The sequence below is a fragment of the Dysidea avara genome, chromosome 15 (assembly GCF_963678975.1).
Source record: "Dysidea avara chromosome 15, odDysAvar1.4, whole genome shotgun sequence".
Lineage (NCBI taxonomy): Eukaryota > Metazoa > Porifera > Demospongiae > Dictyoceratida > Dysideidae > Dysidea > Dysidea avara.
In genome coordinates this window covers 990915-1063003 of record NC_089286.1, presented here as the reverse complement: position 1 = coordinate 1063003, position 72089 = coordinate 990915, and the positions used below count along the sequence as shown (strand labels likewise).

The window sequence follows — 72089 nt, the reverse complement described above, 5'->3', positions numbered from 1 at the left end:
TTCAATTAATTCATTAAAATAGGCTGCACTGGGTGAAGGTTGATGGTGACGAATAACTGATGCGATTGTTGAAGTTATTGATGACATGCCGATGATTGGAGTGATCCAAAAGATTTTTGTGGTTGATGAATGAAATGTACATATGATGCACATTACCGTGCTTACATTCTAGGTGATGAGACCACTTGTCGGATGGTGTCACACTCCAGTCTATTTTATTCAGGAACAGTCCACATCCATACATCACATATACATGAACTGTACAATTCTTTTGTACTTTTACTTTTTGCTTTATGTACACCGTAATCAACTTTACTAAATTAAAATAAATAATGTAAGTCAAATACCGAAGTCCTACTGCGCTGTATGAGGTAAAGTAACAGTTTACAACTGGCCTGATTGCATGTACTGTATGCCTTTAAAAATGCACCCAAGGGTGTTTTAAATACTCTCTTGCCTAAAATTTACAAAACTTGGTGTAATAGAACACCCCATGGGTGTCAATGTACTCTCTAAAGGGTGTGGGTGCTACAGTACACCTTTGGAAAGGTGTGTTTAAACACCCTTGTTTTAACAGTGTGCTGTCATGGAATGATCTTGTGCATGTTCAATGTAAAACTCTTGCAGGATTTTGGGTAGAGAGTCAATTCATACTTTTCCAGTACTCTGAGGCTAGTCTTATCAAGTTGCTCATAATTTTCTCTAGCAATAACATAGCTACTGAGTAGTGTTGTTTTAGTTAACTATAACTAAAACAAGTCCTTACTAAGGAATACACTACTGAGGAATTTAAACAAACAGACATTTTATGTATATCAAAGCATGCATTACATACCTATGTAGTCATTACACATACCTATGTAGTCATTACATATACTAGGCCACAACTACGTCCTCATACATATAAAATGTATGCATGGGGTCTAGATACGTTACTTATCAAATGTTACGTATACCATTAATGGCTCATCTCATCATCATAATGTCACATGTGGGTATATATACCACATGAGCATGGAATTATATATCTAACAACAAAATGTCATAATACATCACACACACACACACATTCAAGTTCTATTTATTGATATTAAGGCTGTACAGCACAAGTGCTGAAGGTCTGTAGGACACCTGGTCCTACAGCCTGTTTGAAGTTGTTAAGGACAGTATAGCTATATGTGCAACGTTACTTATTTAATTCTCATGTTCGCAAGCAGGGTGAGTCTGTTGCTATCTATATAGCTGAGGTTAAATGTCAGTCTGAACATTGTGAGTGTGCAGGTATACTGGAAGATATGCTATGCGATCGCCTGGTATGTGGCATCAGTGACCTCGGTATATGTAGTAACTGTTACTTGCATTTGTTTCAAACACTTATCTGCCTAGGGATCCCCTCACAGCACACACCAAAAATGGCACACTTTTTGAAAATAAAACATCAACATGCTCATCCTCCACACGTGGTATATAGTAGAGCATACACAGTATATAGTAATACAGCTGACTTATAATCACGCAGCAGATAAATGCCACATTGTTTTAGTTCCTAAGATTGACGCGGCGACTATTCAAACTCTACCATAGGCATTGTTTTTCACTGTTTGATGTCTCTTCAGCCCAACTACTATGTTTTGACATACCTCAGTACGTACAATTCCCGTATCGTGTAATTACCTGTGTCCTCTTTTGTGGCCCATTTATCTTTGCTAAAAACACAAGGTGCCAATTTCCAATAACACCACGTGATGGCTTCCCTTGTTTGTTATGGATATTATCCGTATTTACATGGTGACTGGATTGATTGCAGAGGAGCTTATCATACTGTTCTGCATTTTGAAATACTGTGTGTATTGGGGTAAGCATAGGTGCAATGGTCACTTGGCAACTGATTGCTGGGGAAATTCAGGTGATGCTAAGTTGGCACTATTTTTTCTTTAGATAAGGTTTGAATGTGTTCACTAGTCGTGTTTCCTGTGTATCCATACTAGTAATGTCAGTACTGTCATCTGTAGGGCTCAAACGAATAGCCGATTATTCGTATTAATATTCGTTGGCATAGTATTCGAATAATAAAATTAACCCCCGAATATTCGCATGTGATCGTTATACAATGGCACATGATTAGCTGTAAGCAATTAAGGAAGCGGAGATTATGCTATTGAATGGAAAGAATGGTGGTGAAGAAGCGAACAGTAGAAATAGCATTAGGCAGCCACTAATTGGTGAAGATGTACTAATGCTGTGGCAGATCGCCGTAAGCACAAGACTTCATATGGATTCATGGCTTACTCCAGATACTTCTACTTTGTTATAAACACTTTCCATTGCAATATCGCTGCAGTAATCCTTTCAGAAAGGGCACTATGCTACCCTTTTCTTCTCAGTAAGTTATTCATACGAAGCCACAAACTTGTTTGTGGTTCTTTATAGGCTTCTTGGTAGTGGCCACCTTAATTACTGGATTGCATTCATAGCAATGAAACCTTACACCGAATATTCGAGTATTCGGACAATAGTTGAGTAAATATTTGAATACAGAAAACTACTATTCGTTTGAGCCTTAGTCATCTGTGTCCTCTGTCCTAGTATCAGTTTCTGTGCTAATACGTGGGCATTTCTCTCCGCTAGAGGCTTCCTTTCTTCCCCCATACCAATGCTCCAAGTCACGTTTCCTTTGTAATATTTAAACTGAAATAAAATTTATCATCCACCATTTTGCATACTATACGGTCTTATCTGTCTTTCAAAATATCTCATTACATTAAGTATATATTCATGTTCCAGTATATCTCTCTTGCAGCATTCCATTTGTTGCTGCTGTGGAAGAAAATTCTTTTGGCATCATCATTTTTCTTCTCTGTACCTAATCATAAAATGTGTTTGAGTTTAAATGTGTTGTCATAAGCCATTGCACATACTGTACCTTGGCAGCTAAATCTATATTAATTTCCATGCCTCGTTATGATCACGGTGGCATGTAATGCCATAATGTGAATATAAGGTGTAATTTTATCAGGTTGGTAACCGTCACTTATCCTTCAAAGAATTAAATAACGTCACCCAATCCTTTGCCCGTTGCTGTACTTTTATAGCACATGTGGATGTATCGACTTCAATTCAGTATACACTGTGTGAAAATCCTACATAATGGAAAAACATTATGTGACCCAATTTTACAGTGGAGACTCAATTATTAGATTTTCTCTAAGTGAATACCAAAAGGACTGTTCAATTAGAGCATCATTGGTGTGTGCTCTATTAGTGTACATCAACAAAGCCTAATTATTTGTTGCTTATTTTTAGGCGATATGAAGACCCCTCCCAATATTAGTGCTAGATATAATCTACTTCCCACTGTAATATAAAATGTGCATACCTCCCACAGTTTTACAACAGTAGCACTGAAGTGTGTGGGCTGACAATTCTTCAATTTGATGGCAACTTTTTAACAGCTTAATTTTGTCACCGCCAACCAAAGAAGTAAAGCTAAATGCTTTCTTGCTGAGTTTTGTATGGAAAACGAGACCCCACAGCTGTTTATTTCCTCAAGAAGTTTTTTGACCATTATTATACCAAGGATATCTTGGCTACGTCTGCCATGTTTGCAATCATCATATGCAGCAGCAGAGATTAAGTTGCGAGTCAAAACATCAGTAATTCGTAACTTAAGGTGTAGTTCGTCTGGGATCCAGTTGTCTAAGTTGATGTGAATCAGTGGGTCATTCAGTCTTCCCATTCTAATGTTTTTGTATTTTTGAGTTTTTAGTAGATCTTTGTCTGTCTCGGTTAGTCCTGCAAATGCTCATTTTTCATAGTCTGTAATCGTCTTGGTCATACCACATCTATATATGTGGATATAGAACTTTATTCATGTACATATATAGTGTTACAAGACTTATGTTACCTTGTAACATTACACCACACGCAGGCATACGTGGAATGTGCTGCATTCAATCCCAGAATTTGTAAGAACATCTACATAGATTTTGACGTGGATTTCCATGTTCTCTTAGAAATAATCAGGATCTTTGAAAACCTGAATGTATAAGAGTGGTTCATGTGTAGCCACATTTATATACCAACTGACACCACTAAATACACACTGTAATTTATAAATTATTATTGTGCATGCATGTGTGCAGCATATACCTCTATTTCTGCCTTTTCTTGTAATAAATCTGTGAAACAGAATTGTGCACCATAAATTTCACCTAATGGAAGGCACAACTATGCTGACTCTTATTTCTTTCAGCTATAAAAATAAAAAAAATTATTAATGGTGTGTAAAATCTAATTTACATCAAGCTGTATACCTTACGCATTCTGGGTAGTGTTGGAAAATTTGCTGCCAAATCGCTGTAGCATTTTGTTGAGATGTGTTGTTTCATCACTGGGTATGTCCTTTCTTGAGTTTTTTCTTCTGGTGACTGCAGTTCTGGCACTGACGGACACAATCCCAGATCAACAACTGTACCACCAACCGGGGATTTTAGAATAAAGTTAAGAAAACCTTACCCATGATGTAACCCATAATTACATCATCACACCACTACTACCTACCTTCAACTTACAAACGGATCATTCACTTTCTCACCAATAGAATGTACGCCATCATCCAAAATTCACAACACTTACGTTGCACGTACAACGTACCCACACTCTAATAGAACATCTAAGAATTTCAAACAATCTCACCCTTCAACACATTCTTTACTCTCCACACCACTATAATTTATAAACCTACACACTGCTTCACCAAATCCTCTTACAACTCAGTGATTACCCCTATATCACTCTCACCCTAAAGCAGACATGGCAGACAATCCAGGCTCCTCAAACCAATACCATGATGATGATAGATTCCATCTCACTCAACACCTTACTATGCCAGAAGAGCCCCTCCCCCTGAGGTTCAGGAATCTGATGAGAACAACATTGATCTCCCCAAAGGACAAGATATTATCACGGCTACAAAAGAGAAACTAAAGAAACGCCTCCTTGAGGATCTCACAATGTTCCACAGGGCCACCAACCACAGGGCCAAGCTGTTGGCAATGCCAGGAAACCCAAAATCCTTGACCTTTAAAGCTACGGCCCAAGGGGTCCGCATGGAGACTGCACAATTCAAAGTAAAATGGCAGGAAGCATTGGACCATTGCAACAAAAAAATCAAAACCACCCTCACCACCCACTTCTATGAAACGGCTATGTACTATAAGGACAAGATGGAGAAGTACTATGGAACAGCTAAAACAACTTTAAAACAGAAATGACAGATGACAATGCTGAAAATCTCATCAAGGAGATCACCAGACAAGCTAATGAGACCAGGATACAACTAGAGAAGGAATCGTACAGGAGAAAGCAGGAAAGGCAACAACAACGTAGAAAACGAGATGAAGATACTGACCCCAACCAGAACAAGGCAAAGAAATTCAAGAAATCCACTTAACCAGACTTAGACACTCTTGCACTGACACCTTCAACTATATTGCACCATACATGCACTTTAAATATCTTGTACCCATAACCATTATGTATTTTATACTGTATTAACATTGTACCAATACTCTTAAGTATGAAATTAATATCAACAGTTGTAACTTCACCGACACGATGAACAAGTTGAATAAAAAAAAATTTATAAAAAAATATAAAACTCAATTACTGTATATACCAATCCAATTAAAAACTGCTCACATGATACTTTACTGTGTACACAATCATCACTCCTCAGTAAATACCTTTAAATAAAGAAAGTGAGACAGCAATATAGGTAAAACAATAAATACCCTACAACATGACACAACAAACCATGCACTGTCTACAAACATTACAATACTAATATACATCTAACTCCAACCCTGCACCTCACCTATGCACAAGCAACTGGTTTCTTGCTTAATGACACTAAACTCCTCCCACTCTCAAAAATCACTCCACTATAATGATAATAATATAACAAACAAATCCAACCATGATGCTAAACACTTTTCAATATAGCACAACATGCCACACACTTTACTGAAACATCATGACATCACATAACTTCAACACTGTATCAATTACACACATTTGAGAGATTTCCCTCACAACAACACTGAGCTCCTATCCTCCATGATCACATCCACGATGACAACAACACAACAAACAATACTAATCAAAACAACTAGTGAATTTAAAAATTGTTAATTTAGAAATGGAAGTAGGGATCAAGCGATAAAAACTACTGAAACAAGTGATTTGAATGATGGCAACTATTACAACATAGCTTTGTGGGGAAATCCTTACATTGGCATCTCACCACGTCACCATATATGTTCAATGCCAAAGTAGGGATTTCCCCACAAAGCTATGTTGTAATAGTTGCCATCATTCAAATCACTTGTTTCAGTAGTTTTTATTGCTTGATCCCTACTTCCATTTCTAAATTAACAATTTTTAAATTCACTAGTTTGTTAACTTTTTTTGGTATAGGTATATAGCTATTATTGATCTTTGGCACTGACTGCTCTATTAGAGTATCTCGATCTTGCTGCTTGCTTTATGCAAGCTGCTCAATTACTAAATTGAAAGGCATGCTGGGTTTCTATCTCCTGTTTTCTACAATTAGTTACAGCTGGACCATTAATAATGGGCGTGGTCCACTGATCGTTAAGTACGAGCGCGCGCTCTGATTGATAAGGGCGTGGCAGTGTGTTCTTACTTCACTAGGCTGTTTGATCGCTTTGCAAGTGTTGCTACACAGGCATCTACTTGCCCTTACAGTACGGAATCCGTTATTAGTTTTGTGGCGTCCGAATACGGCTGCTCTAAGGAAAGTGTCGATACGAATTATTAATGCCTCTGTGACTGGAAAAGAAGAAGACGATCCGTAATTGAAGATAAAAGGAAAGACAAAGCGCAGAAGGCAGACACTCGTCAGAACCCGAAAAGGCACATCCCAGCAGTGAGTTAAATATTGTGGCAAAGAATGGTGATCCTTCGCTGCTTCGTTTGGCCTGTAGCCTTGCGAATGTGGTCAGGCTGGCAGGCAGACGAAATTTCTGTTTTAGCGATTTTTTAGAAATAAAATTACAGTACTTTTCTAGTCGTTTTCTGATACATAACGCTAGAAATAAAGTTAGAAACTTGAAGACTCTTTAGTAAAAGGTTTATTTGCTGTGTGAGATATTTCTAGGATGATTTTTGAGGGATCGAAATTTGAGGCGCACCAAATCCACCCCGATCCCTACTTAAACAGTACTATCGTACTGTTTGATAAACACCTTGCAATATGACACAATACACTATAACTTTACTAGTATATTAAACATTATAAATTTAAAAATGTAATCAAAACAATAAATACCTTGCAATATGACACAATACACTATAACTTTACTAGTATATTAAACATTATAAATTTAAAAATGAAGTAGGGCTCCAAGCGATAAGAAGTAGTGAAACAAGAGATGAAGCAATGGTAGCTGTTACAGCATAGCTCAGTGGGAAATCCCTACTTTGGCATTGAACACAAAATAATTGTTATATCATGCCAAAGTAGGGATTTAACACTGAGCTATGCTGTAATAGCCACCATTGCTTCATCTCTTGTTCCACTACTTTTTATCGCTTGGAACCCTACTTCATTTTTAAAGGTGACCTATCGTGGAGTACCGGTACCTCCGTACAGTAGCGTAGTCTAAGCGCCTTAAATAATTCTGTGGCGTCTATTATGCTGCTTAAGGAAAGTGTTGGTATAGAAAATTAATGCCTCGATATGGTTTCATTGGATGAAGAGGAAGACAAGCAGCCTGACTGAAGATAAAAGAAAAGACAAGGCGCACACTCATCGGAATCCCAACAGACACATCCCACCGGTGAGTTTGTTGTTGTGGCGTAAATGGTGACCATGCGCTGCTTCGTTTGGCTCTAGGCTTGCGACTGTGGTCAGTGAGTGAGTGAGACGAAATTTCGAGTTTTGGCAATTTAAAAAAAATTCTATATCCGGCCGCCAGTAAGCGTTTTTCTTGTTTTTAATGCTACAATTGATGTTAGATGGACTAATATTATTCTATAAAGGTGATTTTCGTCGCGTAAGAAGTTTCTAAGCTGGTTGTTAAAGGTGGTATTTTTGGCGGCACACGTCACTGTTGATGGAAACCCTACTTAAACAGTACTACTGTACTGCTTCATACACAAATATTATGACATCACATAACTTTAACACTCTGCATCACTTACGAACATGCAGTAGGTTCCTTCCACGACAACACTGAACTCCCCCTATCCTCAAAAAACACTCCCACTATGACAATAACATAGCAAACTATGACAATAACATAGCAAACAATGAGCATCCTCCCTCCCTGTTGGTGGGGAGGATGCTCCACATCCTCCCCACCAACATCTCCAAGACCACCATCACAACCACAAAGGGCAACTTCCGGTCAATTATTGTGTACATTCCTTGTACCCAATTATTGAGCTACAACATGTACCCATGACCACAGGTGGTCTGATGGGGCACACCTGGCAAATACAGCTTTAGTTCTTGCTGCGTGATGTTTGGTAAGATATTCTTTATCAGTGAATGGATACCCGTCCCGTCACTTTGGCTCTAAGGTCTTCTAGGTTCTTTTTCAATCCTTTGTGTTCCCATCTGGACCTCTTGGCTGTTGGTGGGACCATCTCATCTTCACTGCTATCATCTCCAACATCCATAAAATCTGAACTCAGGATGGCATACACTTTCCTTCTAGGTGCCTTTCAAAATGATAAGCCTGTAATGATGTTACTCAGAGGATAACTAACGAGATTAGTAGCTTCGTTACTTATAGTAATAATATTACATAGCATTAGACTCGTTACAGTAACTATATTACTTAGGTAACTTGTTACATTTGTAAGTAAAGTAACTTGAGATATATTACCTGTTTTTATAGCGTATTTTGTTACATTACTTAGTTACCACAAAAGTAATGTTATTATGTAACGTGTTACTTTTGTAACACGTTACTCCCAACACTGAGTACTTCACCAAAAAAGTGATGAAATAATAATTTTGTGCTGTGGTAGTAACCTTGATAAAATTGTTGATGTAATCACCAGAAGACTACGATTGAACTGAGGCCACTTCTTGACAATACAGGCGGGGTTAGCATGGTAGTAATCATTGCCATATCTCAATTCTGGTAGACCTGTCAGAGACAAAAAACACCGCCACTCTTCATGCTGAATGCACAAATCGTTGAGTGGTGAAGCATTTTTGTCAAATCTATTTTTGCAACCATTGCATACTTATGTTTCCGGTTCTAAAACACAATCTGAATTCAGAACTATCACTGGTGACAGTTTTGAGCATTAACCTGTGGAGTGTGACAATTTATTTGGGGAGAAAGCCAGTTTTGCATCGCTGAAATATATCCATTTCCTGTATTAAAACTCATCGATGGCATGTGAACACCAGGTATATTGTATACTGAATAGCCATTTTCCATGCAAGCTAAAGTATTCACGGTATGAATACTAATTTATGGTGGGTTGCACAACATCCGGTGTCCTTTGAGAGGCCTTAGAATGTATTGAAGTCTATGGGACCTAGACCTTTGCGAGAGCCTAAACCATACCATTTATTCTTATTATAAGAACGTAGTTTGATTGCTACCACTACCCTACAGTGATGACGTGAAAAGTGGAAAGATACGCTGTGTTATGATTAAAGAATTGCTGATTTTTTGTCGACTGGTAGTGATGTCTTATGTTTTAAAGCCTGTATCTCTCCTGAAGCAAGGTATTGTTTTCTGCTATAAGCATAGAGGATCACTAGGCAACAAAACATGGCCTCTAAACTTACTATAGCTTGTGAAATAATCGCCTAGTATTGATGGAACTACGGTGATGAAAGATTGCCTATTTTCAAGATGAAATTTAGTGTAGTGCTGTTCCCATCCTTGTAGAAACATCACGTCATTGTTTTCCACACTAGGGAGATCTTCTTCATGCTGAAACAAAGTTTCTTAGCCCTTGTGTGGAAATGGGCTATTAGATACAGGAACTGTATTACTAAACCTGTATTACTAAATCATGCTACCGTCGCTTTGTGCCAGATTATGCCAAGATAGCATTTCCATTACATGCTCTCACTAGGAAGAAAGCACAGTTTTTGTGGTCTGCTGATTGTGAAACTGCATCTGAAGTGTTGAAACAGAAGTTGGTGACATCACCATACTTGCATACCCTGATTTTGTAAGGATTTTACTCTAGAAACAGATGCCAGCAGGTTAGGCCTAGGAGCCATTTTGTCACAATATCAGGATGACAAGAAGTAGCTTATGCGAGTCGATCTGTGTCTGCATCTGAAGTAAACTATTCCATCACTGATTTGGAAACACTAGATGTTGTATGGGCAGTCACCCATTTCCGGTATTACCTATATGGACACAATGTCAATATTTTCACTGATCATGCAGCTGTTAAAGTCATCTTAGGTGCTCCAAATTTAACTGCGAAACATGCACGTTAATGGAGTAAACTTTATGGTAATGGAATAAAGAACATTAACATCATACATCGATCTGGGATGCCGATTGTCTTTCACAGCAGCCAGTAATGCCTGCTCCACCAACCGATGGACTTAATGAGGAAGTACAAGTTGCACTGATTTCATGTCAACCAGAAACCATAGACAATCTTCTGCATAATGAATCAGAAACTGGGGTTGGCAGCTGCGACAATACATTCTGCAATGAGCAGTTCAGGACCAGCAACTGCAACCAGTTATCTTGTACTTGAGAGATGGAGTGCTACCTGAAGATGCAAAGTCTGCTAAGAAACTTGTTGCTGAAGCTTCATTGTTTACCATTGTAAATGATGTTCTTTATTATGTAGGTCCTACTCAGACTGAGACGTCACGGGTGGTGGTACCACATCATTTACAGGTTAAGGTCATGCAAGAACACCATGATGGGCGGTTAGCAGGACATTTTTCAGGTCCAAATCTGTACAAAACTCTAGTGAGGAGGTGGTAGTGGCCCCGTATCTACACTGATGTCCTGGATTATGCTAATAATTGCCCTCAATGTACCATAGTACAAGGCACCGGAAGACGACAGAAGCCACCAGTACACCCCATTGTAACAAAATGTCCATTCCAGATAGTAGTAGACATTATGGAACTACCTACCACAACCGATATGTAATAGTGTTCCAAGACTTATTCATGAAATGGCCGATGGTTTTCCCGACACCTGACCAAAAGGCAGTGCATATAGCTCAGTTACTAGTTATGATGAAAGACATTTGTAGAATGCTAGGTATTGAGAAGTTAAACACTACGGCAAGCCATCCCCAATGTAATGGAGCTATTGAAATATTTAATCGAACAATAAAGATGATCATTCGGAAACATGCAGCAAAGTTTGGTTTACAGAGGGACCAATACCTTAGCAGAGTCTTATGGGCATATCATAATACACCCCACAGCTCAACTGGGGAGAAACCTTCCTTTTTGCTATATGGATTTGATTGTCGTACATCCACTGAAGCTGCCTTACTACCTACTAAACCACTCAAAGCTACCAAAGTTAGTGACTATGTGAACAAATGATGTTAACATTGTCATCAGCTAGAAGTTTAGCTAAGGAAGTGAACAGAGGCTCACAGAGGAGATACAAGGCCCAACATGACAGGTCAGCTAGGGATTTCGGTGTTCGAATACAGCAGATGAAATTTAATTCACGTCAACAAGTGTGGGTCATTCTCTCTTGGATTTGTCCCTGCCTCAATTATCTGTGCCAAAAACTCAAGTGGAAATTACAAGTGTGTTTTGAGCTAATATGGTAATGAAGTAGCTACAGTAAGGCATTCACTGCATGCCTAGATCTGTGACAGCGTTCAAACTCGTATGTCACAGATCACCCATGCTTGAGTGGTCTGCTTTTCCCAAGCCCTGTAGCTACCCGTATGAGTAATCTGGGGCTGTGTGTAGCTGTACATTAATTGATTTCAATAATAAATAACAATAACATGATCACTACCTTTTGATTTAAAATGTCTTAAACTAATGTCTTGACTCGGTCAACAATTGTAGCCAATTGCCCGTTGCAGAAAATTGTAATGTACATCTGTGAGTATTTCTTGTACATCAGGGGGGCATTCTACCTGAGTTGCAGTGAAATTGGGATGCTTTCGACGAATGCATTCCAGATTTATGTGGTAATACGCATTTCCCATTTTGAAACATTCTGTACCACTATGAGGATTGATGTATGACAGAGATTCCTTGTGTCCTAAACATATATCATGTGGAGGCGACAAAAGTCCCTTGTCACTATTTTTGTGGTGCTGACCTTTACACCCTGCACACACTTTAATCCTTCTATTCAGCATTTTAATAAGAAAAGGCTCTGAAATGGCATCAGATGCACTAGTTGACAATGAATTTAATTCAGTGTTATTAGTGGATGACTCCCTGAAATCGGCATATGGGTAGGGAGGGCAATAATAGTTGGTAAAATCTGTAAAAGGTGACATTCCTGCTGGTGGAGGTATATACTGTGTTGGATATGGTGATATGTATGGAGGCTGGTTCATTGGTAGAGACCAATCCCAATTAGATGCTGCAGTTTGTGGACTAAATGAACAACTTGCCTGGGGTGAAGGTGCTGAATACTGTGGGACTTGTGATGTGACCAAACTTGGCTGCTTTTGTCGTTGTTCATACGGAATAGTTTTTCTTCGGACAATAGACTTCTTAGCTGGTGCTTTGCCTCCCTTTCTTCCTGCTGTTTGTTGTGCCAAATTTGTCATTGATGATCTGGTAAAATTAGGTGTGATAGTTTTTCGCCCTTTAGGAGTCTTAGCGTATGTACCATAACTCTTAACAAAAGCTTCCAATGAATTATTATCGTCAGCAGCTGCTACACAATGTGAACAGATAAATCGTTGCATGAAGTTTGGGCAGTCTTCATCACATTCGAAACAGCCATCTTTAGTCGCAGTGACAAAGTGAGGCTTTTTCCTAGAGGTACTAGCAACCATACGATCTGAGGCTGCACAGCCAGGAGCTGGCACAACCTTGTTATTTTTTATAAGATCAACTGCTTTTACCCAAATTTGCCTCAAAACCAATGTAGGGATACCCGACTGCAAAGAAGCTGCGTCAACATCTATTGAAAGCTGACGATTTTCATTTACAGTAATGTCACCAGTTGATTCAATATTCTCTTCTCCTTCTGTCTCCTCAGTAATTTTATCATTGGCAGCAGTCTGTAAGCTTACAACACAAGCTCCTTGAAACTTTCTCTTAGCATTTTCCCGCTGCTCATCATTCAGTGCAGTAAACCAATCACTTGCAGCAATCGACAGATTCAGATATTCTCTTTTTAAGATGTACTGTCCAGATCCAACTATAGCTTTGCAAACTTCTTCCTGCTGCTCCACAGCAAAGATTTTCATCTTGTCATTAAAAACTGGCCAATCTGATTTCTTGAAATGAACAAATTGTTTAATGGAAGAGTTCATAGCTTCGCTGTCATTTGTACAATACTCTGATGGAGGATCACCTAAGCCAGCAGCAATTCGAATTGGACGTAGCATAGTAGACTTTATCTCTTCAACATGATATTTCTTGAACCATGAAAAAAAATCTATGCCCTCATCTGATATTTTGCATCTCATACTTTCAAATCCCTCCCACCTCTCTTTAAGCATACTTAGCTTGGAATCAAAATCACCTTCCAAACTACAATCGACAAGTCCTTCAAAAAAATGTAGGACCTTCCTTATTACCAAATATATCAGCTAACAATTCTCTTACTACATCAGATGGAAACCCCATATCGCTTGTTAGCTTTCGTTTAATGTCCTGTTTCATATGACGAAAGCACCTCAAATGGACTGCAAACTGTAGTTGCTGTTTAAAAGCCTTGACAAGTGCTTCTTCACCATCAGTGCCAAATGCTAACACCCCTACTAATTTTGGAGCAATGCCAAGCAAAGAGGAAGAAAAAAAATGATATGTGGTGTATGACTTTGACTGGTGAACAAACAACGGTCCAAGCATGACTGGAGATTGACCAGTACAAGGATTAGTCACCAAAAGATGACGGTAAGTTATGCAGGTAACACTAAAATCACCAAGTGAAAAGGTTGGATCAATAGATAACACACTAAATAGGCTGGGATCAGTCCCAAACCGTGATAAATCAGCTAGTTGATGATCACTTGCCAAAATACACATTGGTTCTGGACAAGCAGTGACTACTCTAACACATTTGTCTCCAGATTGACACAGCTTAATCTGTTCCATGACCATAAACAATGGATCTCGTAAACCCTTGTTACTGCAAATTGAAGAATTGGCACTGAACTTGCTACGAATATTAGAAATTTGCTGACGATTTCTGGGCAATTCATCAATACTAGTAGCTTCCATCATGCCCCCTTGTTTTTTGTAAACAGTACTCACAGCTTCTTTAGGAGAAGAGTTTTCTGCTCCCTTTTTCATCATTTCCATAGCACTTGGATGGGTTTGATAAATGTGACCAGATTTTACAGAACCGAACCAAATCGCACATCAGGCAAAATCAAACTAACACCACCAGTGGATAGCTACACTATCGTACTACAAGTTTTGACCCTCAGCACTACTCAAACTACACGAGGCTGGTTTTAATAGACGTCTTTTCTGGGTGGTGTGGAGTGCCCAAATGGCGGTTTCAGGCCTTGTGAAGGACATGGCTTGGCAAGAATCAGTGGTTTACTGGTGGACAGCCTTATAATGTTGGCCAGACGTGTTCTCTGTAGATTTTGCTACATATCAGCCACTAAGGAGCCAGCACAGCCCTGTAATCTCGTGTCTGGACTCCAATCGTGGTCTGCCTCCATTTTGAGGCCTACCTTTTGCCCTCCCTGCCACTCCCCAGCCTCCACCCCTTTGTGAGCACCCGTGATAGTACTTTGCTTGTCCAACTGCTCAGATTTTCTATCTTATTTGGCGGGAAACTGTACAAGCAGCTACAAGTACTGGAAATGGCTTGAAAGGTAACAGATTGATGCATCTTTTGTGTAAATTTCATACGCGTGCTTGCTATCCTTGGGGAGTTATGCTGGCTTCAATTCTTTAAAACTGTTTATCTCGAAACTTCTAATGTGCAATTTGGATCGTTTTTCCAAAATCCAGTCACAAATGGCTTCTTTCTCAGCTTGCTGTTACCATGGGATTTTACTGCAACCTTATGTTCTTTGCCTTTATCAAACCAGTATTGTACAATGCACCTGGACTTATCAATTCTTCCAAGATATAACAGAAAACATTAAATATATTATGTACATATACCTAACCTTTTTGCACACTTTCAATAAATGCTATCATTCTATGGAACCCTTTATCAGTGGCATGGACATAATATTGTCATCGAACATTTATAACAATTGCTTCCTTGCAACTTGTGTCAACTAGACGACAACGCTTTTCATTACATTTAACAGTGAATTTCAAAATACTTAACCCAGTACATGTCCATGTTCCGAGATCATCAGTACGTATATCATTATGATTCTTTAGTTTCGACAAGTTTACAACAAAACTGACATTATTCTGAACTGACACAGGGTGTGTACTGCAAATAAGAATTTCATCTAATATCGGATTACATAAAATCATAGGAATTTCTTCTGCACTGTATCCCTTTGCAGGACGTTCATAAACAGGTAAAGACTTGTTACCACGATAATACTCCACAGCTTTCCTAAAAACATTATATAACACTGTTAACAGTAACAATGAACTGATAAGCTTATCATTTAGCATACTGTTGAATCAATCTTACAAAATTCAAGGAGTACATTTTTTGCTTATCAGGGGTACCAAGAGTTTATAATAATTATGAAGTGAGGAAATACATTCACTGAAAGTGCTGAGTCAAGTAACACCTGAGTTTGTTCAAAGAATAAAGACTTGAATATTATGAGTAGAAATCAACACTACACAATAATTCTCTACAACCACTAGAGGTACTGATTTCATCAAAGAGGAGCCTGGCTACAGTATGTGGACAACAGGACACTCACTTCTTAATCTTATCAACTATCTGGTAGCAAAAGTTTTAATCTCGGATAGGCACTAGCTTAAATGAGGTCATTCCAATTGGTATTTATGTTTCTCATCTACTGCCTGCATCCTTTTTATGAGGATCTGAAATTCCAGAAACACAAATTGGGCTGCAATGTGTATGACCTTTAAACTGTCACAATTTGCATTTTACTAGCACTTATGAGTGAAACCTGCAAGAAATGGGCACGGTGCACAGAATGATACACTCTAATAGAACAGGCAGTAATGTATAAACATACTGTATTTGAGCAATCACTTCATTTGTTATTGCTTTGTTACTGAATTTCATCTAAAACCTCGTCTAAAACTAACTTTCAAATGACCAGAAACATAAAAACCAATTGGAGTGGCCTTAACAAACAGCTTGTTAGCTGTCGAGTTATTCAAAAACATAGCTACTTGGTTATAGGGGGAAAAATTATAATGGCCTACTAACCCGGGGAGATGAACATGTATCAATGCATTGCATCCAACAAGTATAAAACGCTAACTGCGCACCTTTCATCTATGTCTGAATCCAATTCGCTAGCCGATGAATTTTCCAATTCGCTAGCCAATGAATTCTCTGACGAATCGCTAAAATTATTGTTACCAAGAAGGGAATTGCTGGAAACGGCGGAAAGTTGTAAATATTCATTATCCTTTCCTTCATCTTCACTGTTTGAGCTGTCAACGGTTAAATCCACGACCTCATCCATTGTCACCATTCGTTACAACGGTTCTAAGAGACCTTGCACGACAACAAGACGTCACGTGCGGTAATTATTGTTTTAACTTTAAAAATGAATTGATTTGATTGGACGAAATCTTGTGCTCGTGATTTTCGCTTGTTTTGTTGTCACGCAAGGCCTAGAACTGCTGTACCCAAGCCGCCTCGATTAAAGTGTGACTGTTCACGTGCTCCTCGTCTGCTGTATTATTATTTATTTTTGCAAACTACTTGATATGGCCCACGCTTGCTCTCCGTGATAGATGGTCAGTCCTGTTGTGCCAGCTATGGTGATTGTATACTTATAAAGTTCAGCAGTTGTTCTAATTAATTAGTGCATGAGTTATTTTTACCGTGTTTCATCAACAAGAGAATTGAGATTATTCATAGTCGTACGCGTAGCTCAAAGATAGGCGTCTCTAGATGTCCAGCATTGCACTGAAGAGCTGGTTTACTTCTAGAGGGTCTCCAACTTAATCTGCAAGTCGAGTCCAATCCAGTTCATGAGCTAGTGTCATCTGACTTGTAAGGAAGAGCAGTCCATGCGCTAGTGTCATGACTTGTAAGGAAGAGCCAGCAGCAGCACAGATGTAGCTCGATAGTGGTGTCTCCAGTGTTGCAAGAGATGGATAATTCCTGAATTATTGTTTAAAAACTGTTTCCAGGTCAGTCCGCCAGTCCGTCGAATAAAGCAGGCCACCCAAAACAGCCTAAATAGAGTCTAACTATATATATATAATTTGTACATTTACTGATAAAATCACAATTAGTTAAAGTATTTAAAAACTTCTTCATGTTTCTCTTCTTTCTGTGGTATAGAAAAAAGATAGGTTTAAAAAAGAAGGCTGCCAAGAAATGGCTGTGATGGTAGGTTAATGGTAAAAATTTTAATAATGACAATTCTGGTGAATTTTGTGCCAAGACCAAGCGGCACCAAATCACCTGAATAGTTGTTATTAAAATTTTTGCCATTAGCCTACCATCACAGCCATTTCCTCGCAGCAATCTTGGATTTCACATCTTTTTTCACCATAGCCTTTCTGAGGGCTGCACTCTTTTTTACAGCTTGGCTGTTTTGGATTAGATTCCATTAACATTTGTACGCTGTACATCCATTGTACGCTGTACATCCATTGTACGCTGTACATCCATTGTACGCTGTACATCCATTGTACGCTGTACATCCATTGTACGCATCCCGTTCGCTTCTGCACGTGATCCAATGACATGCACGTGGGCAGCATGTACTAAATTATAATTTACAGCAGGTGCCACGTACAGTGAATGGATGCCAAGGAAAGAGAAGCATCGTTGTGTTCCGCTAAGAAGCCAAAGCGACAAGTGTCAATTAGCACTTTTAAAAAATGGCAAGTAGGGAGCACCAAACACTTCCGTGGCTCCGTTGACCGAAGTGGGTTGTTGGTTGATATGCTGTGGTGTGATGTTTGCAGGAAAAATGAGAGTAGCTTACACAGGATGAAGAATTTCTCCATGGATTGGATAAATGGTAGCACAAATCAACGTACAAGTAATGTTACAGACCATGCTACTAGTGAACAACATCTCACTGCCATGACATGCACCAAGATACAAACTGCAAAAGCCAGTCACCAATGCCAAGCTTCATATTCACCTTTACCAAGATGTTTTTTGAAGATGGATGCAGCAACTAAGAGTAGGATGAAGAAAAAATTTGATATAAGCTACATGATGGCTAAGGAGAACATTGCCTTCCGTATATACCCAGCAATTTTTGAACTAGAACAGTGCCATGGAGTCGACCTTGGTTCTGCTTACAAGACCAAAGGCTCTGCAAAGCAGTTTACACATTATATTGCTGAAAGTCTATGCCACAATTTTGCTAAAGAGCTGTTGACACTTCACTTCGATAGTTTTCTTATGGATGGGTCTACTGATGCTGGAAACATCGAGAATGAACTTGTGGTGGTCATGTACTGAGATGATGCCAATCAATTAATGAGATCAGAGGTTCGATACCTTTCACTACAACAAACTACAAAAGCTGCTGCAGATGGAATGATTAATTGCCCCAATGATGCTCTTAGGGTGTTAGGTGTTGAGAACGTGTTGGACGAAGATAGTGTTCTTGGTGTGGCTCACAGCAACAAGCCAATCGTTATAGGTGGAGGAACTGATGGTGCATCAGTAAATATTGGTGAGCATAATGGAATGAAAATCAAACTACATAGGCAGCTTCCTTGGTTAATATGTCTTTGCACATCGGCTAGAGTTGGCCTGTAAGAATGCTCTGTTCAGTCAGTTTTTTGCAGAGATTACAGAGATGTAATAGGTCACCTAAGAAGACACGTGAATTATCAGAAATTATTGGAGACCTCAAGGAAGTTTTTGAATTGCCAAAGGGGGGTGACTTGCCAGTGCAATGTCAAGGAACTAGGCGGATTAGTCATAAAGGGAAAGCCTTGCAATGACTGGTAGATAGGAATGGTAGCTACCTTAGCCACTTGTCTATGATGGTTGATGATGAAACCTTTCCTGCCATAGACAGAGCTCGATTCCATGGATATTTGACAAAACTGAAGGAAGCTAAAATGATTCGTGTCCATAAGTATATACAATGGGTGTTAACTCGTAACAATAAAATTCCACTCTGTTTATGCTCCATTATAATACCACAATTACAGATACACTCAACGCCAGATAGTAATAGTCTACTTGATGTCCTTTGTCATCTCAGCATGATCTTAATTAATATTAATACTTCTTTTTATTGTCTTACATAATTGTATCATAATGGCTCAGAATTTGAGGATCTCATTTAAAGATACTGTTTACTGTGTGGGCTATAGGCAGTGTTGTTCTAGTGCAGTCTTTTGATATACGTCAGCTAACACCCTTAACAACTTTAGAAGAGCTGATGATAGGGTAGAATATCGTTATGCCTGGGCACCTGGATCTGGCTATGCCTCTGTTCTCAATAAGCAACCAAAGAATTTATTAAAATTTATTGGAAAGATTCGTTTTACTAGTACATGTACATCAACTTATATATTAGACCAGCCACCTTAAAAAGTTGTATTATTGCCCTGTTTTTTTTTTTGCTATTAATTATTTTCTAGAAATGGAGCGTAGCGTACAAGAATCATTTGCGAAATCATTTACACAATGATGAATTAATGAAAACTTTTTTTGGAAGTGTTGCCAGATTCATAAATGAAAAGGATGTTACAACTCAATCGCAAACCCATTTGTGCCAACACACACTGATCAAATCTCTTGGAAACATGCCAGCTGGAACTATTAATTCTTCACAAAGGTTCCTTAAATTGTAGTCTGTCAGATGGACTGTTTGGGGGCATTCATGCCAACAATTTTTCTAGTGATAACATTAAAAATGGAGGTAAGACTTTGTGTTACAGCTACAGCATATTCATCTTCTAAACCTGCTTGCTCAAATTAATAGCTCTACTGCTACAATACTGATATGGCTGAAACTTCAAGCAATTAATGTTGATAGTAAAACAAGATTTGTCTAGAAATTCTGCAAACTAGATATGTCACAAAAATTGCTGTACTATATCTCTATTAGGGTATATTGCGTGCTATAACTATATATTCAACCAATTTTTTTTGCAGCTACTTTTATTGTAAAATCTGTTATGACACTTGGATCAACATGTAACCTCTTTTGTTATATTCCTAATTGCAAAATAAAGAACGTAAAGGATCAGGTCAAGATGACCAACATGACAGCTTCGGTAAACTTGCCTATTTAACCCTTAAACTTGCAGTGTCTGTACAAACGCAAATTTTGATGTAAGCATTACCAGTAAATTATTCTTTACACATGCTTAGCTTCTTAACTTATTTCATTTCTAAGATAGTGGTCAAAGATTTGGTGAGATATTTCAGATATATAGCTTAATAAAAAGTTTTGAAACTTTATTTACTAGACTTTGCAAGGTTTAGGGTTAAAATATAAGTTTTGAAACTTTATTTACTAGATTTTGCAAGGCTTCGGATTAAAATGTAAGTTAATGAATGTGCCTATATGCTATATGCTATTGTTTGTCTCCTTGTAGAGACATTTAAAAGAAATGTTTGTAACGAAGTGGTCTTTTTTTAACCAATTTGGGGGGCTGACACAGGTTTTACAAGAAAATCCAACACATCATCATGTAAGCTTTGATTGATGATTAGCTAATATTTATCAAGCATTTTGCTGTTGGAGAACATCGACACAATGGCTTTCTGTGAAGCTCTTGGAACGTTTACTACTCCAAATTATATGATGATTATGGAGGCTCCACTAAATGTCACAGATAAGAAATTACCATATGGTAATATTGATATTGTCATTGTGACACCTGGCACAGACACCATCACTACATCCAACATTGGCGTGATGATTTTAGATGGGGAGTCAAGACAAGTGAAGTTGGCCACATCAATGAAGAGTGAACACACCAAGTATTATCAATATCAAGTTTCAGTAAAAATCTAATTGGCTAAAAGCCACCTCAGAAAACTGCTACCTAAAAGTTAACAGCAAAAAGGCTTTGATTTACAAGCTTCAGGGTCTCCATAGGCTTCAATGTATTTTGGCATCACTTTTGATTATCTGTTGTATCCAAAAACAGCTATTGGTGACATAACAATTAGTGAACATCATTTTTATGCATAATTTAGAAAGCCGGGAAGACAAAGGATAGACTGGTAAGTGACCCTACCATAAACAATAATACAAGAATACAGTGTAATTAACCTTTAAGACTTGATCGTTACATTAAAGGAAACACCATAATCAATGCGGAAACAATACGATGTTCGTTATTGCTGCAAGTTCGTTATTGCTGCAAGACCATATTATGTTAATATTTTACCACCAATTGCAATATGTGCAGAGTTGGGGTTGTTACATACTTTTAAAATGTAACCCATTACATATTACTCATTATTTCTACTCAATGTGTGTAGCTATAACTAGCTACATTTACATATTACTCCCAGAAAAAAGTAATGAGGTTACATATTACTCATTACTCTGAGGACAGTAACTAGTAATGAACCACGGTAGTGGGTTCATAATATAACTCATTACATATTCTCTCCTGAGGTTTCTTCCTAGGATTACTTCAGGCTGTAGCGAGTGCAGTCATTGCGCAGCTTCTATTGCTAAACATGTTCAATTAACTGTGATCATGAGATACAGATGTGTCGATATTGTGCTTCTCATTATGAGGTCTCCTTTCATGCAATCGACACGTCTGACCAGGAAGCCAAATCACTCTATGTGCTCTTTTCATGCAGGCCTATTGAGCATTAGATACTCTCCCTCCCTACTACTATTATTAACTCTTGGTTGTAGTATAAGTGTTTTATACAAATTAAGCTATTGTAAGATCATAGTCGCGTACCACCCTTGTATTAGGGCATAGTCTGGTAGATGAAATTTGTAACCTGGAAAAAAATGGTATAAAAGAAAGTTTGGCATCATTTTAAAGCTCTTTTGTCATAGAGCAACATATCCAAAGTCCCAAAAAATCTCCCTTGGGGAATTTGTTTTATATCAGTTTAAATTTTCCAGGTGTTTTTAATCAGTATCTGCAAAGAACAAGTAGCTGCTAACAATTGTGACTGGATCTGCAAGAGCCCCACATGTTAGTACTAGTTCATTTTTTTGAATTTCCATTTTCTATAGATTCCTCCAGACCCTTCCTACAACCATTGCCAGGTGAAATTGACAACGTGAGAACAAAACTATAGTGATCCACTTGTCCAGCACAAGGCAGACTAATGCTTATACTTTTTGTCTCCTTGGGGGTACAGACGTGAAACAAAGATTTATGAACCCCTATTGCTTTAGGGATCATGATGCTATCAAGGTTTTTGCCGTTAGCACCTTCCCTCATTGAGAAAGAAGCGCTTAAAAAATTCCAAAATATTTCACCCAATGGCCACACCTTTTTTTAATCTGATAAAGCTGAACATAATGTAGATTCCTTTTCATCTGATGTCAATGCAATTCCTACAGGAATGGATCCTCCTGCGTGATTGGTTGAAAAAAGAAAGACAGATGTATTGAAGCGATCAAGGCAGGAAGTTGAATCACAGTACATGACTTCTGCCGCTTGTGGGAGGTTCTGATGAGCTCTTGCCATCATTGGAGTACAAATGGTAACAATCATTGGCTGAATAGCACATTTATGTCTTTGGAGGCTTGCCAGAATCACTGCAATCACTAATTTCTCCATCAGAGGATTCTCCTTTATCATTGGGCTTCATGCTGTCAAAAAAACTGTCTTATTTCTTCTTCGAGTTTTTCAAACATTGATTTTCCATTCTGTAGTCCCAGTTCTGATTTTCTCCATGTATCAAACAACCTGCTTACATCTTGAGGATTGACTGATCTATCTTCTAATGTAGCCTGTGTTGAATCTGGATTTTCAAGCAGCTGTGATTCGTGATAGTGTCTTGCAGCTGAATTGCCCAGAGCAAACAGTGTGAAGTATGCATCCTTTGTTTCTTGGGATACTGATTTAAAGCTCAAGGTATGAAAGCATTTGATTGGATGGTTATGCTGAAACAGAAGTTGACATACAAAGGATGGCTACATACGCTGTAAGGAAGTAGCCTTGTTGTTTGTTGCAAACAATGTAACAGAGTCTTGAAAGACAATTTTTTATTTTTGTTCCGTAAGGTACTAACCATAGTTGGCTTTTTAGGCTTCTTGCTTTTAGTGCTTAGCTGCTTTGCTGTAACTGTTTTTGATAATGGTGGCAATGCATGTCCAGCTTATACAACACTCTTTTCAAAGATGGATTGTATGTGCGGGTCATGCGATATGTGCATTGGCTTGACTGAAAAAAAAAGCTGTCTATCAATCGAGACCACACCCCTTTTATGCTAGCTGTCACAGCATAATTCATACACAAATACTGACTGTATTTATTCCGTCTATGTTTAGGTGTTGGAACTAAAAGTCCAAATATTCTACCTTGGCTCAAACAAAAACAGACCACAGCCCCCAATAGTGAATAACATTAGAGTCATTTTATAGATTTGAGGTTCGTTTTGTCTCGTTTTTTAAATAGTTTTTCCAATACTGAAAAAAGACGTGGTTAGAATATGTAGTATTGGAACACTATTTTTGCTGTGTGTATTTGTGACCACACACCTTCAAGTTGGTAGGCTGATTCAAGCTCAGATTTGAGATTCTCTTATCTAATATTATATGAACCGGTCGAAACCATGATGACCACACCCCTTTTGGGCAATACAACAGTCACCCTAATAGAACAGTCACATGTTTATAGTTAGCTGTATGCTTTATCAAAAACCTAAACAAACTAGTATATTAAAAATTATGAATTTAAAAATGAAGTAGGAATCCAAGCAATAAAAAGTAGTGAAACAAGAGATGAACAATATACCATGCAAGTAGGGATTTCTCACTGAGCTATACTGTAACAGCTACCATTGTTCATCTCTTGCTTCACTACTTTTTATTGCTTGGAATCCTACTTCATTTTTAAATTTATAATTTTTAATAAGTACCGTGCATGTGTGCTCTATCAGTAAACAATTCAAGCAAGACAGACTAACAGCTACATGATTGAGCCTTTATACAAAGGCTCCATCGAGTCACCCCAACAAATGCACACTTAATTGACCCAATTGCTTCTAACTACGATATTGACAAATACTAAAACGTACTGTAAATAAAATCACACGTCTCACCTGTAGCAGTATCACTATGGCTCTCACTGCTTTCCATCTTTCGCTATTCCTTGGCACCCCACAACGCCTGGCAACGACCCACAATAACGCGCAGTGCTTGCCACTACTCAGTAGTTACATGATATGGCACGTTTCTTGACTGATTCTCAGCAACATACTGTCATGGGAATAGATCCCACATTCAACTTTGGGGACTTTAATGTAACTCCAATTGAGTTACATTACTTTCCGTTATTTACTACTTGAGCATAGACATTTGCCAATTATCTTAGGGCCACTTCTAGTACACCAGCAAAAGAAGTTTTCTAGTTACCACTTCTTTGCCTCTACATTGGTAAGCCTCTGCCCTTCTCTCAGAAACATAAAGGCTTTTGGCTCCGATGGTGAAACCGCACTTTCTCAAGCTTTCCAGATGCAGCTACCAGAGGCAACCCACCTTCGCTGCTTTCGTCATTTTAGGGCCAACCTTGTTTCTAAATTGAGTGGTCTTGGTTTACGTTATGAAGTCATTAATCAATACATAAAAGATGTATTTGGTAAAACAACAGCGGGGGTTCATGAAGTTGGATTAGTTGACATGACTACTGAAGAAGAATTTGAACAGAGGCTTGAATCTCTTCGTGAGACCTGGGATCAGCAAGAGAGGTCGGTGGCTCCACATTGCTCTCCAGTTTTCTTTGATTGGTTTGTAAAGGAAAAATCTAGTGATGTTAAAAGCAGCATGCTGCTTCCATTGAGAGAGGCTGCAGGTCTGGGTAGTCCCCCATCCCCCTTTTATACCAATACTAGTGAAAGCCTGAACAACATGCTCCATGCAAAGGTACAATTCAAGAAGTCTCAATGGCATGAGTTTAATGATTCCATGAAGGAATTGATTAAGGGGAGTTATGACTTAGTAGAGTTGGCTGTTATTGACTCTGGGGACTTTAAGTTTAAGTCTCAATATCAAGATCTAGTTGTACCCCAGTCACGGTGGTTTAAAATGACTCTTAAACAGTGACAACACCACCTTTCAAAAGTTTCTTCAACTGCGGTCCAGGAATGTGGTAGCAGTTTTGGCAATAGTGATATCGATGTTCCTGTGAGTGATTTTCCTAACAATGTTTCACTATCAATGTCTGTGGATGATACAAAAGTTCAAATAATTCTCAAGGAAGTCCTACATGGAATATGGAGCAAAGCTAAGCAGTTAGTTAGCATACCTGGCCAAGTTGTGGAAGGCTTTTGCTCAAGTTCATCTAACGCCAAGTGTTATGTAGTGGCCAGTAAATCATCAGACCGCCCTGACATAGTACAACACAATAAATCCGGGCAGTTTACTTGTGAATCCTCTTGTCCAATGTGGCAATCATCAAAAATTTGTGCACACTGTGTTGCTGCTGAGTTTGCACATTGTTTAGAAGAGTTCATTCTGTGGTACAACAAATCTAAATCAAAACCAAACCTTCACAAACTTTCTAAAATAGATAATATGCCTAAAGGAACTGGACGAAAAGGAGAAAAACCTCCAAGAAAGAAGAAACCAGGTAGTACCACATATTATACTTTATCACATCAAGGTACAGATTCTGTTGCTGAGCAGGAAAGCATGCCTACACCTTCTGTCCATTCATCAGTGACTACCGTCCACTCAGCTAGTAACAGTGTAAGTAACCAGTGGGGTACTACTCCACCTTGTGATATTACCTCACCCTGGTCACCTCTCCCACCAAACTCATGGATTTCACCAGGAATAGTGTGGTTACTCATACTTTGCTTCTCCCCAAATGGCTAACAATTTTTCATTCAATTCGGCTGCACCCTACTCGAGTCAAATGTGGAATCCATCATTTGGTATGCCTCAACCACCAGGTGGTGTGCAGCAACAAAGATTTACACATGAGAAAAACTTACATCCCTTCTTTGTTCGCTTTCTCGTTGGCAATATCTGTGTTTGCCAAGGGAGCCGTGGTAGCTTGAGATTACCTGATGGATCAGTTCCCTCTCCTCCTAATGATATCGTGGTAGCCTGCTTAGAAAGAAGGCCATATTTTGATAAAAGCAGTGGTACATGGTGCCAACCCCAAAAGGAAACGAACAGTCACTACCATCTGAAGTTATCTTGTGTAGTAAAAGCCGACCCTCTGTTTGTTCCCAGCACATTACATGTATCCACAGACCTTGATCTCCTTCCTGTCCACATGGAATTGATCAGTACAGAGTTTCAATGAGTGAGACTTTTTTCTTGAACAGTATAGTGATCATGGTAGTCTTAGCCGGGTATTATCAGTGTAAAATTAGGTAGCTGCAGCTATGTTTTCAACTGTTGTAGTTGATTTTCCGTTGTATCTGACCACAAAAGAGTGTATTAATTTTAAACTTTAACTATCATATAGCCTAAATATTTAGAGGGGCAATACTTTCAAGGTTGAGCAGTGTAGAAATAAAAATTTTGCGGATTTCTATTTTCACGCTAGTAGTGGCTGCCCAAATTTATTAGAGTCGTGCTGTGCAAAAGCTACCAGTTAACTGTCAAATTTATCCCTAACTTAATGCATGGAGTTAAGCAAGGTAGGCAATACTTGAAATTATTTCAAGATAGATGTCTAGAGTGAATAGCACGACTCTAATAAATTCGGCCAGCCACTTGTTCTATGCAACTACAGCAGGAAGAACACATGGCCTTGTAGCGATTGTGTAGTAAAACACATTAATTTTGTTACATTGTTCTACAGCGATACTTCGTGTTGCTCAACCATCGCGATTGCATTCTTGGCAGAGTTGCTGCAAGGTGAGTAGTATATAAGTACTAGTGCTATAGAGGATATAAAAGTGCTATAGAGGATATAAATAGCTGTAAATACTTAGAAAATGGCTAATCTTGTATTCCTGGAGAATTGACCTTTGGTCCGGTCCGGGTTTTAACCATCCCCTATCATAAAGCAAGATGATGCAAATCTTACAGGAAATGATTAACATTGCAGCTGAAGGCAAACAGTTTTGTCGTAGTTAGCATTGAAGTGCCAGAGGGTTATTTGATGGTTTGAGTTCTTTGAGCAGAGGTTTTGGCAACAAGGAATGTAGTCACTTTTCAACATGCAATGTTATATTACTGCAGCAATGTCAGAACCAAAATTCGCCTACGTAAAGTTGCATGGGACTGATTATTTCAATGTAATCCCACAAAAAATACATCATTAGCGGCAAGAAAGTGGAAGTAGAGAAGTTGAATTCATACCCTGGTGCTGTAAATGTAACTATACTGATCAACAATCTGCTATATTGAAAATGATTTTAGTAGACGAGGACAAGGAAGTCAAGAGTTGACCCTGAGCTTCATTCTATTACCATACTTCATGTCATACTCGTTTTCATGAAGGATTATTGCCTAATATTGACTTGCCTCCAAAGAAAACACCAGAGATGTGTTCCTAGATTAGAACAACCTGCTGCATTTGGGCCTAGGCATGAAGAGGTAGCTTCTCAGTCAGACCCCAATTCCACAACATACTGCTGGTACTTCCTCCCCACCAGCCCACAAGATCAGCAGGATGCAAACTCAGGCACATGACAGTATCTAAAACATTGTAATATGAATTCATACCTCTACCGTATACCCAGATTGTGGAACAGTTAACCATTAATTGACCTACTGGAAGAGCAAAAAGTATTATTATGATGGAATGAATTCCCAAGGCAAATGATTAATTCCCTTTAATGAAAGAAGAGGCCATGCAAGTGGCATTGTAGAAATTTGGTGGAGATCAATCCAAACATGCATGATCTTTTAATAATAAAATTATCAACCAAAACTGGATGACTAGAACAGTCTAAAGTTGGATGACTGTTTTAAAACTATCAAGTTTTCTGGAGATCAGTGGCGTAGCCAGGAAAATTAGTTTACTGAGGCAAAGTTTTATACATTAACCTAATTTAAAGGGTCTGCTTCTGACCCTTTAGGGTGACTTGGAGGACATGCTAATATTCAGTTGGAGAGATTCGTGGAAGCTGTTCAAATTTTATGTAGCCTACTGTAATACATGGTTATAGTATAATATACAAAAGCACATTGACTTGGCTTTGTCAGTATGTCTCCTTGCCAACTTTCTATCTAAACTTTCAAATCAGCTGTAGTTCCCGGGATCTCCAGGTTAAGTCAAGTTTTTTTTCTGCCGTTGCTCATCAGGATTAGTGTTTGCTTCATCATCACTGCTATCGACTACTTCTTGCGATCTTTCCATTTCAACATCTGAGTCAGAGCAAATTTAGTGTTGACTTGCAAATCTAAGAGTGTTCTCTTTACTTTCTGCTTTGCTTCTTCATATATACCAGGTATGACAGGCCTAGAAAACGTTGTTCTATGTGGAATGTTGTACCCCGGCTCCAGCAGCTCTTTGAAGCCTCTATCCTCCACAAATGCAAAAGGCTGAAAGTCATGGATCATCATATCTGCTACCTTCTGGATTATTCTCCTGTACCTAACACTGCTTAGCATTATTAGTAGTAGTTATACCTGTCAAAGTATCTTTTTCTGTTCTTCCTCAGCCTTTCGCTTCACTTCAAAATACTTATTGGAGTGTGTGGTTTTAAGATGACTTAACAAATTTGTGGTGTTTCTGCCTGTTGTTTTTATTGTCCTGTCACATATCTCACACTGGACTCTGACTCCATCTCGACCAGCCGCTTTCCTAAAGCCTCACGTGATGCCCATTCAGATCCTGATTGTGTAAGTGAATGCATTAGTGATTTCTGGCTGGAAATTATTTTTATGCAGGTGATGAATACATTTATGCGGGTGAGCAGGTGAAAAGTCTTAAATGTGGGTGTCACCCGTGCAATGCAGGTGAGTTGGAAGGTCTGCCTGCTCATCTACTACCACACAGAACAAAATAAGTTGTCTTGAATCTAGTCTTCAAAATAAAATAAACACTGCTAAACATTCGAATCCAGACTGATCAACACCTCTTCCACCAACAGTAGTAAGATTTTCAAATACCTGAAATCAAGTCACCCAATCCAAAGATATCCCAAATACTGTTTGCTTCAAATCCTCCACAGTTAGTACTGACTTTGAAAAAGCTAACCTCTTCAACAGATATTTTCATTTTGTCTTCCATGACCCGTCTGATGTACAAAATTAATGTTGGTGAACTACCTGGATCCCTTCAAACGATTGTCATTGCTATTAGTGATGTATATGAAGCCTTGATATCAATAAATCTTCAGGTAAAGACGAAATATCACCTAGAGTTTTACAAGTTGTGCTGAGTCACTCTGTGCACCACTTCACTATTTATTTACTATGTCTTTAAATGTGCTTCAATACCTTCCATGTGGAAGATTCACAAGATCATTCCAATGCTCAAAGCTGGTGATTAAAACACTGTGACCAATTATCGTCCAATTTCACTTTTGTCTAACACATCTAAAGCACTTGAACGACTAATTTACAATGAGATACAGTGGACCCTCACAAATACCGACCCCCCCTGGGACCAAAGGATGTTCACATTACTGAAACGTTCAGATTTGCGAATCATCAAATAACATTATGTTTAATTCACTATATAAGTGTATACAGTATACAATAATGTAAGTTTTTGGGGTTAAGTTGAATGAAAGTACAGGAGTAAGTTGCTTAATTATACACACATCAAGTTTTAGGGTATAAGTACAGTGCAAGTTTCTGGAGTTACGTTGAATGAAAGTAAGCATCAAGAGTAAGTTGCTTAGCATTACTAAAACGTTTTTGTGCAGCTAGGTCACTAACAATCTTCAACACCATTAGCGGTGGGGCAGTGCACTCATCTTGACATTTGTAATGACTGACCGTAATTAATGAACTGTTATTGATGATGTAACTATTGTGTCATGTGATATTGTAGTTATAATTGGTTTTGTTGGTGTGCTGTTAAAGTTAGTTGAGTTGCTTATTCCTGAATTGTTACATTGGTGCCAAAACCCGGGACATGGCGACAGGAACTGGGATTGCTATTCCCGAACCCCTACAAGGTGACGATGCCAAGTCTTGGTTCAAGCGCTTTGAAGTGTGCGCTGCCGCGAATGACTGGAATGCAGCGAAGAAACTCCTCCGAGTGCCTACTCTCCTAAAGGGCATTGCCTGGGCTGTCTTTGACTCCTTGGCAGAAGCCGAGACTGACTCGTACGATCATCTGAAGTCCGCAATGTTAGCTCAGCTGGCCCCAGACAGTGAAGAGAGAATGAGAGTAAGAGATGAGCTCTCCCAGCGACGATATCGAGGGGGACTTGAAAGTGTGGATGAGCTTGCACGAGATATCAAGAAGTTGTTAGACAGAGCCGCACCAGGACTTGAGGGTGCAGTTAGAACTACTGAGCTGCGATTTTATCTGATAAGCGCTCTTCCTGAGAGAATTTCTTTCCAGTTAAAACTACTCCTTAAAGTCAGTTACCGGGAAACGATCGCAAAGGCCAAAGAACTGTGTTTAATGTTCTCTCGCGCTGACCAGACGAAGATGGAGCAGGCCAGCCAGCTTTCTGGCCCCACTGATCGATTAAATAAACTTGAAGAGGCTGTTCAACAAGTCTCTCAACAGATGGCAGCTTTGGGGAAGAATATTGATGGAGGCTACAACAAAAGACCTAGAAACCAAGTCCAGTGCTACAACTGTGGCAGACAAGGCCACCTGGCACGCAACTGTTGGAACTCTGATCAGGGAAACTACCAAGGGAGCACCTCAAAATCTCGAGCATGGGGTGTTCCCAGCCACAAGTAGATGCTCGACCATTCAGATAGTGCCTGCACTGTCAGACATCATCAGACACAAAGCTACATACACACAAGGATCAGTGAACGATCATAATATTGACATAATGCTGGATTCTGGTGCTTCCTGTTCAGTAATACACAAGGATTTTGTTACACCACAAGAAATGAAACTGGCCACACCCATGAAGCTAATCAATGCAGATGGTAGAAATATTTCACCAGTAGGCACAGCCACCTTGAAGGTCCGCCTGGGTGGTCTTGAAGTTGACCAGCTTTTCATAGTTGTTGACAACCTGTCTGCTCCAGCTATTCTTGGGTGTGACTTTCTAATGAACAATACCATCACAATTGATTTCAGCCATGGCACCTTTAGTAGCAAGCAGTTTCCTGCCTTGCAAGGGAACCTGACACTTTGATCCTCAAGCATTTGCACACTGACACTTGACACTGAATTTCCACAAGCCATACCCTACAAAACTGATTCCTCAGGAAATGAACTGGACTTTCCAACTGACTTTCACCAGTCCCTGGAACCAATTCTGAGGCAACATAGCCAAATTTTCAACCAATCCCTTGGACAGACCAATGTTACACAGCACTTCATTGATACAGGTAACTCACTGCCTGTAAGATTACCACCACGACGAATTCCTTTTCACTTTGCAGACCGTGTACATACCCAGCTACAGGAAATGGCAGAAGAAGGCATTATCCGCCCAAGTAACAGCCCCTGGTGTGCCCCTGCTGTATATGTACCAAAAGCTAATGGTGAGGTCCGTATTTGTGTAGACTTTGTGCAGCTTAATAAGGTTACCAAGAAAGACTCGTACCCGGTCCCCAGAACAGATGGCCCACAGCAAAAGCTTGCAAATAAGACAGTATTTTCAAAAATTGATCTTAGGAGTGCCTATTGGCAATTCCCCATGACAACTTTTGTCAACATTTACCCAGAGCCATTGCTACAGAATGATGTTGGCACACAGGCAGACTTGTTTCTCCCTGCATCATCACCTGTGCTCTCACCTGTGCAGTCTTCATCACCAATACCAGGTGCTGCCAGCTATACTTTTAGTGAAGGGGATGAGGACATGTGAGATGTTGTTGTATGGTACTGATAATTATATTTGTTTTTAGTCCACAAGACCAAGATGAATCATACCACCCGGACCACACTGAGGAGGCTGTAGATGGCACAGATAGTGGTATAACAGGAGACCGCAAGTTCATTGTATTTGAATCACAGCTGATGATGTTATTTAAGAGGTGTCGTAGTTGTGGTCTGGAAATGGTTGAGTTGAAGACATCCACCTCGAGGACATTACTGGAAGTCAGTGGTATATGTCCTGATGGACATGTACTATTCTGGCAATCTCAACCAGTAGTAAGACGTATACCAGCTGGTAACCTGCTGCAGCTACTCCTCAGTGGTCAGACCTTCACCAGCTTTGCTGCGCCATAGGCTTTCATACTAGCATATTGGTGAGGATGTCTTGCTTAAATGTAGATCAGCTAACATAAACGGTGAACTACAGGTGCCAAATGGGACAATTGAAAATTGATACGCTTGGAGTTTGTTGTCAGGTTGAACAGGCTATAAAAAGTGGGTAAACAGATGTCATAGTTCGATGGTAAGCTAGGTCTATCCTCTTTCCAAGGAAATTTTGCTACATACATTCCTGTTGGTGACTGGTGAATACAGGTCTCTTGATACGCTCTCTGTGAAGTCCCAGCTCACTACACACAATTATCACAAAGCCATGGCCATTCAATGGCACCAATCTCCCACTCGTGGCTTTGACAGGGTCGGAAGAAAGCTGCCACAGAAACCAGACTTGCCAGTCCTGAAGGAAGTACAGTGTGGAATATGATAGTGTATTAGGCCAGCAACCCATTTCTGGTAAAAACGTAAGTTTGATTTTGTGTGTGTGGAAGCATTGTTATGTGAAATCCGGCCACATTTTATGCTTTGTAGCAAAACTAAACTGGTGTAGGTTACATGGTACAGTGTATGTGTGCAGTCAACCACCACTTAGGTGATTGATCACCACACACGCCACATCATACAGTGTGTGACTAGGATTTATAAGTGTACCTGTATTGTGTACTTACTTGTCCTTCAACAGCAGAGGATTACTTTTTAAAACATGGACTACAAGGAGAAATAGGTAACAACTGAACACAGCAACAAGTAACACATACCTTAGGTTAGTTATAAAGTAATCCAACATCACTGGTGGGGATGGAGTTGCATGACCACAGCATGTACGTGTATTGTCCATGCCTCCAGGGATTACTATCAAAACCCGCAAGCTCCACTGAGATTAAAACTGCAGTTGATATCACTCCATGTGATGACTACTGCTTGTATAATTCAGTCAGTCATGCCAGGATCATTGTACAATACCACAGCTGGTTGCTTTATCACTGTCGCCTTTCAGTGCAATCACCAATAACTACACAATGTATAGACACACATGATGCTTTTACGACATTTTATTTTTAAACAGTGATCTAAGAGATAAGATACATTTTCATTGTAACGTAACTACCCATAAAGAGCAATCATAATTGTACAATAATACATTTCACATCCATATGCTTTATCAATATGCATATGACATGTACGTACATGTGACATACCACGGCAATGGACACGCAAGTAAATGTACCATCAACATTTTCGGACATGGACTACAATGTTTAAGTAGGTAACAACTTCACACAATCACCACACGTAACACTTACCACAATACACTTGATGTACTCTTCAGTCGGAAGTATATGCATGAATCCTGATAAATCCTTTTGTCAGTGTCATCAATAGCCTCTGATTTTAATGTACAGTATATGACCGTATAGAAGCCCGGGCGCTTATTTCCTATAAATCATTTTTGACCCGGCGTTTAAACGAGACCGGCGTTAATTTGGACCTGGGTGTTTATTTCTTACTAGCCACTCGTTGAGAATGACAGGTGCCAGTACAAGTACCTACGAAATACAAAATCCATAGCCCATCACGTACATAAACCCATTTGGACTCCTCTGCTGGGTGAAACATTGGAAGTCGGACAATGACCACGATAAATACGCTATGGCCATCACCAGAAGAGAAGGCATAGTCGAACAAGACATCATAAGACTGGTGACGAGACATCACTGTATAGTTAGCAGCTGACACGAGTTTAGAACCCCTTACAGTGCACTGCATGATATCATTAGCACCCCGGCATTTAAATGAGCTCCAGCGTTTATTATGACAGTCTCTCAGCTGTACCCGGCGTATATTTGAGCCCCTGCGTGTATTTGAGCCCGGCTTTAATACGGTCATATACGGTATGCATGGTTGCATGTGGTCAGAGGTTATACATCAGCTACATGTACAGTACTTCAGGAACTTCCAGAAATACTGTGCAGTAAACAAGGACTCCCTCATAACCTGTACAGGATGAATAGGTTGACATAAAGGCGGAATCACGACCAAAATCACACACAGAAGCTTAAGGCACATGCATAGACCTCAAGCTCAATATACTAAGTTTATACTTAATTTTAGACTACAACAAGTTTGATACTGAAATTTGATTGGCTGAAAACGTGGTCTCTAAATCTCGTAGAGCCACGGTCATGTCCAATAGAGACCACGCTCTGAGGCAATACGAAACACGATAATTACGCGCCTGTAACATTGGCAACGCATGGGCGTTTAAATGGCTAGTAACAGCCGTACTGAATTAGAGGGAGGTGTAATGGGCTTGTTTGTACTAATCAACACTACATTACTTGCTTACAGGAAGCTGTCGGGGCACAACAACAGCAACAATGAGTTGTAGTCCAGTCGCTGAGTCCAGTACTTCGATACATAGCACGCGCCTGTAACATTGGCAACGCATGGGCGTTTAAACAGGTAGCAACAGCCACGCTGAGGTCCCGCCATGTAGGGAGGTGTAGAGGGCTTGTTTCTAGTAATTAGCCATACATTTCCCATTTACAAGCAGCTGTCAACTCAAGGTACAATAGCGAGTTGTAGTCTAAATAAGTTAGACGTCAAGAACCACTGGGTTCTACGGGATTTAGAAAACCCTCAGGCCCTTAGTAGCGCCCTCGCTGCGCTCGGGTGCTACAGCCCAGGGCCTTCGAGTTTTCTAAATCCCGTAGAACCCTAGTTCTTGACGTCTAACTATTATTCAAATGAAGCCTATGGTTTGTATTTTATGCTATGTAGCACATAATTATAACTTGTGTTCATTAAGAAAACTAAACTGGTGTATGGCACATGGTACGTATCCAATTAACCATCTCTTAAGACAGATCGCTACACATGCATGCCACATAGTAAAGCATGCAGTTAACATTACAAGAGTGTTTGATGTTATTTACGTACTCACTTGTCCTTCCAACCTTAGAACTGTTAGACCAATTAATGTCAGAAATGTGTCCTAATGTAGCCACTTAACCTATTTTGCAGCCTGTTACCAATGAAAGACTGCAATGTGTAGCTTCAAAATTATAAATTCAAATTTGCTGGCTTTTCAAGATATTTATAGGGTATTGCAGGAGGAAACAGAAATAAAGATGCTTCAAAAGCTATTGTCCGTGATGTCCAACTCTTTTTTCAAGCAACACCAAGCCACATCTAACAGTGACATTGATCGATTATTCAACAAATCAAATCTTGAAATGATTTTTCAAAAACTCTTATCTGAAAGGCAATACAAACTCACCACTTTATCAGAGAAAATATGACACATGAAGCTGGAAATAAAGTATGTGATCCATGCTGAGGATTCTATGATGACAAATAAAGAACTATTGGTTAAAGGAAGTAGATTGCTAGAGTTATTGACACAGTGGAGCCTTTCTCTGCCCAAAGCAATTGCTTTACAGCGAAAACAGCATTCTCTCACAGTCACTGAACAATTACCATTAGTGTTAGATCCACAGGATTTTTTAGACAACATAAAGGTATGGAGTAAAATGGTAATCATGGTCACAGCGGATCAAATCATCCACAGGTTCAACATAAAGTGCAAGAAGCAAGAACAGTATTGAGTAAAGGATTTGATAAACCAGCTACTAAAATTCTGACTGCATATGCTGCTGCATGCATAGTCTATGGAAATGGACAAAGGTCTGGAGTTGTTACAAATTTGAGGATTGTAGAATTCAACCAACGCCAACCATGTGATCATGACACTGATGAAGTGGTGATAAATTTCCTGCACCATAAGACTGCACCTCAAGGGATTGCACATCTAGTGGTGACTCGTGATACTGAACAGTTGTTGGTTGACTATTACAACAAAGTTTGGCGGAAGATAAGGGCATTTGACTTTTCTAATTGAAACAGATTTTTCATAACAACCAATGGCTCTCTTTATACACAGGTATATTGTAGGACGAAGGAGGCTCTATCTGTGGGATGTTTAAAACCTCCCAGGCCAAAAGACTACAAAATATTGGTAGCTACAGATGGTGCAAGGGAGCTGAATGATGTAGATTTAAGAAGAGTAGCAAGACACCTTTGCCACAGTACAGAAACAAGTAGGTGATATTACCAGTTTAGCAACACAAATGATTCACTGCTGACTCATCAAGCTCTACAAAATCTTTCTGAAAGATGAAAATGATCTACACAACACATCGCAGAATTGCTTAAAGAATGGCCATTAAGCAATAGTCCACCAGGTTTAATGGTGTGTAGAGAGATTGCCAAGACCCATAAAATGAATCGAACTGGAAAAGATGTTCTGGACAAATGGAGACAATTGAGAAAATCTATGTAGTAATTCTATGTTCATGTTTACAGCACTCATAATATTGTCTGCTGAATCAATTGTCCTGTACTAAAAGAAAAATAAGATTACATGTAGCATAATGTATAAAAGGCTGGGAATGTATGGTTAATTTATCAATCTAGAAAGCTAAATGTAGTCTAGATTGTGTGAGACCTTCAATATAATGCATATGTCATGGTGATCGTACATTACAACACAATAACTTTTAAAGTGTTTGGCTTGAATATTCTTAAAAGCTTAATTCATGTAATACTCTAATACAACATACAAAAAAGAATAAAATTATTAGGTTCAAATGTTTATTTTTAATGGGTTTAAGTGTAATGTATATTACAGAAGTATCCTTAGGGTTATGGTTATGTTTGGGGTTAGGGACAGAGTTGTCCCTATTGCAATCTGACGCCCGTGCTTCCAGTGATTGGTCCAGCTGGTCTGATCTGTCCAGTTTGTGTAGTCAAAGTTCTCTTATTACTACCAGGTTCTTAGGCACTGATGAGGGTGATTCTAAGGTTGTAAGGGGGATATCTGTCATTATGAATGTAATTAAGGTTAATAAATGAAGATAAATAAATTATGCACACACACACACACACACAAATTATTACAATATAGATTAATAAATTAAGCATGCACAAATGATTGCAGTACAAATCAATAATGCTTAGTTAGTGACTATATTACAAAACTTAACTTTACAGTAACAATTTGCAAGTTCTGAAGAGGTATCCTGGAGTTGATTGGATTAATGTCGATAACGGTTTCGGCGGCAAGCCTTCTTCAGTCAAGTGAGAGGTAAGTGAAAGAGTGATGTTTTTATAGTAGTGGGATGATGCAATATCTAGGTAGTTGAGCTGGTGAAACATGTTTTTGCTAGTTTGCTGACCAGGTGTTGTTGTGAAGTTGTGTACTTGGAAAGGTCAAGGAAGCCTATGATGTTTTGCTAATAACATTCAGTCCAAAATGATTTTTTTTTTGTTTTTAAATTTTAATATAATGTTGTTCTTTATCTTTACTGGTCTTTAAGTCTTTTATTTGGTCAATAATAGTAATGGAAAATGTGGAAAAATCATGCAAAACTAAATGAGAATATTACCACTGACGTACTTGAGATTGGTTTTTGTAAGACTTTGTCTTCCTTATACCAATTAACAAATAATAATAATAATACCAACTTACCCATCTCCAATTACAAGACATATCTCTTTCCCAGCCAAGAACATACCTTGTAGAAATCAACAATGGGAACCTGCCCCCAACTAACCAATTGCAGTTGGTGGTTGATCAAAGATGGCAGAATGAGCAGAGTCTTGGCCAGTCTTCTAAAAGTGTGTCTCTTACTGAAACAGATGGATCAAAGGTTGTGATAAAGTTTGCAGCGTAGGTGGTGTCTCAGGAGAGGTTTGAGATACTGAGTTCTTCTATCAAACGGGATAGGTGAAGTCGATGTCAAATAAGATGGATATTTCCAATTTTTGAAATGAGTGGTGATAAATTGCATTGCAGAATCATATTGTTGTTGAGATGTGTTCCTAAGTATTCTTATGTTTTCACCTTTGTAGACGCCTTTAAATGTAGATGAGGGGTGATTGGATTTACCATGAAGATATGAGAAAGTGTTTGTAGGCTTGAAATGAGTTTTTCTATGAAGTGTATTGTTGACAATATAAATATCAAGGTTGAGATAAGTTATATCAGTTTTGGATATGGAGTGGGTAAACTTGATAGTGTCATGAACAGAGTTAAGATGATCAATAATTTGATTGAGTTCAGTGTCAGGATGGCTCCATATGAAAAGATATCATCTAAATCAGACACCTCAACTCTCACGCATGGTTTTCCATCTCACGCATTGCAATTCGTGGAAAATTAAGCTCTTAAGTAAGTTAATTTCACTTCAAACCTCTTGGAAAAGCACTAAACAGTGCTCTAATGGCTAAAAATGGAGAGGTATAGCTGAAAATAGCCAAAGAAAGTCGCGAATTTTGCAATTGTTATAGGAATTTTTCTACTAGACAAGATCTCACTCCTAAGTAAGCAAATCTCACTCATTTTAACCTCAGGTTTCACTCCAAGTGCACTTTCTAGGTTGAGGTCTCTGTCTAAATATTGTTGGTAATGAGTTGGTTGTTTTGGAGAATTGAATAAGTGTTTAGATTCAAAGTCGGCTATGAACAAGTTGGCATAGTTTGGTGCAAGTTGTGTCCCCCATCGCAATACCATGTACCTGTAGGCAGTGTTGGGAGTAACACATTACTTATGTAACGCATTACGTAATATTATTACTTTTGTGGTAACAAAGTAATATAACGAAATACGCTATGAAAACAGGTAATATAACGCAAGATACTTTACTTACAAACGTAACGCGTTACCTAAGTAATATAATTACTGTAACGAGTCTAATATGACATAATATTATTACTAAAAGTAACGAAGTTACTAATCTCGTTAGTAATCCACTGAGTAACGCCAAACCACAACGAAGTAACGAGGCCTACTGAATGAAGCTTATTCACTAGCTTCTTACTTATAACCAAGATTTGCACATTGTCCAACAACACAATCATGTCACGTGATAAGGTAGTAGTTTCACACGTGACAGCTTAAGGCTGTGGACACAAAGTAATATAATATGTAATATTATTACAGTTACTTTATTTTATGTGTAATATGTAACTGTAACTAAATAGTTCTGTTGCAAGTAATATGTAACTAGTTACTTTTACAAAGTAATATGCCCAACACTGCCTGTAGGAAGAAAAGGTCACCAAAGTTAAAACAATTATGGTTAAGTACAAAGAGCAAAAGTTGTTTTAAGATACAATTTGGGATTGTTCTGAGTTGTGATATAATTTAGAATGACTTCTATTGATTCTTCAATTGGAATATTTGGGTATAAGGATGTCACGTCAAGAATTACAAGCAAACTATTGGGTGTTATGGTTATGGATTGGAGTTCCTGGATAAGGGTTTGACTGTTGGGAAGAATATGTGAAATCTGTTTAACAATTGGTTTGAGTAGATGATCAATAAATGATATGTTACATGTTGGAGAGTTAATGTGTGAAATTATTGGTCTAATAGGTGTTGGTGACTTGTGAAGTTTCTTTGAAGAAATATATTAATGGAGTTCTAGGGTTGGAAGGTTTAATGGAGTTCTAGGGTTGGAAGGTGGTTTGAGGAAGTCGAATGTTTCATTGTCAATAAGGCCATGTTGGTGAGTGTTATTTAGAAATTTCATGATTGATTTGAACAATACTTGCATTAGATCTTCCTGAAGTCTGTGGTAGTATTTTGTGTTACTAAGGCGAGTAAGTCCATCTTTGATATGGTTCTGGGTAGTTTCCACTACATTGTGAGGTCTGTTCTTTTCTTTAATTTGTTGTCTCTCATGATTAGTTAGGTTGTCTCTGGTGTTTGTAGATCTAGATATGTGTTGTACGTTATCTTTGCAGTTAGAGATGTATGAATTGATGGTAGTTTTGACTGATTCTGAAGGTGGATTGTATTGGCGTGTCTTAATTGGAAGAAGTGAGTGTGTAGGAATGTCATAAGGCAATGGTGAAGCTCTGGATAATAATTTGTCATCAAGATTAAATAATGTTTCATTATTGTTAAATCATTCTTGTTGGTACAAATGAGAGTTTTTGACCACCACTCCATTACCTATAAAAATAAGTTGGTACATAACCTGGACTTGTATGCCTCCAGTCTCCTGGATGAGTTCACCGATGTGATCACAAAGACACCATCTAAACTGAAATCTCGACAGTCATTCCCCAAGGATACTGAATATACCTTGGGTTTGTAACCATTTAATCAGGTACAGTCGATGCTGCTGAACCATATTATTCAAATTATAAGCTTTACCGTACAAAGATAACTAACTGCATAAAACAGCATTTAGAATGGTCTGATTTGCAACTTTTCAGGGAATCTTGATGGCAAAAAAATTGATGAAAATCAGGATGAAAGTGGTACCTTCACAACAGAGCCATGATCATCAATTACAAGACCATCTGCAAGATTCAAACTACCATGGCACTGATGTGGATGTAATATTCTCAGAATTTAAAGTATGCCATTCAGTTTGATCATCAGTTACAAGACCATCTGCAAGATTCAAACTACCATGGCACTGATGTGGATGTAATATTCTCAGAATTTAAAGTATGCCATTCAGTTTTTTTCCTTATGGCCTCAAAGTCAATTTGATTATCTCTGGAGCAAGTAAGACTGTAAAGATCATAGGCACGGTGTTGCAGAATATATAAGGCAGCAGCAGTAATTTGGTGGGCCCTTCTTGTGCGCATAACATGAGATGCTTTGTGTAAAGAATCAGCCATTCCTACTGTTGCAATTTCTGCTTGAACCAGAGCTTGTGCCCATCCACTGTTATCCAACCAGTCACCAATGGTCTTCAATGCTGCCATCTCAATGTGGAGACCACCAAACATAATCACAAACTTCTCCTGTCCATACTTCCCTGGCCACTTCCACTGGATCTGTTTAGCCAAAGCAAAGAGTGGCTGGTCAAACGTCATAACTGGAGTCTGTCCTGAGTTGAGATGCTCAACAGCACTCTTCACTACATCCATTGAATGTCTAATCATTGCAACTGTGTGAGCACTCTCTTGAAATAAAGGGAGTAAGGCTGTTGGTGTGATGATTTGATTGCATGATTCCTGATTCTCTGCATGGTATGCAGCCCATGAGATGTTCTCATAGATACCAAGTGCAGAATTTTCTACCAAAACATGCCTTGTGTTCTCCAGCCATCTGTACTCGTCTTCAGCATGCTTCTTGTAGGTATTCCGTTCCAGAGATAGCACACCAGCAACAGGTATCACTGACTCTTTCACACTGGATGTAATAGGTGGCACATCCATATAGAAATGCGGCAGACAACCAACAGTTTTTGAGCCAGCATCACTTCCTATGATGACAGTGCTGCTATGCACTTCCTCAGTAGCACCACTGGGATGTTGCAACAAAGAAATACTAGTTCCATAAAATGAGTCCTTGGCAGTTGTAGCACTGGGATTATGGTCAAGATTATCCACAGCAGCTGTTGTGAATATGTTGCCCATCAGCATTGGTGGACAGACAACTTGCTCCATATGAAAGCGTTGGCACACACTGTTTCCTAACTCCGCTGAAAGGCACAACACACGGTCATAAGGTTGAACAGCCTGTTCACCAGATCTCTCTTGCGTGTTTGTGCATGTAGCATTAGCCCAATATAGATAGGAAGTGGTGTTTCTTGCGTATAACTGTGTCGTACAGTTGAAGTGGTGTCAGCCTGTTTACGTATGTGCTTAACACTGTTATATTTTAGAATCTGGGCAATGGAAAGTGCTGCTGGTGTGGAACTATCACGACTTTGGTCCTTGATGCTTGGACCTTCCAACACCATACTTACTAGTGAAAGAAGCAAGTGTGGCACAGACTTTTCCTGACAGTTATCTTCAAATGACCCAGTGAAGGGTGTAGGGTCAAACATGTTTCGGCGTACAATTTGTGCAGGACGTGCAAGATGAACAGCATCACTGTCACTGTCCTGCTCACAGGCTTTGTCAAATGCAGCACCAATATCTTTATCAAATACAAGCGTTACATCTCTTCCCTTACTTTGAGCTCGCATATCTGGAAAATGAGCAAGAAGTCTTTGCTTTAATCGGGTTGTATGCATTCTTTTGTCACTCATGACTCCAAGCTGTTGCATTCTAGACATGTAGAGTTGTGCCAAATCAGAGAGTTTAAAAACTGGCACGGTGCTTGCTTCCAAGCAGACTTCTTCAATATACGTCACAAGCTCAGCAAATACATTTCCTGATATTTCATCATCTTTACTAGCAGTTTGTTTTTGTACAGTCTGTGCCTTCCTTGCATGGTTGTAAAGAGCCAACAAGCACTTAGTGTGGTACTTAGCTTCCGAAGCTACCATATCACACAAGCTCAGTTTGGCCAAGAGCACACTGTCTCCAGTAAGTTCAGCACTTCTACGCACACGGTGGTCCACCTGAAGTGTTGTCACCTCATGTAGACTATCACTACCAGCTTTCTGACTACAAAAAAAACACAGTCCCTCACTAAACTTAAGTGAAGACTGCGATCTACTACTCTTGTGTGGAGTATCATCTCTTTCAGGGCTTTGATGCTCCCTCTTCCCTGCCCTTTGCAACATTTGGTTGTTGTAGAGGAGCCTACATGACTTATGCCACTTAGCCTTATTGGTAACCATAGCTACTTCAATACCTTGCCTTCATTTAGTCTAACTGCAAGGTCATTGGTAACTTTCCAAACTCATTAAATTTTATCAAATTTTCAGCAAGTGATTGATATCCCTTACCAATGTCTCTTCTTTTTGAATGCAAAGGAGAAGTAAGGGGCTCTGCTGTCACTTCCTGGCATATAATACAAAGTTCTCAGTTTGTATTAGCTGGCTGTTGAGTCTCCCAAGTGTCGATAAGTTTAAACTTCTTGGAGGATGACATGGCTGTACTGATAAAGCCAAACTAGGTCCAATGAAACAAAAACTGGCCTAATATAAAAAATGGTGTAATGCATTGTATTAAATACATAAAAATAACATGCACACAAACCTTTCTTGGACTGCTAACTTTAGAACATTCGCTAAAAAAACTAAACCAGAAAGTACTGAACTTCAGAGTGCTTCAATTAGAATAGATGCCATGTGCTCTGTGTGCACATGCTCAATTCATGTTTTCTTGTTATTGTGTAGTTGTTTTCTTGTCCACTTGTTCACTGTTGTCTTTAAAAAAATGGAAGACTGATGCTGATTTAACTAAATAATATGCATTATGGCATCCATATTATAAATTGTTGCTACGGCTACCACGAGCAAAACTGCAAGCGCCTCCATATCCAAAAATGTTCGTTAGGAGTTAGTCTACATGTTTACCAATTTTGGTGCTTTTATCAAAAAGTCCACAATAGGTTTGATATGTTGGACTATGCTGCTGTACTATATTCCTTTACATAGCAAGCAATTGTGTCGCCAATATTAACTGGTCCTAAACTAGATGGCATATTTGCTGATTGCATTACTGTTGGAACTAAAACTGTTGCTCTTCTTCTAGTGGATGTTACTGATGCAGCTCTTCTTCTAGTGGATGTTACTGATGGAGTTGCTGATGGTGGAACTGAAGTTGTTCTTGTTTCTCTAGATTTTCTTCTGGAGGATTTGCTTGCTTGTTGTCGTTTTGGATGCTTCACAACTATCTGGATTAGAATACCAATTAAAGATAATAACTTAGATTCAGATTTTATTAAAAAATTGTATACACAAACTCAGAGGAGGATGGGCACGTGAACATCAGCACGTAGTATTGAACGTATAAACAACCTTCAGAGGAGCTTAAACAAGTTTCAATCAATGGCATACCTCAACTGTGGAATATTCAGTTGGTGAGTCCCTTTCATCCCACCACTCTAAGAGTGTAAGTCGCTCTTGAAATCTCAGGCGATTGTGTGGATCATCTTTCTTATCACCTCAATCATTGTCGTAACACTTGGAAATATGCAATTAAAGGCAATAATTTTAGTGGCGCCTAAAGGATGTCCATCCTTCTCTGATGCAAACCTTAAAGGAAGGATGCAATTACATTTCTAGCATACAAACAGGGTCACAGAGGTTTTACAACAATGCCAAAAATGGTTGATGATATTGCCACTCCACTGCAACAACTTGTTCATGTTCTTCACTTTACCAGCCTATAGCCGTATAGTGTTCGCATTACACAGATCACAAATAAACAGACTATTACTTTGGCCAAAGCTTTTCTTATTTTCTTTGACTTGTGCCAGATGTCCAAGGAATGGAATATGTCTGGATGTTTTGTAGCTAGAAATGAATATCAGTGTATATACAAATACCTGTGAATGATATAGGCTTACCCATTTCCCTATGAATGGAGGTTGAAGCATCAGTGATGATTTCCTTGCAAGAGATATGCATCTGTAGAAACTGTAGAGACCTAACAAAAGCTTCTTTCTCCATGTTTGGAGACTGTAAGGCTACTTCTCTCTTGTCAACTGTTTCGGTGTGCAGTATGTTGCCAGTGTCAATGTCCATCAATGAATAAGTGCAGTATTTTGCACTCTTTCCTGGTGAATCACACCTGCCATCCCCAGATAAGATGATATCCTTATTCTTTACCTGGTCCAGTAGCTTGCTCTGTGCAAATACAATAGATGTTTTGTGTACTTACAGTAAGGTATAAATTATGATGTATACAATATTCTTACTTGCTCTCGTTTATAAAACGTATCAACAGCAGGACAAATGATGTTACGTTGATAGCCATGGAATGTGGTTACTCCAACAATATGTAGCCCATAAAAGCGAGCAAAAATCATAATTTTGCGGAAGTTGTTGCCAGAGAGAACCAAAGAAGAAGCAAAATTCAAATTATCCAGATAGAGCCGTCCACCTGCCTTGCTAGCCACAACATCAGAAGATTCCCAGGTGAAATGATGGCCCTTAGTGCAGACGCCGAAAACTTTCACACAACAGCCATGAACTTTGTAGTCAACTTCCCGCCTAGCTCTGCAACCGTCTACTTGACAAATTTGTCCCACCAATTGCAGTAGTTTATGCAATGAACAAACAATTTTGGGACAGACATGGCCTGTTCACAGTAAATAATAAAAAACACACAAAATATTATAACATGCACATGTATCGTAGTTATATTGCATACTTGGAGATGTTATTTCAGGTTCTTCCGCATCGTTGGCAGCACTACTCTGGTTTTCTGCTGATTCAGGAGCATCCAATGTCACATCCTCAACTTGGCTTTCAAAGTATTCGTCCAGTGCATCCAGAGTTTCATCTTCTGGGTCTTCTGCAACATTGTCATCAAATGCCTCAAGTGTAGTGTCTCCGTCACATTCACTGTAAAGTTGTAACATTTTAAAACCCATAAAATAGGAACTACCTGGAAGTATCGGTGTGGTTATCATCATTTAGTAGTAATGATGCGGTCAATAGTCTACAAGCATACAGAGATACATATGATTGTTTGTGCACAATCAGATCTTACTCGCGTTCAGCCTCTGCTGTCAATTCAATGCCATCTAGTTCCATCACAGGAATGTCCAAGTCACATGCATTATCTACCAATGAATAAATACAACTTATATTCAGTTAGCACAAAGAGGTTAGAATGTTAAAAGAAATTACATAGAGAGAACATGTATATTGTGCACACAGAGAAAAGGCAAATACATCTATATAAATAACAAAACCTATACTAGACTAAACTAGGGCTCAAACGATTAGTGGTTTTTACTATTCGAATATTCTCTGATCATAACTACCGAATATTCGAATATTCTTTTGACATTGGTATGTATGAGACATCATAATAAACCTGTTATATATAGGCTATCTGATCTCCACAGTATACTTCTTTGATACAGTAGAGAATTAGAATTTTTATGTACTGTGCACACTGATGCCATACAATTCATTATGAACGAATGTTCGATTATCCAAACTCGTATTTGACTATTCGAATATTCTCCGAATATTTGAAGTCGACTATTCGTTTGAGCCCTAGACTAAACAGTAAAACTTTTCTTCCTTGGAATTTACTGTTCTGTACAGTTAATAATTTACACAACACTCCTGCTCCATACACTGTAACTTACCATTTACTCTACGCTCCTCAACACTGTGCCCTGCAATAGAATGGGTACCCATCTCCAGTGCTCCATCAACATTTTCTGTTGCACTCAATGTTTCATCCAAATCCGATGACCTGTAATGTGGAAATAAGAACTACAGCTTTTATTTGTACGGTGTACTTCACACTGCATTCAAAAGCAAGCATGGGTGTAATGTAACAAAGAACCCAAAAGTGCATATTTGTGTAAGAGACCTTTGTATGCTTTGAAAAAAATTTCACTAAATAAAATTTGTGTGCACTATTTTTGTCAGTGAGATTATCATTTTCTATATGGCTCACAAATAACACAAACATCTAATTCACATAATTATTTCAAGATTTGCTGGTATGGCAATTTTTCTCCGCTCTGTACACAAAATCTCTTACCAGGTGTCCATTTCTGTTACTACTTCATTGCCATACGTCAGCTGATGAGATACTGTGCCCATTGGTTGGAATTCACTGTATAAAGCATCATACATCTACTACAAAATTAGATTACTCACAGATTCATACAACTTCTGCGTCTGCTAGCAATCGGCGTAGATGTTATTAATGGATTTACACTATTTAGCATGATTCGTAACTACTGAAGAACATTTCTTTACTCACCCATCCAAAATCTGAAATCTTGTGTTGTCAGTCCCAGAGGGCATTTGCACCCCTGAAAAGAATTGTTGGCTCTTTACAAGGTTCACAAGGCTACCCAACAGCACAGCTTACCTATTGGATTGCTCGAGCTGGACATTGAGCTCCCTGATGGTGATTGCATTGCAGTAGCATCGGTGTTCGAGCTGCTTTAAACAAAGAGAGGACAGTAAGTAGCTATGGGTTAATACACCACGTCCTTATCAAACATGATTTATCTCCTTCGAGGCATTGTTTTGTTTTAGCAACTCGCCTTAAAACTTACCTCTCAATAGTACACAAGCGCTCATGGCGCTGTATTAAGTGCAGGACTACAGCATCATCGCTCCCGAGTCTATCGTGAGTCTTGACAACTCTCAATTTCTCCAGTGTTTCCTCCGTAATGTAAATTCTTTTGTTTGCAGTGAACCACGAGCCAGCAAACTTTCTTGGTCTTCCTACTGTCCTTCGATAAACGAAACCAGAGGCGAAGGTAGTTGGTGTGCGGTCTTCCATCTCACACTTCCCGCATACGCGCTGCCATTTGCAAAAACGTGATGCAACCGCGTGTACACGTAATAAACTAGGCTAATATATTACGCAAGATCTTAAACGGCTTCGACATAAACAATACCGGCGAACTACCCCTTTAAGTGGTTCATTATATAATGCATCACAGTTATTATTGGTGCAGTGTCCAGGTTTTGCTACACAGGGCTGGTGTAAGTACTATGGCCACTACGGCAGTGGCCGTAGAAGGTTTTGTTGGCGTCAAAATATAGATTGATATACTTTAGTAGATCAGTTGGTTAAATACTCTAATAGAACAGTCATCGCATTTAGATTAAACTGTGACTTTGGTGGCCTGACCAGTAAATTATGTACAGCTTCCACCAGCCCTGCTCTGTGAAGGCGACCCTATGAAGCTAAAGGTACAACTGTGTGTTACAATTATACCTGTTAAAAGTTCAACTGTATTTTAGATAAAGTGGTCAAATGTTCTACAGCATGTACAAAATGTACATGAATGGAACACTGGAATGTGTGATCATGAACCACTGGTAGGACCGTCCACTGATCCTGATGGGAAGGAGCTGCAGTACTTTAGTCGATACGAGCCAGCCTTCAAGGGGTTACAAAAGCTGGTTATGGATCAGCAGTGGCTAAAATCGATGAAGTACTACGTAAAATTTCGGTCAGTTGTATTATCATTTTGTCTGTAATACAGTGCTGGTTCTTTTTTTTTATAGGCACACAGGTAGATTGGAGTCGTTTCACAATGTTGTATTAGCGTATGCACCTAAACGATCAGCATTCCAGTAAGGGTTTTTGTTACACTACTTTGTGGTCTCTCTAATAAGACTGTTTTATTTTAGTGACTGAAATTTTGGGTGGCTCAAATATTTTGTGGGACCTCATGTCCAACACTGCGGACTGGAAGAACTCCTCCCTGGTTATGCAGACCTTCTTCCTGCAACAAATGTTCTCTGTCTCCAGTGGCATGTGTCTGTATCGTCCACATACACACCAAGGGAGGTTGCTGTTGCTTCCTTCATTGCATCCTTGGTCTTCATCATGAATGATGGCCTTCAATAAATCAATGCCCCCATGATTTGTGAATGTTTTCTTCAGTGTATCTCTGCACATAGAAACATCCAATGTCTGCAAGAACTCCTATGCACAACAAATACATGCTGTACACTTTATACAAAAAAAAAATTTATGTTACCTCTAATTGCTGTGCTCTCCTTTCCCTCACAGTAGACACAACTGCCACACCCTCCGGCTCATCTGATGGCTGTATAGAACAAAGAACACAATTTACAAGCACGCTCTAAGAGCCTGTAATGTCCCTCACAGCTGCCACACCCTCCGGCTCATCTGATGGCTGTATAGAACAAAGAACACAATTTACAAGCACGCTCTAAGAGCCTGTAATGTTTACCTTATTCTTGCATGCACTCTTCCTTGTGCCACAAGTGCAGCTACTGCTGCAGTGCACGCCAGCCGCTTTGCAAGGGCAACTCTTCTTACACTGGCACATGTTATTACACGAACAGCGAATTTCCCCTTCCTAAAATTTTAATACTGAATAAAGCTTTGCGCATACTTGTTAGGCTACGTGCTTTACCTCCTCTTCGCTCTCTGTGTTGGTATCGGTGCTGCTGCTGCTGTCCCTACTCTCCCATTCGCTTGTCGCCATTTTTTTACGCGGGATCTCCGAGTAACCTACGGAAAATTTAATTTACAGTTACATTACATCATGAAAATAAACAGCTTCGTAAACAATAACAAATGCCGGCGAACTACCCCTTTAAGGTGGCGCTGAACCAACAAAGAGCAGCCATACAAAGTTAATTAGATAGCATGTTTGTGGTCATGCACGAACAAATGCGGAATTCAAATGCGAAGTACCTCAAAAGGCTAAGGAAACTAACTCTATCAGTCTACCAGGCTACTGCCGTTGATACAACTAATGTTACTCACGCTTTAAATAGATCAGCTTGTCACAACTCTGGTTAATTCATTGGTGAACGGCACTAGCTGTCACTGTGTATACAGAGTGCGCCCTGCCCAGCCATACAGTCTCCATTATCGCTCAATAACTTCAAATTTATACACCATAGACCATCAAAATTTGGTAGAGGCACTGGGTAAGCATATCTCTACAATAGTACAGTTCGCGAATCGCCCTCTATGGCGATGTTATCCAATGTTGTAATTAACTGGTGCACGCTTTCACTATTTTCCATGCTGTTATGATTAAAAAGGAATTGTTCTACAAGGTAAGAAATGGTAGGAACTGAAGTAGCTTATTGCTAGACTGTTCATTGGCTCTGTTATTGAAAATTTTAGTGTGCAACTTCACAGTAAGATAGGCACAAAACAAAAGCGCATTACTTCATGAAACTCTGTATGCTATAGCTAAATAGCACCATCAAAGGCTGTCACAAAAGCCTCTTAGTGTTAGATTAACTAGTACACTAGCAGAGTTATGGGCCAGGTTAAAATACCTCATTAGGTATGTGGGGTGAACAAATTTATTTTGTGCGGCTGCTCTAAATTGTTCAGCGCCACCTTAACTACACAAGATTGTATGCTACAAACCTTTTATTAAACACTGCAATTTTTTTTGAAAACTATGTAGAAAGTTAAATACAGTGGAACCTCAGTTATCCGAACTCCACTTTTCCGGATTCTCGGTTAACTTAACTACGCGGAAATGACTGCTCTATTAAAGTAATGAGTGTTCTATTAGGGTAGTTGAAATACTAATATTTTTTAAAACTTCTTTTATGATATTTTAAGATTATTTGCATATGAGATACGGACTTTTCTGACTTATGGATCACTCCTGGTTCAGATAACTGCGATTCCACTGTAACATTACCATGCTAATTTGTCCGAGATGATGTACAGCATCTCTCAATTTCAATGTTGCATTAACTTGCGGTTTGCACTCACAAACGAGTTGATAGCTTGCTAATTAAGGGAATGGCACCTGTTTCGGGTGGTGCATGAACATGAGTGCAATTTGCTCACAAGCAGACTTACATGCAAAGATGGTGCTATGCCCTTTAATTAGCAAGCAATTCACTCATTTGCGAGTGTGAGCCACAAGGAAGTGCGATGTTGCATTTGAGCAGTACGTACTGTAGTGTGTGGGTATGTATGCACTTTGATTACAGAAGAATATATCATCGTGTTTAATTGTAGGTGACACTAAAGAGAATATATTAATTGCAAGTGAAATAAAGTACTTGACTTCATTCTGCAACCAGACTGCTTGGTACCATTGTACAACTATTTAAGATCATTTCACATAGTAAGTATGCAGTATCAACGTATATTCTAGCTCCACATTATATATAAATTTTTATTCTTCCACAGACAGTTTATATAACAAAGGAAGAGAGAAAAAGCCATTGTGAAGCAAGAGACTAATGTTGTGTTACATTTAACTGAGTACAGTGCAATATTTTATACAGCTGATACAAGTCATATACATATATGTACTTGAAGTTTAAAAAATCAAAGGTTTCCTGCATGTGACCAGCTGTGCTTTAAATGGTTATTATGCAACGAAATTTCTTTCACATGCAGCTTCAGGTTCTGACTGGTTTTTGGTTGGGTTATACGTATTCTTTGTGAGCCATGCACTTGTATTATAAACTACCGTACTCTCTCCACACTTCAAACCATTATTACAAGATACAAATTCTTTCAGTTTATAGTTATATATACATAAATCAAACATTATAATTTTGAGCCTTACCTCTTTGGGAATCCTCCTCTCCTTTTCCAATAACGCAACAGTAGCATCACTAAGACTGATATCAGTAGACGTTGAAGGCCTACTATCAGCGGCCACCTTTAAAGCTGGTGGAACCCAGAAAACATCTTCGTTTGTGATGGTGAACAATGAGCGTGTCTCCTCTGCAAACAATTTCCACTCCTTAAAGTCAGCTGCTGAAACCCACAGTTGATATTTCGGAATGTCTCGCAGCAATCAATCTAAATCCATCTTGTCTGCAGAGGGGCTGAGTAGTACTGGTATAACGCTCAAGTCTGGAAAACTCTGTAAAAATTTAACAACATAAACTTCATAGTCAGATGTTGGAAAATTTCATTTTTAGGCATACGTACTGTACTTAGATTTTAAAAGGGATAGAATTAAATACACACACAAGAGAGATTTGGTGTGAGGTACTTGAGAGTAACTGTGCATAGAGATAGGCAAAATCACCATGGCAAAGGGGTGCAATGCATGAAAACACTTCCATACATGTAAGTTCTATATACACAAAATATACAGTAATACGTTAGTACATATCACATATCCAACAAGTATAAAATGTTATATACAGTAGTTATTGTGTCCAAAGGTAAAATTTTAGCTATACAGCTTGATTTAGTATTTTTATAATCATGTAAAGATAAAGGCATGCACGCAATGCTGAACCAAAGCAAGTTCCAATAGACATGTAGCCCCTGATGACATGGTTAAAAGTTAAATAGGTAGTATTCGTTATATTTTAAAGCTTCCCATGCAGCAACTTGCTTCTTGTCAATGCTGTTTCATAAGAATGGGCAAGCCTTCATCATTTTCACTATACCATAGCAATATGATCTTAAAGTTGCTGTCTCCTCCATCAAAATAGACATTGCTTATGGAATAACAGATTTTCAGTACTATAATTATTTATGTGCATCAAAACAAATGCCAAATAAACCCATTTATATTATAAAAGAAAGTACGTATATACACACTGTCAATAACTGATCACCACCTAACAAAACTCCATCCTTGTTTGGCAGCCAAGGTTGAGGGCTGTACTGTTTATAATGCAACACAGCTGCTCCACTCTGGTTTCTGGTAAACCGGTACACATGGTACCAAGAGTGCTGCTCTATTGTGGCAATATGGGGCTGAAGCCACTCCTTGAAGTCCCATACACCATCAAGTAGGAATGTTGATGGAGCTGGTGTGCAGCTCCTTTGCATCAAGTTCAATAAATCTGTAAAATGTTAAAGAATATACCGATAGACAGTTTGCATATAAGAGATACGGTACTAAACTAAATACTGTATCAGTAAAACACAGTGTATGGCATTGTCTATTTACAATACCTCATGATACAAAATTTTGGTGACAGAAATACGTATGTATTCAGCTTTCTGTAAAATTTGATTGTTCAAATATTTTTACAGTCTAGCACTATAATTCCAGATTTATACACCACAGCATGTTGAAGTTCTAATCCATTATTTGTAGATTACAAATATGGCAGTGATAATTAAAAACAAGTATATACTTCTAAAACCGGGTGCATTTAACCTTTACTACAGCTGTAAATATATTCTTATGTAAACCATGCTTTAGTGCTACAAATCTAGGGCGTAGCTACCATCTAGGCAGATGAAGGTTGCTGCCTCACCAAAATTTGGGTGACTCAGTGAATTGAAAAGCTAACAATTGGCCATTTTATCTGTATTCAAAACTTGCGTTAAGTTTAAAAATCTATATGCTATATAGTTTACCTGCTATGGCGGTAGGTTTCAGAAGTGTTTCAGAACTTCGTCATGCAAGATTGATGTACCCTAATAGAGCAGTCAGTATCATTTATTAGAGAACCCTGGCTACGCCCTTGCAAGTAAAATTGTAATAATGTACTGTACTTTATATTTAACTAAACATGTTGTAATTTATGTAATTTAGTATGTATCTGGAATAAACTGATTCACAAACACTGTCTTCCTAACTCTTACATGGTATGTCTATGGTGATTTCTACCAAAAAATTCTCAAAAAGCTCTGATGCAGCTCCTTATTTTTGTATGTGTATGTGTTTGTATCTATACGTACCCATGGAGTATATTAGAAAAGCTGGTAACTCTGTATCAGACCAGCTCACCCATATTTTGAATTTGCACAAAATAAATGTCGTAGAATATAGCTCATGAGCCTAATCTTTTACCCTAAAGTTTACAGAATGTACTCTAGCTGCTTTTCCATTAAGCTTCTGACTCACGTGACCGGAAAGTGTACAGACACAGAAACAGAATTTTAAAAAAACAACAAACAAACAATTACAGTGCACACACTGCAGCCGGTCGAAAGAATCAAGATAGACACAATTGTTATTATTGGTTATTTATGCATACTTGTAATATGGCTAAATTTATGTACCTGGCTATGAATGACATCCAGTTTTATGTAGTTCCTTGGCAATTTGGGAAAAATACTGATCGATGTCTTCGTGTGTATGACCCACAACCAAAAAATTTATTTGGACCTATGCAGGCACATTATTAGCATGCATGTGTGTTTACATATAACTCCTACCTTGTCAAAAATGCCTATCTGTACTAAAAAGGCACAGAATGCCAGCACATACTTGTTCTTGTTTTCCCTAAAGTGAAGAGAAGCACGTATTCAACATTTTTCATATATAAGATATTATACTGATCTATACACAAAGTATGGGGATCCACACACACATAATAGCATAAAACCCTTTTGACAACAGTAAGCCAGGATTTTCTGGAAGGGGGTTCGAACTTGGAGAGGAGCGTCTGGGGGGTAGGTCTCTCCTGTAGTCAATTTGCAAATGTATACAAAAAATGCGTCCTTAGGCAGTAAGATAAAGGTATTGTGTGTGCATCTATAGCTAGCTGAAACCTACACACTGCAGTTTATAGCTACTATAAGCCTACTGTAGTAATATAGAACTATATAACTCGAGGTGATATTCAAGGCAACCGTAGCCGTGTGAGTTAGCTTGGTTTCTAGCAAGGTTGATCCAAAAAGTCCTTCAGTCCAAGTAGAATTATTTTTGCTGATGGTCAAAATCGGACATCTTGATGACTGCCTAGCTCTGGTCCTTGTATTCCAATAAATTCCACACGTCATGTGCCAGCCGAAAACCCAAAAGCATTGAACACAGAAATCAACTATTCAACTGTTTTTAGCCAACTTGACACATGTGACAACACGATTACTCTTAAGTTTACTGCAGTTGCTGCCTGAAAAGTAGTCTTAAGTAATTGTCACACTATTTCCTCGCCAAACAGTAAATTGCAAGATAGTTGTCTGTTTAAAAAACTTTTGTTAGCAATGTCACATGAAAAGCAGCTAATCAAATACTTTATTCGAATTTGAAAACTGAACGGGTTATTTGATTGGCTACTTTTCACATGATGTCACTACTAAAAAGTTTTTTTGATGACGACCGTCTTGCTATTTACTGTATCCAGTGTCATTTCCATTATGCATCACGTGCGTAGTTGATCACGTGATACTCATGTAGAAGAATGTTGGTATTGATGGTTTCACCAAATATCTTTTAGTAAATTATTGATTTTATACGTAGGATCAATTTTGGTAAGGTTTAGCGGCAGTGGCTCTAAAACAGCATCCAAAAGTACTTTAAAACAGTTTTGACAGCTTTCACTCCACAAGAACAGGACTCCATGCATTTATAGACATTGTTTAGTATACAAGGGCGTGTATTCTTCAGCATAATACAAATATCTGTATCAGCTGCCTTTTCTGTCATAGTGCCAACCTGATACTAATATGCAACAAACACAGCCACCATATTACATATTTCATCGAAGTAACACTAGTATGCATGTATGTACCGTATATGTCCATATTAAAGCCATGCTAAGATAAATCTGGGTCTTAAATGAAGGCCAGGGGGAGCCACATCAATACAATGGGAGGAATGAGATTTTGTAAAAGAAATGTCAAAAGTAGCTGCTACAAGGAGAAATAATGTCCAGCTTGTTTGGAAAAGGATTATAAGGAATAAACGCTGCTTCTAACTATGCAGTGACAACCATCTCCATTGAATTTTTAGGGTACAAGACAAAACTCCATGCAGCCTCTACATTTAAACTACACATAAAAATTGAGATACTTTTTAACAAAGCAGTCAAATATTTACATTTCAAAACCTACCTCCTCTTCAAAATAACAATTTTTGATTGCACAAACATAAGAAAGTGAATTACGAAGACATTGCTGCATATCACAATCAACAAACCACAGTCAATATATCTTTACCTGCATGTATTATCCATTTGTAGATACAGGGTAGGGGGGAGTATATGATCCTTTTGGTATTCGTGTAGAGTTTTCAGCAACACGGTAATGGTTAAGCTGCTACCATAAGGCCACTGTAGCATGTCGACAAATGTGTACGCCAGTTTCCCATGAGGAGCCTTTATGTGAACTAGCGTTCCTGTTATGTGGGTACGAAGACGCCACAATGTTGATGCAGACTTTGCCAAAATTGAGGAGTATGGCAGATTTGTTTTACTCTGATCCATTCCTATATGAAATAAGATGTACAGTAGTAGTAATTAGGGCTGCAACAAATTCGACTATTCAGTGCTATTCGATTGCTGAGCTATAGCCTTTTTGAAGTTAGCTGAGCTTCCACAACAAAATACCAGCAATGTTATTTTTGAAATATGAAACAATTGGTGAATTACAAAATTACTTGCTCTGTATTATAGAACAGTGAATAAAACCACATAAACAAGGACCATACAGAAAAAAACTTTGGCAGTCAAAAACCTTGTCGAATTTGGCGAATGACCCATGATTTGCCAAAGTTTTTGCTGCCAAATTGCTTCGTGAGTACCCTTTATGTTGTCAGTGTTGTCAGTGCATATAATCACCTAAGATTTTTTCCGCCAAAGTAGGCTCAAACATAGATTTCTGGCCTTGGTGAGATCCTGGGTTGGCTTGAACCAGTGGTGGATGGCCTGTTTTAGTTGGTCAAATGCTTACTGCGTCCATTCTGTTGCATATCAGTCACTGAGGAGCCACTGTGGCCCTGTATCTTGGTGTTCGGGCTTTACAATTGATATCTATTCCTTTCCCAATCTGTGAACATCCGTGACACTACCTCGCACGTCCAACTGCTCCGATTTTCTATCTTATTTGGTGGGAAGCTCTAGAAGCAGCCACAAGTGCTCTGGATGCTTTGAAAGGTAATAAAATAATGCATCTCCTGTAAATTTCAGATGAGTACTCACTACCCTTGGCAAGCTACAGTGGCTTCAAATCTTTAAAACCATTTATTTCGTAACTTGTAAAGTGCGATTTGTATTGGTTTTCCAAAATCCAGTCACAATTATACTTTTCCTCTATACTGCATACCTATATACATGGTACTGTTGATATACATACCATCTATTATTATTGTAATACACTTCTCAGGTTCCTTCCTAGATTTAACTCGATGGCTGTAGTATTTCTCTCTCTCAATGCTGGAAGAAATAAATATAACCTATTATAGTATGTGCTCTAAAAAAACTTAACATAATGTACAAAAGGTTACAATTATAGTGTACGTAAGTTTAAACTAAGGCTTTATTTGAGATGGACAAGGGGAGATTAGCCCTCCCATGACATACTTACGTGTATGCTGCTAACAAAACATTTATCAAAAATAAGGTTCTGAAATATGTTATCTCCCACTACCCATTTGCTTTGAGTGAAAGTCTTACAATAGATTCATATAATAACACTCACTGTGATTGAAAATGGAGGTTGCATAATTTGTATATATTATACAGGGAGTGGTTAATTCCTGGGGAAAGTAAATGCCTTATATTGTAGAGCATAATAACATAATTAATGTGAAACTACTGGTGAACTGCACAGTGTTACCTGTAACTAATAGATGTGTTGGAGAACCTCTAGCTAACTACGCAGCAAAAGTGAAGCTGGACATTATTGGAGCATTGTATGTGTTAGTCCAGTTGAAATCGGTACGCTTTACAAGATAAAACAAGACTTTTTGGTATATGTATTGCCCTGAAAAAGCAACAAACCATTTATATATTAAGGTGGCTTGTATAACCTTCTGCAATGTACTACACTTGTTTTGTTTATCTTTCTTTCTTTTTTTTAACCTACAAGTGTGCCACAAATTTGTGGAGTTTATTACTACATACAATTCTTTGTATTGGGTGTAACTACAGCCTCCATTTTCAAACCAGGTAACCGTATCCATGATCTTAAAACTGCTGACAACAGTTGGAATATCTCCCACTACAGTATTACAGCAGTAGAGTATATTAAAGATTATGGCGTCATGGGAATTCTCATGTGAAAGATTGCAACTTAATGTATATTGCCAGTATAATTATTGAGAATGATCAGTTGGTTAAAACAAAGAACAAAACACTGGCAAATTAGTATGATTTTCAGAAAATAGTTGTTAGAATAGTGAAACATACTGTCAGTTAAGATTTGTAATGAGTGGAATGGTAGCGATTGAAAATATTTTAATAGAGCAATCACTGTACATGTGGCATGAAAATACTCTAATAGAGCATTCACTGCAATATTAAAATTTCTAATGGAACACCTACACATACTTGCAAACTCAAAACACTACTACAATGAGGCTTGAGCAAAATAGATAAGAAAAAAAGAATTGTTGCAACCAGTAATAAGTTGAATATCAGTGAAATCATTACGTAACCGTAATTATACGCACTTTTACGGCAAGTCCACCTAACAATCGAGAGTTCAGCCCTGTGAGTTCAGCCCTGTACAAAGGAGATATATTCTAACATGTTGTCCCAGCTGTAGATTAAGTATTGTCACTCAGGACAGTTTTGAAAATGATGATAGTAAAGCTCTGACCATTCACCTGGTTGAGATACATTGACATGAGTTGTTTTGTAGCATTAATTATAACAGCTGTATCTCGTTATATAGCGGGCATAAAAGCAGGATTGAAGAAAAAAGTTAAATGGCTTTGTAAACAACTCATTATCCCTTTAACCAGCAGAGGTATATTCTAACATTTTAGGATAAAACAAGCAGTTTATTACACAACGCTTCAGACCATCCATCTGGTTGTGATACGTGGACACAATTTGTTGTGTAGTGTTAATTACAATAGCTGTATCTGTTATCCTTTTATAGTGGTATGAAAGCAAAATTGAAGGTTGTTTAGAAATATTCGCCCACCATTTAATTGTTGTTACTTCATACACATAAGCGGCTTCACCATGTAAATAATACCAGTGTCTCTTTAATATCACTTTGCTAATTTTACATGAAGATCATGATTTTAACTTACTTAGCTATTTCCTTGTGTGCCTCTCTTGTCTTTAGAATCTCCTTTCTTTTCTCTTTATCTTGGGTCTCCCTTGCCTCCATCTTCAATCTGACACAAGTGTCACGTTTAGCAAAACGGTTATTCTGTAATTAAAATCGACAAACTCCATAAGTATTTGTAATATTTGCAATTGAAGACTAGTAACAGATGCCTTTGGAATTTGGTGACATCAATAATAGTGTTGACCAGTATCAAGGGCTGCATGTTTTTCACAAATCGGCATGTTTACAAATCGACATGTTTAATTATACCTCAGGAGCGGTTTTAGTGGGGTTTCTGAGGTTTCCAAAAACCCCTCTGAGTTGGGCTTACTTCAGAATAGATGTCCAATTTTAGGCAATAGCTCCCAGCAAACCTGTATCAAGATCGAGATACTCTAATAGAGCAGTTAATAAAATAAAATCCTCTTCCTCTAATAAAGCAGTCACTGCATAGATAATTTTGGCATGATTACATCAATATATCTGATGATCAGTTTTGTGAGCTGGAGGTTTATTAAAATTTTGTCAACTCAGTACACATGTTTAGATATTTCAAGAATTGTAAAATTAACAACCTTGGCAACATTTTGTACCATGACTGTGGTCACTGCACTCCAGATGTGCACCCCTGGAAAGCCCTTTTCTAGATCCGCCCCTGTACCTGTTACCCTTGACATGTTGAATTTGCAGAGCACTCATACATGGGCACAGAGGTTGATTCATGCACATCTACAGCAGCATTGATATTGTGTTTCTCAGACATGACTCATTCCATCAACACATCTAACCAGGAAGACAGTTACCGTATATGACCGTATAGAAGCCCGGGCGTTTATTTCCTATAAATCACTTTTGACCCGGCGTTTAAACGAGACCGGCGTTAATTTGGCCCCGGGCATTTATTTCTTACTAGCCACTCGACAGGTGCCAGTACAAGTACCTACGAAATACGAAATCCATAGCCCATAACGTACATAAACCCATTTGGACTCCTCTGCTGGGTGAAACATTGGAAGTCGGGCGGAAAGATGACAATGACCACGATAAATACGCTATGGCCATCACCAGAAGAGAAGGCATAGTCGAACAAGACAAGACATCATAAGACTGGTGACGAGACATCACTGTATAGTTAGCAGCTGACACGAGTTTAGAACCCTTCAGTGCATATCATTAGCACCCCGGCGTTTATTATGACAGTCCCCTAGCTGTACCCGGCGTATATTTGAGCCCCTGCGTGTATTTGAGCCCGGCTTTAATATGGTCATATACGGTATGTCTCATAAACTCTTTTACACAAACTATTAAACATTTTCTATTGATCCCTACTATAAACAAGTCTTAACTATGAATAATGCTCAAAACTCTTAACTGCTTCAAAGTTTCTTTATGGTGTTTTTAGGTAAAATCTAATCATTTGTTTGTGTACTTGAGGGACACTCTTTCCTGTCAAATTGCAGGCATTACACCATTAAATGTTTCTGTAGCTTAGATGGATCAGGTTTTTGAATTTTTGTTGTAGCATTCATTACACCACACATTGTAATGTATTTATAAATACTGCTCGAAGAACTGTAAACACCGTACTAGAAACTATTTTCACCAGTACTTCAAACTGACAAGAATTAAAATACAAACTTTATTAAAATTTGTGCTAGCTAGTCTAAGTAAGAACAGAATTGCAACAATACTTGAACATATGGGTTCATACAGATATTGTAACAACAAACGTTGCAGAGCCCTTCCTTTTTTCTTTTTTTTTTTGCGTTGATATTTTCACAGGGATGACAGCATCAGTCAAAGGCTGTTTTTCAGCTGTGCCCTGATACACACATCAACAATATTGTCCCGGTTTTACAGCTGGGTGGCTGGAGCAAGTGGAGTAAAGTTTCTTGCTCAAGGAAACAACAGTAGCAGCGAATGTCCCAGCTGGGCATCAAACCCGCAACCTTTCGATTAGCAGGCCGATGCCCAAACCACTAGGCTACTACTGCCTTTCCTAGCTAGCACACTATTATGCAGACCAATACTATATTATTCATACCTTGGGAATCACGACTGAAGAAAACTTGGCTTTCCACATTTTGTAAAAGGCGCTCATTGATAAGATCATACTGTTATTTTCTCCTAGTTGTGCTTTTAAATCTTCTTCTTTTTAATCTTCTCATAAATGTTCTTCCTCTTGTCGCAGCTTGGAAGGTGTATTTGTCCATTGGTGGGCATCTTGTCACCTACCAACTGGCAGTATTGTGCCATCCACACTTGCATTTTCTAATTTTTAGGTAGGCTTTTTTGTTCCTTTATTACCATGTTCTACTATTACTGATTTGATGGCATGGGAGACTGATCTGGGTGGAATTCGGTAAATAAGTTGAAAACCTGCTCTACAAACCTTTCTTCCACCAACATAATAAGAAATTTCCAGCTTATCATTTACAATATGGCTATTTTCTAATATCTTATCCTGAATCCACAGGCAGCGCTCGTTTCTTGATAAGGAATGGATTTTTCGTTGCGCTGTTAAAATCATCTGCCCTGTTAATTCAAGCAGGCATTCATTGTCACAACACCGAGATGACATTATGTTGGCCACGGCCTCCCTTTCTTCACCAGCTCCAGTATGATAATTTAAGGTCTGTTCCACCTCATCTTCACTCCTGCTAGTAGACTCGGCATATTGTTTGGTTTGACCAATGCGGCTCATGCTTTCACTGCTTCTCGTTCCATCCGGCTCGCCTTCCTCTGGGTTGCTTGTACAATTTGCTTCGGAGTACAAGTCGTGGCTGCTACTGCTACTGAATTTCTCAAAACGGTCACTTTCGTCGCTCAATACGCCTTCAACTGTGCTATCGGAGTCAGTGGATCTTTCTTCACTTACAATCGACGTCCGGGCGGTCCTTATATCACAAACACTAGGAGACGTAAGGCCATGCTGTCTGTCATCTTCCCTTGATTCATTGTTATCCTCTTCTCTTACTTCAAGCCGACTAGTAGTTAAGTCATAAATGGTGCTGTCTGAGTCTTGGTCTGACGAAAGGCCGCTTTCGGTGCTTGAACTATCACCAGCTATAGACATGCTCCCACCTTTCTGATGAATGATGGTTCGCACATTTGGTTCGCACCTGTCGGTAGGCAGGTTACGATGGTCATTCTAGATTATAGGCAATCAAATCACTACCTCATTATAACTTCCGTATTTCAGCGCCGGATTCGAGGAGCAAGCTGGGTGCAGCTGCGTAAGATTGTCTACTGTGTGATCGGTCCAACTAAATCACCATGCCGAAGAAATGGCATTTAAAAGAAGATGATTGTGTCTTTATATTTTGTGGAAATGAACACCTAAAGAATCCAAAAAACCCTGACCAGCGATTGGGATACATATTGGATATACTGAAACCAGCAAAGAAGAAGTCTTTTGATGGTACTACTGTAAGTTCTATTTATCAACCACCTAAAATAGCTAGTTAGCTATAGATATACGGGCATATTGGGGTGCAGCTATAGGGTAGTAATCAGTTTTTTACTGCAGCTTTTATGGCCGAATCAAGCTTTCGACATGTTTGCCTATATCATGCGACACTCAAGCCAGCTACTAGAACAACTAAAATTCACCTTTTTAAGGACCGGTATAGCTAGACCTAGCTAGCTATAGCTGTATACACCTATAGCTAGCTGTTTCTGATCAAAATGTCACCTACTGTATGGCTATGATTATGAAATTAAAAAGTATAGGTATTGTTATTTATTAGTGATGTTAAGGGCAAGCATGTATATGCATGCATGCCACTGAACCGCATGAGGTGTAACTCCCATAGCTGTAAGTTAAAGCTGCTTTCTTGCACGTCTGGTAAAAAAGAACCAGCTATTGTTTATTGTTATTGTTATGGCTTTACAGCTAGCAGTCTCAAATCATAGTGGTCAATGAAAATTCAGTTTATTATATTCAGCTATCATGCGCATCTGGCAGAACCTAGTCTCATCAGTATAGCTAGATCACTTTTTCTTAATCCGCCCACACACACAAAAGAAAAAGTGGTCTGGCTATGCGAGACTAAGCAAAACCTTAATTGTAGCTAAACTGTAGCAAATTTTTTATACCGGTGGTAGATAGGGCTTTATCAGTACTTATCATGAATTTGTATTATAGTAGTTAAATGCCGCCAGTCAATCAACATGCACACATACACACACACACACACGCACACTTCAGTGTTTACAGCATCGTATTGACACTATATAGAATTTTATACACAGTGATATAGGTTTATGTATATTTTAAAAATTATTTCAAATGATTTGTGTTGATGGTGTTGTGGAAAAGTACAATGACATCATGTTCACAGATGCCTCAAATATTTAATTAACCTTTCGCTTCCACCTAAACAAAAAAAGTGGTTGAAGTCATGTGGTACATGGTTGTCAACACTGGAGAAGCCTAAAAGTCTTGTCATACCTTACATATTTAATTAACTTTAGGCTTCCACCTAAACAAAAAAAAAGTGGTTGAAGCCATTAGTGCATGGTTTTCAAGACTGGAGAATCTGACAAGCCTAAAAGAAAAAGGAGTTGAGAGAATCATTTTTAAATTGACCCTAGTGCAATAATTATATAAGCACACTTAACACTGCATGGTGATTTCATTAATATTACAAACAACTGCACAAGCCATCAAGCTTTAATTTGAATTATATCCATATATTTTTATATAGTTCAATTGCGAACATGGAAAGGTCTTTTTGACTATGAGCACTTATGATGCAAGCAGAAGTGCACCTAGATTTAAGACCATAAAAAAGTCGAATCATTAATTGCATCATGGAAACCAGAGGAAGTTTCAACGCCCACACAAGCCACAGTAATGCTGTCACAGATGCCATCTCTACTATCCACTTCTCCATCAGTTACAACTCCAGTGTCTTCTGTTGAAATGTCCAGCCTGCAATCTACTACCCCATTGATGCTGACATCTCATCCAACACGACGAAGGCCGCTTTCGGAAAACACCCCAGCTATACTGCCATCATCTCCAAAAGGACTGAAATTTATTGAGGAGGGCATTGATGGAAGAATCGAAAAAGGCAAGAAAGGTATGTTTGCATGCAAGGTCTGTGTGAACGCATAACCTATTACACTTTAGGGATTATGCAGCTACCTATAGATAACATTGGTAAGCCACCCAAGGACTGCAGGCTTCTAAGGAAGTAGATAAATCTTTTGTTTTAAGATTAAAAGAAAATATGCTAAAGCATCCCTCTGCACCTGGAGCTTCCACGGTGGCAGTGCTGTGCAATGATATGAACAGCATCGAGCAATTTGAAATCAAACACAGGAATGTTTACAGGTGAATAATTGATCAATCGTAATAGATTTCATCATCTTCTTCTACAGCTATGAAATTTTTGGTGGACTGCACACCCTAGTTGTTCAAAAACAGCTGGCCACTGAGTACCCAGAAAATCCGTTTTATAAGACATGTTTAGCAGAGGTCTACATAGGGTTAAATGATGAGGAAGCTCTTAGGTTGTCCCAACAGCATAACGAAACAATGCATTTTACTCATGATGTGACGCACAGAGATTCGGTATGTCTGCATGTGCATAATCTACTAGACTGCACTATATTATGTTATCAATCAAATATTGCATTCTATGTTTTCTATAATAGGTTGAAGCCTGTAGGGCAAGACTTTTCAAGATGGCATCAAGAAACTTTGAGACTGATGAAACACCAAAGTCTACAGTTGCCTGGAAGGAATCATGCAAAACGGCAATAATTCCTAAGGTGCATTCAAAGTACATGTAATAGCTAGTACTTAAAATACACTCCATGGCTAGTATTGAGTTTAACAGTGCTTTAGATAGATATACAACACTACACTTCATGGTCTACAAGCTCAGTTGTAATAATTTATGAGTGCCTGTCTCTATGTTGATCATACCAAAAAAGTTGGGCAATCTTTAGAAACGATGCACAGGGGAATGTTTAAAGTACTGTATTTGACCAGTTAATAGCTGCGGTTCAGGACAGTAGCCGCATCGGAGTGGTACCACAATCGATTATAAAAATAAGGGCTGAAACATTGTTTTTGAGTGTTGAGTGGTGGTGGATTTCGAATAGTAACCGCATCAATTTTGAGATAAGCTAATAGTACCACAGCTATTAACCAGTCAATTACAGTAGTTAATTCTTGTATTTATTGGTTTTCTATTGTTACAATAGGATACTTCCACTACACACAGAGATGCCATATTTGCACAGGCATTGATGTCCAGGAGGGTGTGGAACCTGGCTACTACTGTTATGGACTTGTTTAAGAGGGGTAATATTCAACTTAGTGAGAAAGGGAGCAAGCCAAAACCTGGTCCAAGAGGTTCAGAGCCTGATTTTAAGCAACAATACTTTGCTCCAATAAGAACACCCAAAGAAGATGAGCAGTGTTTTTTGTTGCAGAAAGTTATCGATGGAAAACTTCCAGTTTTAGGCATGAAAGAATCTGCCAGACAGATGAAGCAAATGGAAGTGCTGAAATCCACCTTTGTAAACTTAGTGAACATTGATTCCTGGGAGGAGGCAAAAGCACAGCTGCCTTTGTTTACGAATGAAGGTGTGCTGGAGCAATTTTCCAAATTAGATTTTAGTGGGGGTACACCTCAGACCTTTGCAGATTTTTGTACCAGAGCAAAAAGTTCTCTTGATCCTACAATTGATGAAAGAATTTCTACTGACCATGAGGATATAGTTATAAAGCATGGTGAAAATAATTGCCATGTATTTGTGATGGCATTGCCGTTCGTAGAATTATATTCTGGGCTTGGCTTTTTATAGAAGTTTTTTGTGTTGGACCCCTCAGTCACAAGGAATGGTTAAGTGCCAACCATTGTAAGTAGCTAGCCACTATGGTCAAGTGTCAACCATTAAGTACGAATGGTCAAGTGTCAACTGTTAAGTAGCTGAATACAAGTTAAGGTCAAGTGTCAACCATCAGGTAGCTAGTCACAAGGAATGGTCAAGTGTCAACTATTAAGTACCTGGTCACAAGCTCAAGTGTCAACTGTTAAGTACCCGGTCACAAGCTATAGACCTTATTCACTGAATTAATTTCGTAGCGCTTATAACCCGTTGCGAAGGAGTTGTCCGCCAATGTTTGCCATTTGCAGTACCTAAACCATGGTAACATCACAATTCTCCGCCAAATTCGCCATTTGCAGTACCATAACTATGGTAACATGATAGCAACGGTCGTGCTCGCCCAGTTTTAGAACTCAAAATGGCGTCCAAAACACTATCGTCATGGTGAATGTGGACCCTTGTATGGCTTTGCGTGACATCAGAGGGCGCTTACTGTTCTAAATGAGTAAGGTCTATGGTCAAGTGTCAACTATTAAGTAACTAGTTACAAGTTATGGTCGAGTGTCAACCATAAGGTAGCTAGTCACAAGGAATAGTCGAGTGTCAACTATTAAGTACCTGGTCACAAGCTCAAGTGTCAACTGTTAAGTATAGCTAGTTACAAGTTATGGTCAAGTGTCAACCATAAGGTAGCTAGTCACAAGGAATAGTCGAGTGTCAACTATTAAGTACCTGGTCACAAGCTCAAGTGTCAACTGTTAAGTACCCGGTCACAATGCAAGCTATGGTCAAGTGACAACTGTTAAGTAGCTAGTTACAAGCTATGGTCAAGTGTCAACTATTAAGTACCTGGTCACAAGTTATGGTCAAGTGTCAACTGTTAAGTAGCTGGTCACAAGCTATGGTCAAGTGTCAACTGTTAAGTAGCTGGTCACAAGCTATGGTCAAGTGTCAACCATTAAATAGCTGGTCACAAGCTATGGTCAAGTGTCAACCATTAAGTACCTGGTCACAAGTTATGGTCAAGTGTCAACTGTTAAGTAGCTGGTCACAAGCTATGGTCAAGTGTCAACTGTTAAGTAGCTGGTCACAAGTGTCAACTGTTAAGTAGCTGGTCACAAGCTATGGTCCAGTGTCAACCATAAGGTAACTAGTCACAAGCTATGGCCAACCATTAAGTACAGTGCTAGTCACAAGCTATTGTTAAGTGTCCACCATTAAGTACCTGGTCACAAGTTATGGTTAAGTGTCAAGCAAGTGTATGCAAATCGCAATCCATGTTGGCATCAATGTTGACAGGACTTAGTCCTTCACCAGCACATAACATCAACCATGACAGTAGGCACAAGTGTCAACTGTAGTCACAGACTATGGTCAAGTGTCAACTGTTAAGTAGCTAGTCACAAGTGTCAACCAATAGGTAAAAATTTTATAGCATGAACCACACTTGGCAGACATTAATGGCTAAAGTTAATAAGCTCACATGATAAGTCATCCAATGTAACAGGTAACATAATAGAATTTTAAATTTTAGAGTCAGTCGGGCCCGAGAAACATAAAACCTGCTTGGTCTTACCTACATTAATTTTGCATAGCTAATATGAGAGAGAAATTAAATGTGACTGGGACTGCGAAAACCGGGCATGTGGGCACAAACTACGCCTCGTTACAAAACAAGACATATCTCATTGCTGGAGTAGACTCACTATTTTCATTCTGTAAATTGCATTATACAGCCAATTACGTTCTCCATAATGGCTGCAAATAGCATTGTCATAGCCATCTCATGGAGGAAATTATGAGTCATCAAAGTTATAAAAAGTAGACAAATTTTATGTGCCCACATGCCCTGTTTTCACAGTCCAGGTCACAAATATCATTGCACTCAAACGTTGAGAGATTTTAATAATGCTATTTAAGAAGCTTAGATAGTACTTACAACTGATCACAGTTCAGTTTGCCAGGTAAACATGTAATTAACTTTCCCAGTATGGAAGCCTTTGTAGTATTTGACATTTGTTTCAGTATTTGACACTGGGCTTCCATGAGAGAGATGAACAAGTGCATGCGTTCAATGTTATACTGATATAGTGACTAGGTATAAAGGGGTAACACTACACTGAATCTTTAGTGACTGGCTTGGATCAAAACCGAAAGTCATGATCAAAGCCAGCAGATGGCCTTCTGAGCAGCTTTATCTAGTATAATTCTACAAGTTGTTGCAGATTGCTGAATAATTGTTTGTAGGGCCCCGACAGAGTTTGAAAGATAATGACCCAAACAACCAACTTCAATAGTGGAATATAGGCTAGTATAGCAAAGGTGATCCAATTCTGAAAGCAATAACTGGTACTCACTCTTACCAGATTTGCGTTCGTGAGCAGCGTGTGATGATGATAATGACAATATTTCAATTGCAGGTTGGACATCATCACCATCAGCAAGCTGGGAACTGTCAGATTGTATGTCTACAAATGAATGCATATCAATGATAGCAGCAACTCCATAACATTTTATCACTACGTTATAGAATAGTTATGTGCAAAATTACAGCAATATAGCTACATACACAGCTGCTGTATGTATAGCTGCTATGCAGCTGGCCGGCAGTACTAGCTGTACAATGGCTTACCTTGATTTCCTTCATTTTCCACTGATTTCTTTGTAGTAGGAAAGTAGCTTCTTATATCAGAATCATTATTGCGAATCCGCTTCATGAAGGCGCTTATATACGTGTATCACAACCACCACGTGCAGGTCATTAAAACTCTTAATTGATTAAACGCCAAAAGATATATTTATAATAATTATATTCGTGTGCGATGGATTATGGCCTCCACCTCGATCGTGGCATCTCGCGTGGCATTGTGGTGAGACGTTCCGAACCATTCACTAGTTGCCACATATGAATAGTGTGATGTACAGCGAATAAGGTTTTTATTTAGCGTTTATAAACAAAGTTAATTTAAGACCACCAAAATAGGGGGTTCGGTCGAACCCTCTTGAACCCCCCCTGCGTACGGGCCTGGTGTGTCTTGCTTTGTGGAGTTCACATCTGTTCTAAACGCAACAACAACTGTAGCACAGCAAAAACTGTGATCTGGCATCTGTGTTATTAAAGGGACAATGCGACAGAAGGAAGCCTTTTAAGGTTGCATTACAAGCTAGCACGTCATACAAAACAAATAACGTAATGTGTTACATACTACATTACACATCAAGTATTACACATGACTGTATAAATATGGCGTCTTTAATTTTTTACTCCTCTTCTTGGCAGGAGCAGAACTCAGAAGAGGAAGATAATAATGCTGTAATAGATCATAGCGATAGCGAATCGGATGGAGGAATTCCCCAGGTAATATTTTAGTATCAGTGAGTAGTTTCGTATGTAAACAAAACACATAGGGATGTGCTTGTATATCCACTTGCCAACAAAAAGGGCAGTGCCCTTGTAAGACGAATGGACATTTCTGCAATGAGCGCTGCAAGTGCAAAGCAAGAGCAGGGCCCTGTAAGAACCGTGCAAATGCCAATACAGTCATTACAAATGGGACTGAAAGCAGCAGAAGGGCGCATAGTATTGCACAGTATGCTAAAAACTGGGGAGTACCAGATGTGAGAGATGTCGTGCAGAGAAACAGGCAACGTGTAATTGTAAGTTTAATATGGTATCCAATTCAATCACTTCTCATACTTATATTTAGGAAATGGTAGGGACTCTAACAAGTGACCAGCAACAAAAGATACTAGTGGAGCTACTACAGGATCGCGGTGGAGTGGAACTTGCAAGGTCCATGCTACAAAGAGCTGAGTCTGGTCATCAAGAGCCACCGGACGAAGGCCCATCAGCACCACAAGCTGATCCACCAGGTCAAGATAATTTGAATTGGTGCAGATGTGGAAAATGTCGCCCCCTGGAAAACCCAGTGGAACGGATTTTTTGTAAAATTCCAACATGTGTCACCACAACTGAAACTTTCCATGATGTTGTGCTGAATAGGCATGTCCTTTCAGTGTGTATTATTGACCGTCGTGACTACATGCAAGAGGATGCTGCCTATGAACCATCTGACTACCGGAAAGCAGCGTACAGGCAATACAGCCTTTATTCACATGGGTATCTTGGGAGAGGCAATCGTAAAACCATACCCTCTTGTGTAGTATGGAGAGTGCGTGATCAATACCCGGCTCCAGACAATAATTATCTAGGTTTTCGACCCTTTTAATAGGTAAAATGAAGTACATATACAGGTAGCAATAAAAACTTCCAATGGACACTGTATTATTGTATAGTTGTTACTTTAAATAATTATTTCATTAAAACCTGGATGTTTTGTTGTCTGCGATAATGTGTGTTTCTGGAGGTGGGGCATGTGCAATTGTAGACTGGATGCGTGTGGGATGACTATCACTGGTAGAACTTCTGGTTTTCATGTTGAAACTGGACTCCTTCCAGAACTGTAATACCTCCTTCATTAGGCCAGGAATGTATGTATACTCCTTGGCTTCCAATACTTTGACAGCATCCCAACGTTTTGTTTGCTTGCGATATCTTCGATGGTATTGGTATGCTTCAGTCTCATTGTGTTGTCGCTGGCGTCGATTCAAATGAGAATTGTGAGCACTGCCAACTGCATTCTGGCACGATACCCAGCGTCACTAACAATTTCAACAATTAAAATGTTCTCAATATTAATGTCTACTTACCCAAATGCACTACGTTTTGGACAGTACGTCAAAAGAGTGTTGTGGAAATTCTCCAGCATACCAGTATGTCTACACATAAAGGACCCAATACATGTGTACAACTATGAAATGACTGGAAACATTGATACCTGAACCGAGTGAAGTATTTCAGTGATTTCATCCAAGTCTTGTCCATTAGAATCTTTTGTAGCAGTGCAAAGTCAGGTTGGCCTCGTACAAAGTAATCAATTGGTACTCCATGTGCATTAGTAGGTGATTCAGTAAGGGTGTCATGTTCACATTCCCCTCCGTACCATTCATGAACGTTGCACACATGATGAAGTACGCCTCTCCATCTCTCCTAGGAAGAGAATGTGATATAATTGCAAATGTCAGGCAGTATAAACTACTTGCACTGCTATAGCACAGCACACTCCATGCTCAACAAATCCACTCTGGCAACACATACTGTTAAATGCATTAATTACAGATAATAATAGTAGACCTTCAATTCAATGCGGTCACCTCCACACTTGCGACAGCAGTACCAGAAGTGGTTGACAATATTCTGGCTCCACAAAGCAATTTTATGCATTCCTCTCATCTTTCCAGCCTTTGAACAACATAAATAATTAAAATGTTTGCTTGAATCACTTACATTTGTTAAAACTTTCTTCAACAGCTTTGCTTTGTGCCATACATCCATGGAATGATGCACAGATGGGTGATCAGTCGCTGTAGCAGTAACAAGATGTATTTTGTAATGCAAATCAGAAAACTGTACCAAGCATGCTAGTAACAGAAGTTGAAGCATCAGTGGTAATCTCAACAATGTTTATTCTATCTTTGAGATAAGACATTGCTCGGGATGCACCTTCTCTCTCCATGTTTGGTGACTTGAGATGAACCTCCCTTTTGTCAATTGTCTCGCTGTGGATGATAACGTTGCTTGAGGTCTCCATTACACTGTATGTACAAAACTTTGCGCATTTGCCTGGGGAATCACATCGACCATCCCCTGCAATCACCATATCCCTTTGTGAGTGTTGTTGAAGCACATCTGCCTGATATTAGGTGATACATATGAACGATTTTTATAATGTACTACTTACCATTTTGTGATTATAAAATCTTTGAATAACAGGACATAAGCACAAACGTTGATAAACAAAGAATGTGCTTGGTGAAATACATTTCAAGTCCATAAATTGGCAGAACTGGCGAATTTTGTAAAAATTATTGTCAATGATCAAAATCGCTGATGCAAACTCCATGTTGCACTGGTAGATACTGGTATTCTTTGTATTTGTCATAGTTGGAGAAGATGCCCATGTGAAAACATGGCCTGTTTCACAAACTGTACTTATAGTGATGGTACAGCCAGATATATATTTTTTGATATTCTACATGGTGAAGGACAGTATCTACAGTGACACCCGATGAGCTCCATTAACTTGTCGATATAACAAATTATCTTCATTCCAGGTGATGCTTCTTCATCTATTAAGAGAATAATGTTTTATAAGAGGAACTGACACCACAATTT

General features: G+C 38.8%; 3 protein-coding genes across 3 annotated transcripts; 1 reads left to right on the top strand and 2 right to left on the bottom strand.

Annotated features, from left to right (window-relative positions):
* Window positions 1-11125: 11125 nt before the first annotated feature.
* On the top strand, window positions 11126-11590 carry LOC136245965 (uncharacterized). The gene has a single exon (XM_066037416.1). The coding sequence runs from the start codon at window positions 11126-11128 to the stop codon at window positions 11588-11590; it is 465 nt and encodes a 154-aa protein (XP_065893488.1).
* Window positions 11591-44024: 32434 nt separating this feature from the next.
* Window positions 44025-47887, bottom strand: LOC136245964 (uncharacterized). The gene is made up of 13 exons (XM_066037415.1): window positions 47658-47887; window positions 47357-47446; window positions 47251-47310; window positions 47132-47206; window positions 46728-46837; window positions 46118-46190; window positions 46013-46066; window positions 45776-45969; window positions 45321-45703; window positions 44970-45249; window positions 44840-44916; window positions 44703-44786; window positions 44025-44294 (listed from the first exon to the last, which is right to left on the bottom strand). Exons 1-13 carry the CDS (start codon window positions 47885-47887, stop codon window positions 44025-44027), a joined length of 1980 nt encoding a protein of 659 aa, XP_065893487.1.
* An 837-nt stretch (window positions 47888-48724) lies between these two features.
* LOC136245963 (uncharacterized) lies at window positions 48725-49595 on the bottom strand. The gene is made up of 4 exons (XM_066037414.1): window positions 49503-49595; window positions 49317-49445; window positions 49101-49169; window positions 48725-49045 (listed from the first exon to the last, which is right to left on the bottom strand). Exons 1-4 carry the CDS (start codon window positions 49572-49574, stop codon window positions 48725-48727), a joined length of 591 nt encoding a protein of 196 aa, XP_065893486.1. The 5' UTR covers window positions 49575-49595.
* Between the last annotated feature and the right edge of the window lie 22494 nt (window positions 49596-72089).

What these genes read in the sequence shown, in the direction of transcription:
- LOC136245965 (XM_066037416.1), top strand. Translation starts at nt 11,126, where the DNA reads ATGTCCATTCCAGATAGTAGTAGACATTATGGAACTACCTACCACAAC.
- LOC136245963 (XM_066037414.1), bottom strand. Translation starts at nt 49,574, where the DNA reads ATGGCGACAAGCGAATGGGAGAGTAGGGACAGCAGCAGCAGCACCGAT. An exon ending in ACACAGAGAGCGAAGAGGAG is followed by an intron (nt 49,446 to 49,502) that starts GTAAAGCACGTA and finishes TTAAAATTTTAG; the next exon opens with GAAGGGGAAATTCGCTGTTC. An exon ending in GGAGAGCACAGCAATTAGAG is followed by an intron (nt 49,046 to 49,100) that starts GTAACATAAATT and finishes TGTTGTGCATAG; the next exon opens with GAGTTCTTGCAGACATTGGA.
- LOC136245964 (XM_066037415.1), bottom strand. Translation starts at nt 47,887, where the DNA reads ATGGAAGACCGCACACCAACTACCTTCGCCTCTGGTTTCGTTTATCGA. An exon ending in AGATTTCAGATTTTGGATGG is followed by an intron (nt 47,311 to 47,356) that starts GTGAGTAAAGAA and finishes CATGCTAAATAG; the next exon opens with TGTAAATCCATTAATAACAT. An exon ending in GTAACAGAAATGGACACCTG is followed by an intron (nt 46,838 to 47,131) that starts GTAAGAGATTTT and finishes TCCACATTACAG; the next exon opens with GTCATCGGATTTGGATGAAA.